The following is a 72,089-nucleotide window of genomic DNA, read 5'->3' as shown; positions in this document are numbered from 1 at the left end:
GTACTTACTTACAAAGGTCTTTTCTGCTTCTCAGACTATTCTGCCAGTGAGGCAGCTGGGAGTGAACAAGGAACTGGGAGGACACAGCTGGGACAGCTGACTCCAATTGATCCAAGGTATATTCCATAATATAGGTGTCATTCTCAGCATATAAAGCTGTGGAAAGAAGAACAATGAAGGTGGAACACTCAGAGTGATGGCATTTGTCTTCCCAAGTCACCATTACATGTGATGGAGCTCTGCTCTCCTGGGGATGGTTGAACACCTGCCTGCCCATAGGAAGTAGTGAATGAATTCCTTGCTTTGGTTTGCTTTCATGTGCAGTTTTTGCTTTACCTATTAAACTGTCTTGATCTTGAAGTTTTCCCACTTTTAACCTCCCAATGCAGGAAGGTGAGAGAGGTCATGGGTAGGGCTTGGTTGCCAGCTGGGGATAAATTAAAAGAAGTAGAAAGGAGAAAAAACCAGAAAAACAAGAGTGAATGGAACACTGTAGAAATATTCCTTGTAAAAATATTTTGCTATAAATGCTAGGAAGTATGATGACAGTTTAACAGATAAACACACCAGCTAACAAGAGCTGAGGTTTTGCAGAATTGGTAAAGGCACATTGCAAACAGTTCCAATTATGTAGTGAAGTGTCCCTTGACCATACCTTACACGGGTAAGGTGTGAGCAGGATTGTTCATATCAGGGATAGCTGTTGGCTGACTAAGGTGGGAACAAGAGATAATCAGTCACCCCTGATAGCCTTGGAACGTCACTTCCATTAATCACAGTGTGACTGAAATGGTGCCATTGTTACCAGACTTCTGAAAAACTGCAGTGGTTACCAACCCAGATCATGGCCTGAATGAAAACTGACTAGTGACTAAAGCCAATCACCTTGAGCTCCATTAACAGCAATCTTAGGTGAGGTCCTTCAAGCTCTCCTGGATGGCAAGAGGCTGTGCCAGCATCGCCCTTGGAGTGTTACACTTTTCAGAAGTCACCAGATACGAAGCCTGAAATACTTCAAGGAAAATCACCAAAAGTTGACATTAATATCTGAACCAATACCCCCCACTCCTCTAGGCTCAATCCCTTGTCCAATGAGAAATGCAAAGGCACTCAATGTATTTCACTGAAGTCAAGGAAAATTTTTGACAGATACCCTCATCATTTATATTATATAAATATATATGCATATGTGTGTATATGAATTGATCCCTGTACTCTCTTGGAAGAATATTGCTGTTTAAAGCCTACAGCAACTTAATTATAATATATCCCATTGATTCACTTTCTAAACATTCAATTCATCAAAGATTAAGTGCTGGTTAAGTCCTTTACACATAGCTGTTGACCAGGTCTGGGACTAAGGCTGGATCCAGCACCACGCAGATTCTGTCAAGAGCTCAGAAAGCAAGGGGTGGTGGGTGTGTCTATTCTGAACCTCAGGACTCAGTGGGAAGGTTTAATCCTTTGAATGCCCATTCTCCACACAAATCACTCTAAAGTGAATTTGAGCCAATTTTCCTTTGCATGTTTCCTCTCTGCAATAAGTAAAATATTGAGACTTGCTATAGAGCCTTATCATGCTTTCACAAATTTTATCAAAACCTGCCTTTGACAATACTGTTGATGGTGTTTCTTTAAGTGTCCCAAAATACTCATTTGCAACACCCCCATCACCTCCACAGAAGTAAGAGCTTGCCTGGCAAATACTCAGCATCAACTTGTACTGTTAATGCTCAGAAATTTGATTTTTCAACAAAAGAGGAAACTGTTACACAGAGAAAGCATTCACCTACACCTCAAGCCCACCAACAAACCCCTCCAGCCTAGTACTGCTCATGCAAAACCTTTTAAACTACTAAAGAAAACAAATTGGTTATATCACAATATAAGTCTTGGACTCAAATGAACAGAGTAGTTAAAAAAGAAACCCTAAACTTGTCTTCCACTTTTATTTCATCTGTCATTGATAATCCTGGAGATCATATCACTTTATCCTCTTTTAAATCCTTCTTTAAGACCTACCTCTCCTGCAATACCTACAAATCTCTGCCAAATGGGACTGTTTAGACTAATAGCCACTTGTAACTAGCTTCAGCAAATGCATCTTTCTAAACCTTCTCTCATTACCTGCATTTTACACTATCAATCTGCTTATCTAATTATTTATTGTCCATGAAATATCAAAATCAGATATTTAATTAGTTTCTTTTCTAAATAGAGCTATTATAATAATTTATTGTCTTACAATAACTAGCATTCAGAGGCCTGAAAGGGTGCATTGGAAAATGGAGGAAAATAAGGAGGCAAAATTACTGCTTAGAGTGTTACATATGAAAAAAAAGTCTGATTTCACACTTTTAATGGAATGTACACTTATAGTTAATCAAGAACTCGAAAAATAAATGAAGACAGAAGAGCATTATTGTTCTGGAGATTTTGGATGGCAGTTTTTCATTTTTATAATCTCTTTCTTTTTCCTGAAGGGTAGGCAGATAAAACAACGTGAGAAGAGCAGTACTTACTATGAAAAACTAAAACTGACAAGGGCTTCTCTCATAACTTTAAATAAGTCATGCAGAATAGCTTCTGCATCATAAAACATTGACACTTACAAGTCTAAACACAAATAAAAAACATCCTACAATTTTTTCTTGCCTCATCCAGTCTAACAAAAGGCATGAGAAGCTACTCAGAGCAGCTTCATGCTACCACTTAAATCTTTCTCAAAACTAAAAAAAAATCTTCAAGACATTCATAAGTATTACAACACTTTTGTAACAATTTTTTATTAAAAAAAAAAAAACAAACACAAAAGACAAAAATCAACATAAAATTATAAAAAGATTGTTATCCTCAGATGAGCTCATTCGAGCATAAGCAGCCCTTATCAATGCTGTTCCTCAGGGTGTTATTCACTACCATTTTTCTCTTCACCCCCTTACTCAAACACTCCAACCTCTTTCCTTTAAAAGTACTGCTCTCCAGTCACACACCAGGAATCCAGTACATACTAGTGACTATTAGAACCTTTATTATATCCTGCTGGGAAAGAAACAGGTGCTAGGGCTGAACTTTCAGATGGATCTATTGAGTTTATTTGAAAATGGGTGCCTATGCTACAGGTGCTTTCCCCATTGAAGGTTGCAAATTCTGGCCTCCAAGAATTATTACTTTGTACCAGTATCACTGGAGAACATTGAAAATAAGATTTGTATGTGGAAGAGCAAGATATACTGTGTGTTCAGGAACGACCTCTGTCACAGGTGTGGAAATATTGGGCTCTATGGTTACGTGTGGTGAACCTGCCCTTCCCTGGGCATGTCCAGGCCCCTTATTACAGATTATGGATAGATGTGCCTGGTGTTGGATTTCCAGGGCCAGGAGTCTCTAAAAATAAATTAATCATTATCATGGGCTGGAGACACACCCAAGAAGAGGACACCACACATATCTCCAGCCAGCACACTGGGGATGAGTAGACAATGAGGAATTCCTCTTCTAGTTTTACCTGCACTGCTGGTCCCAGTTGCAGCACTTTAAAGGATTAACTCTTAGAATTATAGAATCAGAAAAGCATTTAGGTTGGAAAAGACACTTATGAGTGTTGAGTGCAATGATTAATGAAGCACTGCTGAGGCCAGCACTGAACAACATCCACCCCTCTGTGCAACATCTACATGTCTTTGAAACACATCCAGGAATGGTGACTCCAGCACTTCCCTGGACATTCTGTTCCAATGTTCAACAATCCCTTCAATTTCCTAGTATAAAATCTAAACCTCCTGTGGGACAACTTGAGGCCATTTCTTCTTGTCCTGTCACTTCTTAACTGGGAGAAGAGACCAGTCTCCACCTCCTTTCAGGATAAAACCTCCTTTCAGGCAGTTGTACAGAGTGATCAAGCCTCCCCTGAGAGTCCTTTCTTCCAAGCTGAGTTCCCCCAGCTGCCCCTCAGCTGCTCCTCATCACACTTGTGCTCCAGACCCTTCCCCAGCTCCATTGCCCTTCTCTGGACATGTTCCAGCAGCTCTCAATGTCATCCTTGCAGTGAGGGGCCCCAAACTGAGCACAGGATTTGAGGTGTGGCCTCACCAGTGCCCAGGGGCATAATCACATCCATAGTACTGCTGTCCATAGTACTGCTGACACAGATCAAGTGCCATTGGCCCTCTTGGCCACCTGGACACATTCCCAGCTCATGTCAAGCCAATTTTCTTCTTCTGAACCATTCCTAATATGTAAAATATGTTAATATTACTTTTTTTATAATGCTTGGAAGACACTACCAAAGTGTTAGATATTTGATAGTGAGAACAACAGAAATATTTTGTCTTCAATTTTGTCTTCAAAAAATGAAACACATGTAATGGACCGATTTTGTGAGCTTTCATACATTTTCATTATTTAAATTGTTCAATGCTGTTGTTTGTCCCCCCTAAGCTACAGTTATTTGAAATTTGAGTCACGAAATGAGAGTAAAAAGAGAATGTAATTTCTGAACTCTCCAGGTACTGTTAAAATGTTGAGACTGAATTAAAAAATAAAGAAAAAAAGAAAAAATTAAAATGTATTCAGATTATCAAAATAGAAATCCTCAAACTCTAGTTTTTGTGTATTTATTGGTTTAAGGTTGGTCTTGGTTTTTTTGGGGGGGAGTTGTGATTTGGGTTGGGGATTTTTAAGTGTAGGAGTTTTAAAGTCGGTCTTTTTCCTTGGAGAGTGAGGCTAGGGAAAGGGGATTTTATGCTTTATAATAATTCCACATTATCAACAACCTGAGACCTGTATGAAGATTTAGAATTCCATGGAGGCAGAGAACAGTAAGAAGAGAAGTAATATGAAAGAGAGAATAAAGATTAGAGCAAATATTGTAAGGAATTGGCTGGTTCCTTTCTGTGTACTCTGCTAACATCCAGCTGGCAAAAAGCCCTATAGCACATGAATGGGGAATTCTGCCAGAGGAAGAACTTTGCAACCTGAGTGAAAGAAGCCAGAGGCTGTATTAAATACAATAGCAAGGCAGTAGACTTGAAAACTGTTCATAAAAAGAAATTTTAATCCTCTATATAGGGACAGATTAAATCAGTTCAACAACAATTATTGGTAGAAAAATGCAGTTCCAGCAATATTAAAATGTTTTACTTGGTTCCTGCGTGACTTGAATCTACTCAGGTGAATACAGGATGCTATTAACTTAAATTAAAATTCCATCTTACAGATAACTTTCTGAGTCTAAATACTTCTGAATATTCCACGCCACACAGTAGCAGGGTAGTGATTTTCATCACAATTTAGTACAAAAGTAAATTTAGGAATGTTGGAATTATCTCCAGGTACCCACTATGCAACTAAAGAGGCCAGAGTACTGCAGATAAAGGGAAACATCAGTGTTGGAGTGCAGGCTGTGTTTTCTGTCCCAGGCAGATTCCCACTTTCTCCCTCGTCTCCCCTTCCCTCCTTTTGACCCCCTCAACCCCTGGCTGGCCCTAATCTCTGTCTGTGTGGTGTGGGCTGGGGTCAAGGTGTGATGCTCCAGCTCAGGGGGCAGGGACCTGCAGGATGCTCAGGAACACAGAGGAAATGCTCACACAGGATTCCTGACAGACTGGGAATTGTTATTCCAAATGTAAGGAACACAGAATGCCCATCTGCTGCAGAGAGGATGGAAGGTGAACCAGCATGTTTCTCTTCCCTATGAAAATTGCTAAACTCCCTATGAAATTTTCTGATACACCTGTGTGAGCATGAGATCCAGTTAGAGAAAAGGTATGTGCCTGAGTAGGTTTGCCAAAATTACAAGCAACTGGAAAAGCGGTCTTTTAATGGAAATTACCAAACATTAACAAATATGTAGCAATGATATTAAATCACTGCATTCATTTGCAAACACCATTTTTTTTTCCTACAAGGACCACATTTCAAATGCTGTGTAGAATTTTTTTAAAGGTAAACAGGAGCTTGCAAGAAATATAGTTTGTAAGAGGAAATTGAATTTTTTTTCAGAAGTGGGGGAGAGCATTGGATTGAAGCTGTTCTAGACAATAAGGTTGCTTTTGATAATGATTAATTGATTTCTAGAGACTGTGTTAATAATGAATTCAATTGAGCACTTAGCCACAAGTGGAGTTATATAGGTTAGGTGTAAAAATGTCTCTACCTTTCCTTCCAGCCACAATTAGTGAAAAACTTCCATGCTCATGACTTAATTTCAATGGATCTTTGAAAATATCTTCTTCCTTACTGAATCTCTAATACTTTTCAGATTCAACATCTAATTTATTGCTAGGATTCAGGAGACCTGATCTTGTCTAGTGTCTTTTTCTGTTTTAACACGATTTATGACAGTATGGGCTGTTCTGGCAGCAGGCAATGTTTTCCAAGTTATGGGCTATGACCTGCAGGCAGTGGATGCAGCAATAATCTGGTGAAGTAAAAGTTAGCTTCCCAGTGATGTGCTTCGTATCAAAAGTGAAAAGCCTCATGTAACTGATTCACAGAGGAGAAAGCACTAGACAGAATTTAATCATAACTTGTGAAGTTTATTATAATAGGGACAGTACAGAATATGACAAGTGCTGGCATGCTATTTTTTACATATGGTAAATGTAAGGGAATGAGACAATGAAACAATTTTCTTTAAAAGGCTGACAACTCTATAACCTTCAGCCCAAGGACTGAGTTGCCTGTTATTCAGGGTTTGATTTGTTGCAGCACAACTCTGTGACCTTGGTGCAGTTTTACTAAGAAACTGTTGATGGAAGGGAGGTATGACAGAGCCAAACAACATAAGGCAAGTTAAAAGCTAGACAGACAATTGAGAAAACAATAAAAAAGTTAGTTAGTTGAGAAAATGATAAAAAAGTTAGTTAGTTGAGAAAACAATAGTTTCTTTCAATGGCTTGAAAGAAAAAAACCACTGACATGAGACCACCTATAAACTGTAGGGACAAGAAATGCATGCAACTAATGTGTAGCAGCACCAAGAGCCAACCCTTTTCAAGAGAATATGGAAGTTGACCCTTGCCTACTTGACCAAAATCAGTCTGGGCAGCAGAGGCTCACCAGATGCCTCACTGCTGGTGCTGAGCCCATTAAAGCTTAGCTTGATACACAGGCACAAATAGTTTGGGTTATTAATAGGAAAATCATGTCTTGTGCTCTAAATTGTGTATACCTATCTAATCTATCTCTATCTATCTATCTATCTATCTATCTATCTATCTATCTATCTATCTATCTATCTATCTATCTATCATCTATCCATCTATCCATTTCTTTTAAAATGTTATTGTATAAGTCAATTTTTTGTCCATATATTAAAAGTAGCCCTAAGAAAGAGAATTAAAGCTGAATCCTTGAATGATGACAAACTAGTAAAAGCTGTTGGCTAAGTGCCATAAATGTATGTCTCAAATTTACAAGTCTAATACATGTAGGGTACTTCATTGTTCAATTGCTCTATTACAAGTCATTAGGTTGAAGTAAAAAGGTATAAGATTATAGAATCAGAGAATGCCCAGGGTTTGAAGGGACCTTAAAGATGATTTAGTTCAAATTCCTCTGCCATGGGCAGGGACACTTCCACCAGACCAGGTTTCTCAGAGCTCCATCCAGCCTGGCCTTGAACAATTCCAGGGATGGAGCATCCACAATTTCTCTGGGCAACCTGTGCCAGGGCCTCACCAGCCTCACAGTGAAGAATTTATTCCTAATATCTGATCTAATCCCCCTCTCTGAAGGCATTTGCTCTTTGCCCTGCCACTACATCCTGCACAATGATAGAAGAGTCACAGTCTCTCTCTATCTTTCTTGCAGGGTCCCATGTAAGGAATTTCTTGATGGTATTAACTCAGTATTAGACACTACCATCCTACTGAATTTTTGTGAGCATAAATTTTCCTTTCAGCATGAGAAAAGCAAAGTTTAGGAGGAGGGAAGAAGAGCTTCTGACTGTGACTATAGATTAGCAGTTCGACAGGCTGCCAAGGCATGTTTGAGAGCTGTCATCAGTGGTTTGTTCAGCGCTAGACGAGACAGCACACATCCAGGATGTGTGCAAGCCACCAAATCCACCAGCCACCTCTGCTGTGCTGAGCTGAGCTAGGTGACTCACTACAATGGCTTTACAACTGAAATAATTCTTCTTTAAAGAGTAAAATTAATGAAAAACCTCAAACCTCAGAGCCATGTCTGTGTGTTTGTGTGTGAAATCAAAACTGGTCCATACTCACAGCCTTTTTTCCAATAGGAAAGTAGTTATATGTCTGTGATGAAAGACTGAAATGGCAAATAAAAAATCCTGCAGGAAATTAATGTAAGTTCAGTTTTCTCAAAGGAATTTATTTGGGATTTTTTATTGTTGTTATTTGCTTGATTTCTTTTTCTGTTCTCCATTTAATACACATTATTTAGACAAGTAATTAGCTGGAGTTTTGCTTAAACAATAACCTGTTTATCAAAACATTGCACCATAAAAGAAAGATATAAGACAAAGACTAATGGAATGGATAGAGAGTGAGAAATAATGTAATGTGCAAGGAATATCTTTAGGGAAGTTAAATATAATCCTAATTAGTGAAATACATAGATATTACAGCCATATAAAGAAGTGATCTCCATCCTGTTCTTCTAGATCAGTTCTTAAAGCACTAAAAGCAAAACAGAATTTGTTGTTTTCCTCTTTTTTTTCTCTTTTATTTTTATTTTTTTTTCTGGGAGGCCTCAAAGACAAAAGCCAAATAAAGGAGATTAATGAAAATTGGAGGAAATATGTCTAAATATTAAAAATAAAATATTGAAGTGTTATTTAAGTATTAAAAATAAAGTTTATATTTCATCTTCCCTCTGGAAAATGTGAGCTTCAGTCTCAAGGGCACTCTGCTGAATTGTTATATGAGTATCAATAAGCTCCTCTTTACCCCAAATACCACGTGAAGTTTTGGGTGGCACAATATAAGAAAGGTATTAAACTATTAGAGAGGGTCCAAAGGAGGAGAACAAAGATGATGAAGGACCTTGAGGGGCCATACAAGGAGGAGCTGTGAGGTCTGTTCAGCCTGGAGGAGACTGAGGGGAAGTCTCATTGCAGTCACAATTTCCTCAGGAGGGGAAGAGGAGGGGCAGGCACTGATCTCTGCTCCATGACAGTGACAGTGACAGGACCCAGGGAATGCCTGAAGCTGAGCCAGGGGAGGATTAGGTTGGACACCAAGAAAAGGTTTTCACCCAGAGGGTGGTTCAGCACTGGAGCAGGCTCCCCAGGGATGGTCACAGCACCAAGGCTGACAGAGCTAAAGGAGAATTCAGACAATGCTCTCTGGAACGTGATGGCATTGTTGGAGTGGGGTCTCCTGCTCAGGGACGGGATTTGGATTCAATGATCCTTGTGGGTGCCTTCCAACTCAGAATATTCTATAATTCTTTAATGTGTGACTTAATGTTATCTAATATATTTTCTTAAAGGTATTCTTTTCCTGTATTGTTACAGGGCTTTGCAAGGGTTTTTCAGGGGTGAAGAGAGAGATGAGAATCTTGACTTCATGATCAGAAGGCTGATTTATTAATTTATGATATATAATACATTATGACTATACTAAAAGGAATAGAGAGAGAAGTTCAGAAGCTGCTAAGCTAAGAATAGAATAGGAATGAATCAACAAGGGAGCTCTCTGAGAATCTGTCCCAGAGAGCTCAGTCTCTGATTGGCCCTTAATTGTAAACATGGAACATGGGCCAATCACAGGTGCACCTGTTGCATTCCACAGCAGCAGATAACCACTGTTTACATCCTCTTTCTGGGGCCTCAGCTTCCCAGAAGAAGGAAAAATCCTAAAGAAAGGATTTTCCACAAAAGATGTCTGAGACACTTTATTGTGAATTCCATGATTGGCACAATCCCAGAAGTGAGGAAGGGTGGGAAAGAGTTTAGCATCACTTTTACTGTTGTTTACTTTTACCAGAAGATGAAGGAATAAATAAATTGTTATTTAAATATTGAAAATTCTCATAGGGCCTTTTCTTTTATCATTCACAACAACTGCAATTTTCAGAGCGCCCTCTCCTTTTCTTGCAGCTCTTCCAGAGAAACCCTAGGAGCTATTTATCAACTAGGTTGTTTTCATAACAGAAACAGAGAGTTTTACAAAAAACTTTCAATAGCAGAAACAGTAATGTATGCTAATATGTGCTAATTCACATCTTTATACATACAGAGAAAATCCCAGCTGAAGAAATTTAGCAATTTTTCAGTTAAATTTTGAATGTTGCTCATTGTTTATGTTTAAGCAAGAATTTTCTTGGTATTTCTTGCCTTTCAATTATTTGGTTCCCATATGCACATCTTGCTGTTAAATTTACTTTAAAAATTCAAGTTTTAATCCACAACCTGAACACAATTGATGGCCTTAAAGAGTAGGAAAAAAAAAATCTAGAAGTGTAACTACTGATTGATTTACTTTATCTTTTATGCTTGGCCTAAGCTACATGGGATTTCACAAACCAGTGTTAGCTGTGTACCAACAGCTTGTTTTCCCCCTTTCTTTTCAAGAGAACTTCTGTATTACTATTCAAATGCTCTCAAAAGGAAAAGTTTAATTTAAAAATTCTTAATAACATTAGAAATCAGGAGTATCAATAAAAACTATTACTTTAAGTTTCTCTTTTCCCAGATAATTTCATGTCTTAATCTTGGTAATGAAAACAGGTGAACCTTTTCTAATGTTGTTTGCAACTGGTTAAAATTTTGTTCAATTTTTTTACCCCATTTACTCAGTTCTCTACAACCACTTTTAGAAAGCAAATGAGAAATGTTTTCCTTAATCTTAGTTTCTGATTACCTTTACAAAAACTAAATTGTAGAACTCATAAGCATAACACTTCTAGACTCCTAAGACTATTTAATTTGTGTTGTTCATATCCTTGCAGGCTGCTGAATACTTTGATTAGCACTTACCTGGATTCTTGGTAATTTTGAACATGTCCACAATGTAGTACATTATGAGAAATGTAAAAAGCAGTTTTCTTTAGTTGCTATGCTACTCAGACCATCTTCTACCACGAGGGCATTTGATTACAAGTATATTGAATTAATGTGAAATACAATATTATTGCAAAAAAAATGTTTCTAACTGGAATATTACTCCAGCACATTTTTAGATTAAAACCTGAGAATAAACTTGGACACATTTTGATATCTGTAAACTGGACAGGACTGTGCCCAGAAAGGGTAAGGACATGATGATTTATGTACCTAAACAAGATTCAAGATGTACATTTATGCAATGCTACTCTTCATAGACATACAACTGTGTTACTCTCAAATTTTCAGGATCTAGTTTTGAGACCTGCAAATTCCACACAAGACAAAATTCAGCTGCAAATGAATTTTACACTGCAGAATTTTGGTAAGCTTGCCAGAATCAGCTAAAATTAGTTTTTGACTTGGGTTTTTAAATGCTGTAATACAAATTAAACATCTCCCTCCTCAACATGATGGTGTAGATGGTATGTCCAGCTCAGGGAGCCTCTCAGACATCAGTTGCTCAAAAGCCAGAAGAAATATTTATCTCTTTGCCCAGTTTATTATGGTACACTTCCTAAAAATCCACTGCCAGCCCCTGGTTCAGACATGCTTTTGGCATATCTCAGTTGTAGATCTCACTTTCTAGAAGGACTGTTGTACCCTTAAACGAATTAGAAATTCTAAAACCTCTCAGCTTTTCAACCATGCTGCCACCACTGACCCTACGGAAGGACACAAGCTGTTGGGGAAACTTGCCGTCTTTTGCAAAGCCTGAAATAAAAGCTAGTTGTACATATTTCAGGAATATGCAGGAAGCATGTTCAGGAATATTTTCTTTGGAAGCATGTAACATTGCCTAATGCATGAAAGTCAGGTATATTTCATGCACAGAAGAGTGAGTTAAAATTGTGGTTTTTTCATGGCAATTTAATTGATTTTTACTACCAGGTGGCCCCTTGTAGATCTGCAGAGCAGTAGCATGGTAGCATGGCAAAAGGCTGGAATGTATACTAAAGATGTTTTGGTGCCTATTTTATTCAGCTGGCAAATTTAACTTCTTCTTCCTTGGATGTTGGATTTAAAATGCAACATAAGTTCAGTCATCTTCATCAAATCCAACTATGCTGAGAGTGAGACTTATTAGACATTTCATGTAATATATGCTGTCTTGGGCCTGTTCTGTCATTTATCTTCACTTGTGAGCAGACCTCAGAATTCACTTGTGGTAATGTCATTGATGATTTATTAGTCTTCTCACTTGTGAAGATAAATGTCATATCAGACCTCAGTCATCATCCCTTCCTTCTACATATAAATCCAGATTTACAAAAGGGAGTGAGAAAGAGAATAAGGGAATTTTCCCAAATGGTTTGCGGGTAAGCGGTGTCAAGCTTTCTGTGGTAGATATTGGACATTTACTTTAATAAATCTTGTTGTTTGAACATTTATTCTTTGACATATCCCTTCAGGTGGATGCCACTGAAACATTCAGGTGCTTCCCTTCATGCAGCATGGAGGTTTTTTCCTAGGAATGCCAGCAGTGATTGGTAGGAGCCCTTTTAAAAGCTTTACTAGAGGAGATGGCTGGCAGACAGAGAGGTACATTTGTCAGATCCACAGAAGGGCAAGGTCCCCATTTAGAAATGAAACCTGAACACCACTTAGGTGTATCTCTGGTCCAATTTTATGGGCTTTCATGTATCACTCAAAACTCAAAGAAAGAACTGTGAACAAAGTAGAATAAAACAAGACTGAAAACCGAGCACCATTCTGGCTCATTTCTAAACTACCATGGACCCTGTGTTACAAAGGATCACAAACCAGGTAAATCTGATTTTATATTTTGAATCTTAAAGGCTGAGATCATTCCTTTAATGTGCAGGATATAATACCCAGATGAAGTTAAGCAGTTGTGTGACAGTGTGAGTTAGACTTATTACATATATTCCAATTGCTGTGATGCAGATCTATAGGAAAGGGATAAAAATTGTGCTATTGTAATTTAAGTCTTCATTAATTACTTTTAACAACTGAAGATGTTTAGATCATCAGAGCATCTGCTTTGTGGAGTGACTTTCTGATGGAAAAAACCCTCAAGCAGCAAATAGTCTCCTTGAGTGTGCAGTCTTTCTTCATGATGGTGAAAGGCACTTAGGGTTGGTCCACTTAACTTGTCCTAGTGAGAACACATAATGAAATCTGAGCCCAGAAAGCAGCTTGATTTCTGTGCAGAAACAACTAAATTGCCTTCCAGAAGAAGCTGGTTATGTTGAAAGCCATCATGCAGCATCATGACAGCTAAGCTCATCAAGGAAACTCACAACCTGGTTGTCTCCTGTAAGAACAATGGTTCTTCAGGCTTTAGTTTTCCTGCATTCATTCCTCTTGCAAGTCCCAAATTCAAATAAATCCTGGCCATCCAGCTTCTCTGCTCTTAGATTTTTTTTTTCAGAGAGAAAAAGGTCAAAAAAAAAAAAAGAATTTTTTTTTGAATCTGTTTCTTATGAAATTGACAAGGAATATTTTAAATGTATATGCTTGTGTGCTTGCATAAATACATAAATAAATATATAAATATATACTTACACACAGAGATATATATATATAAAGGCACACCATGACAGCATATAACATATTGAAAAACCCATCCTACATGTTGCACTCATATCTTTCTGGAACTAGTAGATATCATCCCAAAAGGAAAAGAACGTTTTCTAGTTGGATTTCAGTTAAAAATAAACATTTCTAAAGAAAAAGAAGCCAACACACGAATATAAATGCCTTGTGCCATATGTCTGTCTCAGTGTTAATATGATTTACGGGGTTTTGGACCATAGTACAAGCTCTTCACAAACTTTTCCTGTCAGAGAAATATGTATGAGTTATATTTCTCCATTTAATGCCACTGGGTCAAAAGGATGAGAAGCATGGGGTGAGGATGACTTTTATGTGGAGTACACGAGATCTGCCCAGAGTTACCATGCTGAGCTTCATAAAACACACAGTTCTCATTTCTCATTGTTCCTTTAGAGGAGTTTATGGCTATCTGCCATAGCTCCCCTCAGATGTAGGTGTTTACTGCAGGAAAACCTGATATGAGAGAGAGATGATGTGCTAAACCAGGAGACAGGAGTATCTGCGCCCAGAGACTGATGTCTTGCAAACACAGATGTGTAGGGCGTGTGGCAGGGTACCCTGGTGAGAAAGACTCAGTGGAAACCTCTAAAACTGGTAGAGGTGGTACAAGAGCTGTTAAAATGGGGCTTGGTTCTGAATCTGTACAGAAATTTTTCACTGAGGGCAAGCCAGCTGGCCCATCACTGTTAACCACATCCTGAGAATGAAGGTGGAACAGAAATGTTTTAAACCAATGCCTGTGTTTCACAGACAAACAAAAAACCAAACAAACCCAGGGATAATCACCTAATATAATTTCAGCCTATTTTAGCATAACATAGCTCCACTTGCAAAAATAAGATTTAATTTTAGATTTGTGGATTTGCCAAATAATATCTGCAGGAGGAAAAAAAAAAAAATGCTGCTAGAAGCAAGGCACAGGATTTGGCTTGTTTTGGGTACAGTCCAGAGATTTCTGTTTCACAAACAGCTGATGATGTCTCAGCTCATCACAAGCTCAGGAGACATACACTATTTATATTTGTGCAGTACAGAGTTTGCTTCGACAGCAACTATGCAGTGGAGCTATGCAATTCCTAAGAAATTGAACGGTACCCTTTTTCTGGAAGTTTAGAAGGACATCTGAACACCTGTTTTACAGGTAGTATCCCCTTGGTTCAATCCTGCTATTAACAAATCAGAAATATGCCCTGTGCTTCAGTGAAGCAAAGCTGAAACACTGACAGAAAAGCTTCGTGGGTTATTCAAAATAATAGCTCAGCACTCTGCTTCTGCCTTACACCATTGTGCTCTTTATTCAAGTATGTTCTAAATGTTGCAGAAAAACCCCCTAAACAGAATGCAAACATATGTTCAGATTGAGAATCTTATTCCTTTTTGTCCTCAATCTTTTAGACCTTCCTGAGAGCAGCCTGAAGAAGTTTGATGTCCAAATCATATCTCTCTCCATAATGCTGACATTGAATTTAATCCCCCCAGAAACATAGCAACGATTATGGTTAAAATTTAGTCCTTGTTACAGCATAGGCCAAGTCAAGTCCCAGTACTTTGAGTGTACAACTGATTTTTTAAGCCTATAAGGATTTAGACAAAGCTTAAATTACTATGCATATTTATATATAATGCCATTGTTTTTCTAAAATAATTCACAAAACATTTTATGACAAAAAAACTGATTTCAGTGCAGAAGCAAAATTTGCATTCATCCTTTAGTTTTTGTAACATTAAAAAAAAAAGTCATTGCTTTTTTCTTTGATATGATGCAATTCATACCAACTATAACCTTTAATGGGCCACAATGCACATCAGAATTCCTTTCATGTTGCTTAAATATATCCAGGGTCTGCACAGTAGAAGTTAATCTGGGCTGGATATTTCAGTTAACATGCAGGTGGACAGGCACTCTATATATTAATACCAGGGAGATCACCCAGCACTTTGTGCTAGTACAATGTATTTGCTACTCAGGAAATACAAACAAACAAATAAACTTGTAGAAGAAAACAAACCTCTCTTCCAAGCTTTTCATGCAATGAGTTTGGCTGAGGAATCAAAGCACACTTGTCTGAGGGTTTCCAGATGAGAGCAACCCTTTTCCAGGATGAAATTAGTAAATACTGCACAACATGAAAAGCTGAGAAAAGAGAAATGATTTCCAGCTTGTGGAAGCACTCTTTCAAACAGAATTTTAACAGCCCACATCCAACCCTGCATGTATAGACACAAGAGACACAGAGGGAAGCATCCTCTTTCCCCCTCTGGTTGTTGTTCAATTAGCCAACTCATCAGAAATGTTAATGAAGTACCAATACTGAGATACATCCTGTTGTTGTTTCAGGGAGAAAACAGGAGTTTAATCAATACCTTGTCTCCAATGCCAGCTAAAAGTCTAATAGAATTCATATACTACATTAGTATCTTGCATGTCGTGGTATGTGTTCTGCTTGGGGTTTTTTCCAGAGAATGGCTGGATTACATCTGGCAAAACAATGCAACCAATGGTTGTAGAATGTATCTTCTCATGCCAAAAAGTGAAGCTCTAGGATACCCCCACACAGAGAATTTTAGTTTTCTGTGGCTGAAAATGTTTATTTTATCACACAAAAGATGTTTCAGTTTGCACACCTAGTCTATGTGCTTATTATTTTGCATGGAGTGGTGAATTCAGCCTGCTTTGCGTACAATTGTGTATATCTGTATATTTGTATATAAAAGTAAAATTCAAAGCTACTTCAACAATGTAATGTCAGGCATGAATTGCACCACTAATAAATATTACATTCTGAATATATTGATAGAAAATGACTACTCAAGACTTTAGTGCACCTATTTTTTCCCTCTTCAATGGATTTATCTACACTGAAATCCCTAGATAAGATTTTGTTATATATCTTGACTTATCTATCCCTCAATAATTTTACTTTTCAAATGTTGTTTTGGAGATCATCATTGCATTGTGGAATGAATCTATATCTTTGCTGACTAGGTAACATGAAGTTATCACTCAGAGTATTACAGAAAAAGTAGCTGTTTGATCAGACATCTGATACAGATGAGATAGTCTTTCTTTCTTATTAACTTTTTTTCCGTTCCCTTTTTCTATTTTATTTTCCATGGAAGATTTAAGGTAAGTTAGAAATTTTTCAAATATAAAAAATGCTTTGAAGAGGGAAAACAAGTTGTTTAAAAATGATTCACAGAAAGAGCAAGACTGAATTTCACTTGTGTTATCCAAGAAGTTTTGCAGTATTTGGTGTATCTGTGGGATGGGTGAGGTCAGAGCAGGTGCACTGAGAAGGGAGACAGCTGATGGCTAAGCAGAAAATTAATAAATAAATAATGAAGAAAAGGTTTTCACTGGGGTAATTCCCTGAATTTGCTCAAGGCACAGTTCCTGGCCTGGCTGAAAGAGAATTGTAGGGTTGGATGGGTCAGTGTGAATCTGCTCTTTCCAGCAGAAGCGGGCAGGTGTACCAGGTATGTGTCCCTGGCTAAAATAGAATCACAGGGGTGGATGGGTCAGCGTGGGTTTCCTGACACAATTGGACTTATATCTACCCTTCCTCTGCAATATGGGTCTGCTCTTTCCAGCTGTTCCCGCCTGAGGTGTGTAGGATCACAGCCCCAGAGGGATGATCCCACAATACTGAGATGAGTCTGGGCACCGCTCGCTTTCCTCTGAGTCCCTGTGGCTGAGTCTACAGCAGTGTGAGTTTAACCATTGACCCTCCTGCTCCCATTTCCTAGGCTGGACCAAAAGGAATTCTAACAATTTCTGTTTAGGTCACTGATCTGTTAAAAATGCAATGGAATGCGTCTTCTGACTTTAGGGGTGTCCATATATAACGAGCATTTCAATATAGTGAAGTTATTTACCTATACCATTGTTTTAAGGGTAAGGTTTCTCTCCCAACTGTTAATTTTGATTCCAAGACATTATTCACTCCCCATCTAAATTTTGTTCTTGGCTAGTATATATCACAGCTGAGTTTTGGTGTGGATCAGTGTGATTTGTAAAGCTGGAGTAGTTCAAAGGGTGTAGAGCTACCAAGAGCTCCATCTCTATATTTCATCTTCATTACTGCTGAAAGATTATACCAAATAAGATAAGTGCTGATTATAGAGTGAAGTCTCCCAGCAAACATTTTAGTAATATGAAACAATCATTCCCAACTATATTTTAAATCTTACCCCTAGATATTTTAAATGTAATCCTCTGTAGAGAAGTAATTAATATTCTAAATGCATTTGTCTCCTCTAAATAAGGTTTGGTGTTCCATGGTCTGGTGATCCCCTTGTCTGGGAAGTACAACATTCTGAGATCTGGCAGCTTTCCCAGGATTATTCCTGAGAAGCATGAGGGAAAACTGTGATACTCTAGCACATATGGATCTTTGATGCATCTGTTTTAGTAGCAAGGTACACACATAAAAGTTTTTTTCCTTTGACTTAGCTTCATTATTTTTTAACATAGCAATTTAGCACTAAGGGCTGAGAAACAGTAATATTTAGGGTTGTTTCTTTGTTTGTTTCTCTTTTTATAAATTAAATGTGTAAACCAGTGACAAAACTATGTTCTCTTTGTTTTCTGTGGTAATTTCAGAAAGTAATTGTTGTTTGTATTTTGCAATGACTTCAGATTAATAGCAAACATGCACCATCAATTTGCATTGAAACCATTGTTAGATAAATAATAATTACTTGGCAAAGTGCTTGCTGAAAATGCAAAGTCAATTAACTTGAGCGTTGTTCTACACTCAGCAGTAATTTATAATGGTTTGGTTGGTGGGTTTTAATGGTATTTGTGTCTTTTTGAGCAGCTATAGCATAGAGCTAACACTAAGTACTTAGAGAACACTTTTAACTCCTGTCATTATTTTAATGTCTTTTAAATGGCAAATATCAGCAATTTGATGACATCCAGTAAGTGGAACTACTGCCAACAAAATGCCCTGCTTCTTTTGATCTGGTTATAAATGTATAAAGAGATGCACTTGCTGTTTTAATAGCACTGGGCCAGATCCTACTGACCTTGAAAGTAATTTTTTCAAATAGCAGGTCAATGTTTGTCATGGCCTGAGAATGAGACAGTGTCAATTGATACCAAGAGAATCATCAAGATGTACACATTTTATGTTTTTTCCCAGATTTATATTCAGGTCAAGTTGAAATGTTATTAATTCATAGCACTTTTATAGGAAATGTGGTGCCATTATTCCTAATAATTATGTTTGTCTCACTAAATTCTAGTTTTTTGGGATATTTTGCTTTCTGGGTTTATATCTTCATTTTGTGAGTTCTCCATGGTGAGTAGGGAAAGAGGAAGAAACAGGAACATAAAGAAGCTGGGGAAGAGACTTCCAGGTTATGAAATCAATCTCTTGCAGCACTATGCTATTCAACTCTTTAAAAATGTACTCATTTTTCTTATAAGTATTGAAGTTCTTTTTGTCTGCATTATTTTCAATGAAAGACCTTTTTCAAATCTGATAGGCAGGAAGGCTCAGAGCCCATTTCTAAATTAAATCTAAATTTATTCATGTTCAGCTTATGTATATTTGTTCTTGTGCCAAAGTACTCCTTTAGCTCAAATGGTTATTTTCTCTCCCTTGTGTTCATTTTCTTGTTGTGTCTAAAGACAGCAATCCTATTCATCCTCATCCTTCACTTTTCTAATCTAATGAAACAAGTCCTTTTGTTCATTTTTCATGAGGGAAAAAAAATACTTTCTGGATCATCCTTTTCTGTAGCTTTTCATCTTCAAATTCACTGACCCATTTATATGCTCACTTTATTGGTGACAGCATTTTTTGTGGTACTTCAGCAGAAAGGGGAGAAAGTTCTTACATGCTCTCCCTTATTTCCTACCTCTTCTGTCTTCAGGTGCAAGTTTGCCTTTACTTTTCCTGCAGAACCTAGTAACCACAGTTGAAATCTAGAATGATTTAATCTGAGAAGCTCTCTAAATCATGTTAAAGGGCGTAGAAAAACACCCACTGATTTTTGCTGTTTTAGAAACATTATCTCATTATGTTACTAAACAATTATGGGTATCTAAAGGCACAAGTAGAGACACTTATCCTCCCCTTGATGCATATGCAGGACTGCAATAAGCCCATTAGACTTGGTGAGATTTATGGGTGTTTATAATGGGAATAACGGGCCACAGTGGGTGGCAAAGGGAGAGAAAGAGTCTGAACTCAAGATTGGAAGCCAACAGCTTGAGCTCTAATTAATGCTGAATGAATATTTTGAAAAATATAATATGCTCAAAAGATGCTGTGCTTTTGCCTATTTTTTACATTATCTTCCATACTGTCCTTAATATCAAAAATCTATTTTTAATTTGCCTTAGTTTGGAAGAACTAATTTTATGAGATAAAAAAACATTGCCAAAGCCATTTCTGAAATTCTCAGTATTTCTCTGCCTTGCCAGATATACAGAATTCTTTCTAGGCTGGGACATACCCTTGCTACAAAAAATGGGTAAACTGAGTTTTTCCTGTAAAGTAGTGTAGTGAAGAGAAGGCTGGAGAATTGAGAGCACAAAGGACAGAAGAGAATTTTTGAACTTTCATCTTTGCATATTTAGACAAAAATGAGAATCTGGCTGCCTAGAACGTGAGAACTCTTGATTTAATCATACTTGCTTTTTTCCACAGGTGTTCTGAAAGATATTGATTTGGTGCTTGTCTGACATATTTTGATTTCACTGGTGTCACATTTTGGACAAGGAATTAATTATATGTGTGCATGAATGTAACATTATTTTTGTAAGTTCTCATCTGATCCTTTCTTGGCTGATGTGATTGCGGGTGGAGACCTGAATGCATTGCCATATGCATCCTATATACAATTTTATAAGTTTGCTGAGAGCGTAAGTTTTAACCCAACATTCATGTTTTTCCATTTTTTGGTAATCAGTATTTGTGAGTGTGGTTCAATACTGTTTGCAAATATTATACTAATATAACACTAACCTTCCTTTCCATTTTGGAAGGTTGTTGATTTAAGTCCTCGGCCAGAAATTACAATTCTATTTAGTGTATAATAACTAAATTGATCTCATTTTGTCTGTTTTGTCCCTATTATGACAATTACTCCTATTTTGTTGTCAACAACTGTGCATTTTTCTCTCTTACATTGCCAGGGCAATGGCTGTGATAATTGCAGAATTGTTCTTCAAGTTCAGTGTCCTCCTTACCTCCATGTATGTCACATTATTTCCTCCTCAGCATCTGTCAGTTATACTTAACAGAGAAGAGCCCCTTCCTAAATTCCATCTTGTGTGCTTGTGACCTCTTGGCCAAGTTTGCAAAGACTACAGACCCTTTGCAGCTCTCTCAGCTCACCTCCAGAGAGGGAACATATCTGCTTCTCCCACACATAGTTTGCCTCTCTGTTTCCAACAGCTGACTTCAATCTTATGTTTATTTTATGAAAATACCTTGCAAATATTTTGCTTAATAATTTTTGAGCTTACACGCTACCTAGCAACAAATAATAATAATAAAAGAATAATTTTCTTTTGGCTCACGTTGTGGTTACAACTTGTCATATCAGCATTTCCATATTTCCTTTCAATTGCAGTGGTCTTTTAGAACTTACTACCATTTGCTACCCCTTTCTGTCAAGCCATTTATTTCCATTTTACTTCAATTCTGCCATTTTAACTTTCTGAAGCTGTTAAATATTATGAAAATAAAATTTCTTCCACAAGAATAAATGTAGGTATTCCTCAGAGACATGAAGTTGTAATATGGAATATCTCTTTATAGCAAGATATATGCAACTCAGAACTATATCTCCCCAGTTGTTTTTCATTCCATCAGGTTCCTGATGGATTTAAACTGGTCATGTTTTTTAACATCTTGTTACAATTATGGATTTCATCCTATCAAAACCATTGAGCATTATATTACTGCTATCCAGCATAATCTGCAGAACCATAAATATCAATGATGCCTGACATTCATGTTTCTTCTACAAAAAACCAGGGACCTCAGGGTGGATTATGTGTAGGACTAACATTTTAAGTTCAAGTCTGGTCAAAAGGAAAATGTACTCCCTATTTTGTTACTGTCAAAAACTGTTGGTTTCTCGGCTGTTTAGGTGGCCTGGGAAGGCCCAGAGTGACCTTGGGCAGCCCGGCGCTTCAAAGGACGAGGAGAGACTTCTGATCTTGTTTCGGTCTTGGTGTTTATTAATTGTTTATCTAAAAGATTTTCTTTCAGCCCAACAGAGGTCTGCACAGCAAGTCAGCCATGGGCACACTGCGAGTCCCCGGGGCGGTCACTTATCTTTATACCTAAGGTTACGTGTACAATATTTATGATTTTTCCCCAATACCTTCTATTCTTATTAACCGGTGCACTTTTAGTAAAGACCAATCCCAAAGTGCCACCATCACCACAGAAGATGGAGGCCAAGAAGAAGAAGAAGAAGGACAGGACACGCCCCAATTCCTCCATCTTACTTCTCTAGACCCCCCTGTACAGAAATCCTAAACCCGGTGTTTCACTCTAATTAACTTATCCCTTCACCATTCACCCCAGTGAAATCCTCCCATCCTCATACAGATGTTATCTCCTGTGTAGGATCAAAGTCCAGCCACCAGACACTTCTGGCAACATTCCAGGACTCCCGAGCCCCCCAAGGGTGGTCTCGGTCTCTGCACCTCAGTCCTGAGGTGCTGAGATCCCACAAAAAACCATATGATTTCATCAGAAAGCATAAATGTATCTAAGTAACTTGTCAAAAAAGTGCTTAACAAGGCACTTTATGATGCCTGTGAGAACACCACTTTCAGCTGACCCATAGTTTGATCTCTTAAAATAAAAACTGTTGTCAGGAATATATGTTCTTTAGATTGTCCCTTGGTGCACATGCCTTGCTTATTTGGTGAGGAAATTATGGGGTTTATATAATAAATTTAAAAATCCTCAGAATTTTATCAAATAGTTGCTGATTACAATCTGACCTGTGTGATCAGCTGGATCTCTAGTTTGTTCCTAGCCTGAAGTACAGATAATGAAGCTACAATATTAGAGTTCTAGCTTTGCATCACCATCTTTTGCTTTTGATGGAGCAGTCAGTAGGTAACAGGGTGGAGAAAGCAACCTGGCCTTTCAGGGGTGCTGATAACAACTGAAGAGAAAGTGAGTTTGATTGCAAAGCTCTGGATTTAATTAATATCTAAGACATTCCACACTCTCCCAGACACTGACATCCCTTAGCTGGTAATCAGCCTCTGCTTGGAGGAGGTCCAGAGCTGTAATCACTGGCAAAGCTAACACCCAGCTAAAAACCTCTCTAGGGCTTTTCTATGCTTTGGTTTAGCTCGGTGATGGTGATCCCTCAAAAATATTTTTCCAGTGTTTCATTTTGCTGCAAGAGAGCTCTTCTGACACCACACACCTCCACAAGCCTGCTCTGAACAGGCTTGTCTGGTTATCTGATGCAGTCAGCCAATCACCAGTAAACAAAAACTCATCTCTCCACTTATCTTCGGCATTTTTGTGTAGCTAGTTCTGAAGTTAAATTAGGAAAGAAATAAGCCTTGAACTTGGATGAAGTCAGATATGATACACTTCTTCCTCAGCAGCACATTTATCAAAAAGAGGTTAATTTTTATATCTGAATGTCTAATTAGTTGGGTGCTAACACTGTTTGTCCTCTGAAGATTTCGATGGCATTTTAGAAACCTCTGTGATCTGCAAAATCTATGCCATAGCAGAACAGCATTACATTCATAAAAGGAACATAAGTTAGTAGTCTAATTAAAAGAAATTATGAATACTCTAAGTTACAGGAAGTCCCCAGGGTGCTTCATGCACAGTAGAATTCTTGTTATGAACGAGTTCATAAGTAAGTTTCTCCAAATTAGAGATTCCCATATTGGAATTGCCACACAGGTCTAAGAATATAGACCTGTCCTTGTCAGTCCTTAATTAAATACAGAAAATATACTGGAAATCACTTAAAAATGCAAACCTTAAAATTCTTTCTGTATTTTATTCTTAATCTGTATGAAGCAGAGTGGCACAGAGTCCCCAGGCAGTGCAAAGGAGGTTTTGGCTTTATTGCAGTTAGCTGGTTATCATAATTTACACAGTTTTAAGGCACAACAAGCCCAAGTGAAGCAACTACCATGCATCATGATGTGAACATGCAGCAGTCATGCAGCACATCTCTCACATCTCTCTACTTCTATTCCAACTGAGTCACCCTCCCATAGTTCTACTTAGCCACAGTAGCAGGTCTGAGCCATGATTTTACAGATGAAAAAAGGCCCTTACTTTATAAAACTCTACCTACATGCAACATAAATCTGTTAATTAGTTATTTGATTTTGCATTTACCAGACTGGATTTATCTTCTTTTCCATCCAAATCTTGTTTGGTACTACAAATGAATCTGGGTTAATCTGGCAAATACTCACATCCCACTCCATGGGATATGATGTGCATAAAACAAAAGTGTAAAATTAATGGAAGTGTGCCTTTTATTCAGCACAGTGTGATGACTAACAAGCTCTGCAGGTTCTCTCCTCACTAAACTGCAAAAGATGCATTCAGAAAAGCAATCCACAAAAGCCAAGTCTTAAGTCAGTTAGAGGATCATGAGAAAGTGCAAAATCAGTCGCAGAAATCTTGTGGCAGGAGCAGACCATCAGGAAAGAACTGGTTTCAATGGCAGAGATGCCTGTCCATCTCTTACTGTACTGCATTTCTGACCCCTTCAGCCTTGTAATGTGCTCTCCCCAGAAATCCCAATAATGCCAAAACCTTTTAAGGTTCATCATGAAATGGACCAGGCCCAGCTGGGTGATGGACAGTAGTCTGACCAGGAGCAGAGAGGACAATCTGGCGCAGCAGCAACTTGAAGTGACACTGCTGAACCTTCAGGACTTTTTTTGGTAGAGTGATATCAACCAGCTCCCAAAGGAATTCAGGTTTTAACACCCCTGACATCTTTTCTTCTTATAAGACTTTTTTTCTCTACTGCTTGTGCTTTGCCCTTATTGAGTAGTTCAGAGAACTCTAGAATAATATCACAAATTACTTAAATTGGAAGAGATCATCTTAAGATCATCAAGACCACCTATTAGCAGAGCACTGACAAGACCATTGCTAAATCATGTCCTTCAGTGCCACATCTACCTTCTTTAAATGCCTCAGGGAATGGTGACTCTACCTCTTCCCTGGAAAGTCTGTTACAATTCTTGACAAACCTTTTGGTGGAACAATTTCTCATAACATTCAACCTAAACCTTCTGTGGCCCCACTTGAGGCCTTTTTCTCTTTTCCTATCACTTGTTACTTTGGAGAAGAGACCAACACCTACATTGCTCACCTTGACTTTGTCTCTAGCACTGACATTCTTTCACCAGTAAATAGAAAAATATTTTCTGTTTAAGGTGAAGAATAGGAACATGCAAATCCATGAATATAAATGAAATTTTAAATTCCTAGAAAAGGATACAATTTTATCCTTCTTTTTCCACTTTAGAATATATTATGGAATCATATTATAATTGAACCTCTGATTGAAAGTCAATACTTCATAAAACCAAGGGACATAAGGTAATAATTAAAGTAGTTCAGCAGGAAATTGTTGCTGAACTTTTAAACTTTTACAAGGAGAAAAGCTATAATGTATGAAGCCTGAGAAAAGGAGGGTGCAGTAGAATTACTGGAAATGTTAAGGGTACAATTAAAAACTAGTTGACCCAAGGAAACATGACAGATATAATTAAGCATACATTTTTTTTTGGGTGTGCATACTGCTAAGTATGCAGTAGGATGGGCTTGAAAAGAATTACTTAATGATAGTTTAAAGAATATGTTTCACCTCCCATGGCAAAATCTTGCAGTAGTTTCTGACTGCCCTCTGTCTGACTCCAATTTAATTGTATGTCACGCTCTTTTTCCTACTTGCCTTTGACCTATAGATAGAGCAGGAGGAATCACTCTGACTTTAATGTGCCAGAAACCTCTCACTTTTGTACTGTATGATTTTCCAATGTAGCTATGATCCATAAAGGCCATTGGCATAAAGTGCAAGAAGATGTGAACGCAAATCAGGGCAAGCAAATGAATGCAAATTATCTCTAATGCAGAAATGTTCCATTGTAAATTAATATTAGCTTATCTTTACACTACATTGTAAGAGAGAGAAAAGAAATTAAGGGAAAGGAAGATAGGAAGGGATGTGACTACAGCGTTTTGGCCAGAGGCTTGTAAGTGTCACTGATCGCATTTTAATGTTGAGATTTTTATGCATTCAGAATATTAAAACTTCTATTACATTTTCAATTAAAAACTCACATAGAATACATGTTATAGTAATAGCATGCTCTCCAAAGAAATTGATGTATGCACATTTTGAGGGAATGGTAATGTTCTAAATTTATAAACTGAGAGGTTTGCTTAGAGAATTAGCTATAGAACATCCTTTACAAACATTGTGGGACATTGCAGACTCTCATTACATTTTCTGTACTAAATTTCATTTCTTGAATAATCTCGGTCTCCAGGGCAGTTATTCATTACCATTTAGAAAGAAAAGGTTCAACATCAAGTAAACAATCAGCCTCTTCAGAGAGGGAGCAGGGCACACTGAACAATAGGTATATGCTCATCTGTAAAGATTAGGTTTGAGCAAAACTTGTATGAAATTCCACCTCTGATGAAATCTCAGCAAATTTCTCACGAGTCCTAATGGAGTATTGAGTATTGCAAGTTGAGATGCTCAGGTGTTTCAGTTGTGCTACATTTTCTACTCTGGGTTTTTGACAACTAGATTACTTAATGAATTGACAGATTTTTTGAGATGATGTCTGACATTAACTATGTTTCTTTAAATAGTACGAGCGTCCAGTTTTAGAACTCTTATCCTGTTCATCTCCTCAGCAGTTTAATGTCTTACCATTAAACATTTCTTTAATGAACCATCAAGAGTTTGTTGTATCCAGCAGAGTTAGACAAGGGAAGTATTGATCCTAAATGGAAAAATTCATTCTGTGCATTTAAACAGGACAACCCCAAAACTACCTTAACTTTTATGAAAAGAAAGCAGACCTATAATAACAAGTAGCTTGATCATGCCAATGATTCTTTTTGGGGACATCAATGCCTAGGTCCTGCTTTGTTGTTATCTTAAATCTGAGGTAACCTAAAATTCCAGATGACTCTGCTGAATAAGTTGGTGTTTCTCTAAAGACATCTTCTCTATGCATGGATAGCTGCTCATCTATGAGCAGATTATAAAGCTGCTTTCAGGATCAGTGTTAGGTCCTTCCTTCTCTGTGTCACATCTTCATGGCTTTGTAAGTCTACTGGTCTGTGGCTGATCTAGGTCTGTGTTAGCTTGTGCCTGGCAAAGTTACATGGATTTAAAAAATGATGTCTTGCACCACTTTCTAAGTCAGGTTGACTGGAAGCACCCACATCACTGTGACATAAACCAGCAGTGCTCTCCCAGGCAGTGTCTGTAAAAGGTGTGGTAGGTAACTTTCTGGGACCTGTTAAGCCAAAGCCTCAAAGCCCACAGTGACAGCATGACAGATTTATAGGTAAGAAGTTGAACACAGATACCTTTCCAAGTGATTTTTTCCCCATGAGCAGAGTGTGATCATGACAATTTAGCAGGCTGAACCTTGAGTAACCAACAATATTGGTACTGTAAAAGGGAATGTTTCATTTAGTAGGTACACCTGTCACAGACATCTTTTCATGTAAAATCCTTTCCTTAAGATTTTTTTCCTCCTGAGAAGCTGGAGGCCTCAGGAACAAAATGTAAACATTGATTATCTGCTGCTGTGGAATGCAACAGGTGCATCTGTGATTGGCCCATCTTGAATGCACAGATCACAGCACAGCTGGCCCAGAGAGAGTCCGAGCCAGCTGCCTTTGTTATGATTCCTTTCTATTCTTAGCTTAGCTAGCCTTCTGAGATGAAACCTTTTCTTCTATCCTTTTAGTATAGTCTTAATGTAATATATATCATAAAATAATAAATCAAGCCTTCTGAAACATGGACTCAAATCCTCGACTCTTCCTTCAACATAAGACCCCCTTGACCACCGTCACATACACGTAATAGAGACCAGTGAGCAGAGCTCTTATTCCAAGGGGACCAAAGCTTCACTTGCATGGGAGAGTTTCTTTTAAGGGAAGGAGCAGTAACCAAGCAGTAGAGAGGAGATTAGTTAGAGGATGAAATAGAAATATGAATACCGTGTTTCGCATATTTTGTGAAAATAGCTGACATTCTTCTTGTGAACTCAGGTTTGAACAGAGGGTCTTCAGAGTGAAAATCATCACACTCCACTTCCCTCCTTTTCTATTATATGTATTACTCTAATCAGCTTTGCAATTTGACACAAACCATTCAGTTCCTGCCAGGCTGGCAACTCCACTTGCCACTGCCATCACCTCCATCTTGGGAAGTGCTGCCCAAAAACTGAGAGCTGCTTCCATAGCTGGGAGTTGTGAAATGCTTCTAATGTCTGTAAATGTGCAACAGCCTTTGAACATTTTTCTCAGTGTACTGAGAGGGTGACAGGGAGAGAGCAGAGAAATACTTGGGTTGGGAGGACACCATCAGGGAGCAGAGGGAGTGGAATACTCGCCAGGGTGACCTAATGTAAGTTGAGCTGGGGCCTCTGCCGACAGCCCTGTGTGGGACTGGGGTGGTGACAGTGACAGGCAGCAAAAACCCAGAAATTCAGGGAGAGTTTGCTGCCCTACAGAAATCCAGTACCTTTGGAGGCTCTTTGTCCTGCAGTGGCCAGCCCCTTCCCTGGCAGCTTTCCCAGAGCTGGAGCTCAGACAGGGTGGGCAGTGGGAGGGCAGCCATGGGGCCTCTGGGGACAAGGGACAGCCCAGACACCCCTGGGACCCAACACAGTGCAATGCCTGCCCCCAGCAGTGGCAAATATCACAGAATAATGGAGTATGATGAGTTGAAGGAATCCACAGGCACCATGGAGTTCAACTCCTGGCCCTGTGCAGGAATCCCACCATGAGCACAGTCCAAACATTTCCTGAGCTCTGTCAGGCTTGGGGCTGTGACCATTCCCTGGGGCACCTGTTTCCATGCTCAAATACCCTCTGCATGAAAAATTTTGTCATGATATCCAAACCAAACCTTTCCCAATGTCACGGAATCATAGAATAAGCTGAGTTGGAAAGGATCCACAAGCACCATGGAGTCCAACTGCTGGCCCTGCACAGAACAGCGCAAGAATCCCACCACATGTCTGAGAGCACAGGCCAAACATTTCCTGAGCCCTGTCAGGCTTGGAGCTGTGACCATTCCCTGGGCACCTCTTTCCATGCTCAAACACCCTCTGCATGAAAAATTTTCTAATGATATCCAAACCAAACCCTTTCCAATGTCACAGAATCACAGAATCATAGAATAAGCTGAGTTGGAAGGTACTCACAAGTGTCATCAAGTCCAGCTCCTGGAGTCCTGCCATGACAGTGAGAATATCTGTATCTGTCTCTCCATTCCACCTCTGTGGCAGTCTTTGTAGAAATTTCCAGCACTGAGCTTTTGTGCCTCCATTTAGCAGAGAATATCACTAATGTGAGAGAGCAAGGGAACTGCAAATGCACTGGGTGTCAACGCACTGTAATGATTTGCCTTCCTGGAAAGTAAAAGGCAAAAGGCTTCAATTCCAGGAAGTCTGGCCTTTTGCAATGTTAAAACTCAATTTATTGTGTTAGCAAGTTTTAAAGAGAGTATTTTGACCTTCAGTAGTGGAGGAAACAGATACTTCTGGAACTGTGAGAATCAGAAATGGAAAAATAACTCAGAAATTCAAGTGAGGATTCAGTGTAGAGAAAAAGAGAATAGGTTAATCAGCTTGTGAAAAAGACAGCATGTGAGGGAGACCCTATTTATAGAATTTCTGCTAATACAAGTGCATAAGATTTTAAGAAGAAATCAATGTAATTTATTAATTTCTATTAATTATGTTATTCTGTAGAGATACCTTAGGACACTAAATATCAGCAAAAGGTTTCAAATCAGTCTGTGTGACAGAGAGGTTTCATTAGCTCTTGCTACATTTGTCCCACTTATTTTTTAAAGTATTTGAAATATAGTTTCGATTAAGAGTACAGACAAGTACATGCTTTGTCTGAGGCTCCAATTCTTATTAGTAAGGAACTAAGTTTATAAAGGCAAATATGTGTATTTCATTGGGTTTTTTATTATATCCAAATTTTAAGAGTGAATGAAGACTGTAGGGCTTAACTTGACTAGAACTTAGTTATAGCTACAAACTATGGAATTAGTAGGAAATTATTCTGAATTCAATTATACATATTGCAGCTTTTGAAAAAAAATGTGGAAGTCACTAGGCTGCAATATCAATCTTTGCAGTTTGTTAATCTCTAAACAGCAAAAACCAGAATAGTTCGATGAAAAGGAATCACAACCAAGCCCGATGCCTCTGACTGGAAACACTCATCTCCAGTCACAACATGTATCATACAACGTACTCACATAAACTTATGTACTCACATAAATTATGTACTCCTAATGAATCACTACGTCTGAGATGAGCAAGGCAATCAAAGGTATCCCAGATTATAATAACACATATAAGTGTATAAGAGGTAGCAGGAAAACTTTAAAATATTAAAATCTATTTGGTAAATGCTACTTTGTCAAAGAGGAAAAAAATTCTCTGAGTTGAAACAATTCTGGTGACATCATTCAAGTGAGATCAGCCTAACAGAAGGGCAATTATATTCAGTGGTAGTAACTCATGGGGTCTGTGCATTTAAAACCTACTGCTGGAGGAATCTGTGGAAACTTGCTGACAAGTTAATGTGTCCTAGTCCTACAAACTGACAGCTGGACTGAAAAATTCCTTTGGTCTACCCAGCAAGAGGGGGTGCAGAGACAGCAGGGGAGAAACAGACAAACACAGCTTAAAGGAAAAGCAGGAGAAAACTTAGATTTGTGTTCCATACAACCAAACTGGTTTTTCCACCTCTTTGTGTCTGTTTCTGCAGTTAATTAGTGCAGCTCTGACTAAGGGCTTGAATTAAGGAGAATTTACTTCAATTAAACAGTGAAAAGACTACTCACTTCCATCTTCACTCCTGCTCTCTTTAGCAGAAGAATAGGCTAGGCTAGATGCAACAACCAGAATTGGCAGTATGCAGAGTTCAAGCTGGAGCCAGACTTACTGCTTATGAAAAATAGGGCCTGAAATGGACATGAAATCCATCAAAAATCCAAACGAGTTCACTAAAACCAACAGAATATTAGTAACATCTAATTCTTTGTTTGTGTTTCTATTCATGCTGCTACTTTATCACCTGAGCTCGTCCTCTACTGACACTTCAATTACTCCTACTTCTGCATAAAGTAACAACATGTTAAATTCTTTAAAACTCTCTGGAGTGTAAATAGTAAGTTTGTGTTGTAACTTTACTTTTTTCATACCTGCTGTCTTTACAAGTCAATTGATTCTTCTACAAAACACAAATAAAGAAGCACTGGCTTGAACCATTTCTTGAGACTGTGTCTGGAGTTTGTTAAGGGAGTGGTGCTTCAGATAGCAAAAAAACCTGAGTAGAATTCTGTGCTATTCATTTGTTCTGGTACAGGCACAACATTGTTAAGGAAACACTTCCTTGAGTATAAAAATGAAAATTGAAAAAAATACATTTATTCCATTATCTATCTTTAATGAGGAAACAAACTTAACAGCTATTTTTTTAAACAACAGATGAAAGCAATTTTCTAATGTGATATGAAAAATTTGGTCTGATGTAGAGCTCCATTGGATTTTTCTTATTTATAGCATAAAAGTCTTTGCATCTCTTAATGTTTATATTTCAACCTTTTAAATCTACTTATCTTTGAACAATGGGATTATACAAGCAATTAGGTGAATTCAGGTATAATGAAATTGAATGCAGCTCAGTCATAATGAACAGATCTCTCACTTTGCATTTGATTGCAGTTTGTTTCAGACTGTAAATAAGTTAATCTTGTTTATGTTTTTCGGGCTGAGAGCAACCGTATTGAGTCAGATTTTCAAGACAGCTCAAATCTCAGAGTCTCTCTGTGGCCAGATAAAGTTCTTTAGAAAGTAGGCCAAAGAATTATGTGGAAATCTGACAGTCACTCTTAAACCATGGCTGTATTAATCTTTGCAGTATAATGTATACTAACAGACTGGATTTTTTTTTTTTAACATAACTGTTAGTTTTTATCATATTCTCTAGGTCTGCACTTCTGAGACGTTTAAAACTGGTCACGGAAAGTGATACACGTAAGGCATCTGTAATATCGCTTTCTTTCTCAAAATACTATGTTTCACCAACTTAGTATGGAATAAAACTGTAATAGAGGGGATCTTAGAAGTCAGATGGGAAATACCATGTTGACCTGTCCTTTGTTTCTGAAATAACAGAGTCAGGACATATATGCAATATGCCTTAAGCTCTCCCCAGAGGTAACCTTGAGGTTACCTGCTATTACGCCTCTTGGGTTATTTAGTCAGTTATTTATTTGAAATAGATCCCAAACTGTTTATCATTCACTGACAGATGGTTTTGCACTTGCACTGAAAGGTGTATTAGTCAAAACGACTGGGTGGCACAAAGAAGCCGACACACACGAGACTGATTCTACCTTTGACTTAAGGAAGATACCCAATTTCTCTGACAAATCTGAGTGCCTTTTACTCTTAAAGTACTATGCTAATAAGTGAAGTACGGCTATTTGCTTTTATTTTCATATGTAGGTTGTAGTCATGAGATACATGAGTCTGCCTCATGACTGGAAGTGTCACTGTGCCTGTGCTTTAAGACAATTTTGGAGGAAGGGGGGAGGAAGAGGTGGGTTAGTGGCATTTTAATGTCTCTCTAAATGATACCTGCTCACTTTCTTACTGATTTATACTACTTTTATTTTGTTTTTATTTATTTAGCTGATTTATTCATATTTATCATCACAGCAGTTTGTCCCCAGTTCTGTTTGTTGTTCCCCATTCTCCCATTGTCACAGTTTGTGTTGCATTCTAATGGGCTGCTGTGGCATGTTAAAGATAGCAATGCTTTGGGTAGCTTGGTAACTTCCAAGTACTTCCACAGTATTAATTATATTATCCTAACTTTTTTAATCCCTGACATGAAGGCATTTATTTTCTCATTTAAGGAATGGAGAACTGAGGCATGACTTATTTAAGAAACCTGTCCAAATCTGACATAAATCCTAATAGGGGACTAGGGATTTGTAATGAGATTGTCTTTCACCTCACTGATCCCATTGGCTGGTCCAGGCTGTGTTTGCTGCCTTCCATGTTCTTATCAGATTAATTTTCTTATCTTTCCCTTGGTCCTTTTTAATTTCTTTTGTCTGGGTTTCAACATTTCTTTCAAAAGAGTGAAAGTATTTTTTTAGAAGAGATTGAAGATATGTAGTTAAATTTAAAATATCTTGCAATGCTCTGATAATACAATTGGAGTGTTGGGCTTATACTGTTCATTTTCTGTTTGTTATTTAAATGGAAGTGAGACTAAAAGCATCAGAAAGAGATAACCATATACCTATGTTTGCTATTTTGAAGTTGTTTTAAGGTATGAAAAACACCTGATTCAGCTAAAGAGTTTTATATTTTACATTAGTATTTTGTTGTTGTTTTGGTGTGTTTTTTGGGTTTCCTTTTTATTAATTTATTTTATTCCCCTTGGAAGACATCAATTTTCTTTTCTGAGAAGAATGCATATTTGATGAAATTCTGTCTCTTGGTGACCATTTTGTATTTCAGAAAAAATCCTTCTATTTTGTAAATTCTTTTGAGAATCAATTTCATGCAGAGACCCTTTTCCTATTCTTCCTTTTAAGCTGGGTTTATGAAAACATTCAAGCTATCCTAGTTTGTTCACTCATTTGTATTTGGGTATAACAGAGAAATTATCACATTGAATACACTTGAGTCAGAATTCTCATTTTATTCAAAGTCACAATACAAAGGAAGGGGGTTAAACTATTGCTTTGCTTGTTTGTTGGCCTTTTCAGACTGTGGTATACTGGGTTTTTCTGTGTCCCACACTGGGAGTTTTAATTCATTTTTTAATTTCCTGATGCTGAAGTTGTGAATAATTTTCTGTTATTGATGGTGCCTGGAACAGAATATTTGGATTTATGGACAGCTCACTTTCAGTATGAACACAATGGATAATTCCATCTCAGCTGGTTATTTCAAGAAGGAATCAGAGAATATCTGATCTTTGCTTCTCCATTCATCTTCCTGGCTGCCTTCTCATAAATGGCACCAAGTCCCAGGAATGCTTTCTGCATTCCTTACAGCTTTTGAACTATTGAGCTCCTCTGAGATGCAATTGCTAGGATAATAGGAAGCCAGCTCATGTGCCAAAAATAGGAGAGAAAACCATGGTGGACTTTTGCCTTCTGTTTTACAGCTTGTGTGTCTTCTATGGGAGTAACCCTTTTTGTTAATGCAGAGGATTTCCAGGAATAATGTCCTGGAGAAATAGATTCTGCAAGAGTGACCCAGGGTCCTGTTATATCAAGCATCCCATCTTTACATACAGAACACCTTAATATGTGGATGAGTTTTAAGGGCTAAAACTTTGTCTAAAGCAGAGTGATGAAAATGTAGAAGGATAAATTAATAAATTAATTTATATTAAAATTTAATAATAAAAGTGGGGTTTTTTGTTTGTGTGCTTTATCAGCAGTCAATTGCTCTCACTGGTGATCTCTATAATGAAACATCACAATACATTTCCTTCTTTGGAGTCCTTTATTTTCCAAGCACTAATCTTTCCCAGCTTACTTGTGAGGTTGTTTATACATCCCTCTCAATAACTTCTGGACTTCATTACTTCTCTGAAGATGCAAATGTTGTTTCTGGAGTTCAGATGTTCTGTGTATCTTTGCAGACCCAAATCCACAGGTTATGAAACTGAAGGAGTTCTGTGAAAAAAAAAAAAAAAAGTGTGTTTGGGATAGTGAAAAAAACAAAGCCTGTTGTATTTGAGGGTTGCAAACTGATTTAGTCGACTTATTAAATACCTTATGTTACAGTGTCCCTGGAGCAAATGTCCTCTTGGTTATACATATTTTGGCACACAAAATGAATGAAATGTTTTCTCTATGCAAACACTACATGATAGTAACAAAGAAACTGTGCACATCTAAGTGTCAGCTGAACATTGCTTGAATGATTACAATTCAGTAGAACTCACACTGCAGTGCAGCCATGTATTATCCGAGTCCATAAAGGAAATGATGAATAGTTTAAAAAAATTATCTTTATATTAACATGTGCCTTTATCCCAGAAATTTTAGCAATTTGTCAAAAGGAAAGGTTATTTTACCCTGTGGTTAAAGGACCAAAAGTTAAAAGAGTTATTCAGGGGAAAAATATGGTAAAATTGCAGCATTATTTTTTTTGCCATTGATTTTTCTTAGCTTAGCTTCAGCTGAAACAGTTCATACTTCTCCTGGGGGTACAAAATGGAATATGGTTGGATGTAGAGGCTCTAGTACTGACTAAATTGCCAGGCACCCACTAAAACTATTTATTAATTTTCTGCTGTGAGATAAGCTTTAGGAGGAGAGCAAAACAGGCTCAAAATTTAAAAGGGTATAAAGAAAACTTCATTAATAGAATTAATAGAAGAAATAATAAAAAAAATCAGAATAAAACTTCAGAACACTTCTCCTCACCCTATACTCTCTTTTCTTTCCCACTGAAAATGTAAAGAGACAAACCTGGGACTTTGTCAGTTTACCACCTTTAGAATAGTCTCTCTTCAGTCTACTTAGGGTGAGTTGTCTCTCTTGCCATGCCATGGAGACTTCTCTACAGGAAACAATCCTCTTGTGGTTTCAATGTCACAGCAAATCAGCTGCCCAGGAGAGGAAAATCTGTTTGCAGTGTGGGAGTTCCACTCATGCTTTGCAGCTTTCCCACAGCTGCTTTCATGGGCCATGTCAACCTATGGGGGTGCTATTTTAAGGATGAGCTGTTCTAGCATAAAACAAAACAAAAAAAAATTATCTTCTTCCATATATTTCTATTACTGTCCCTGGGGCAAAGTTTCTCACCTGTCTCATCTCTCTCTGTTCAAGTCTCTCATTGGATTACAGATCTACATGCTTCAATACTGGCTGCCTCAGCTCACAGTTGTGTTAGAGCACTACATCCCCCAATGCATTTCCATGAGTTTTAGGGGAAAACAAAGTCTGATATATCAAATATGTCTTCACCATGGCCTAACAAAAAGAATTTCAGCCTAGGACTAAGACATCTCCTCAATCTCCTCCCATCTGGAATTTGATTCCTTCTTCATTGACCTCAGAGTACCATGTTGTTGTATCTATGTGTCTTCACCCTTTCTTTTTCCTGATTTGGGAGAGAATTGGTGTTTTTAGGTTTGTTTATTCTCAAGCTTTATCAATTGAAACAGTTTTTATAGAGTTTTTTCCTTGGCATTTCTAGTTTTTAAATATGGTTTCCCACAGGGGTGTGTTCAACTCTTTAGAGTGGTTAAACCGGGTGTCAATCTTCAAATTTATCCAGGTGATTGGCTCTTCCAAAATAAGCCAGTTGATTGACTCCAGCAGGTCCCCACAGGGAACCAACCTTCCTTTCCAATTGAAAACCAGGATTTGTTAAAGCACAGCGTTGGAACTTCTGCAGCTCCAAACCCCCGACTTTGCTTTACCTCCTCTTCTTCTATGTAGTCTTTGTTTCAGAAATCTAATTTCTTGCAGTGCTATGAAGTTTAAGAATCCTGATCTTAGGAACCATTAATTGCAAGGTTTATTCCTTCTGTTTAGGTTTTGTTTGTTTGGTTGGTTTGGTTTTTGCTTGTTTTGGGGTTCATTTTCTTACTTGTAGTAAGGATAGCAGTTTCAAGACCAGGACCCCATACTTCCTCCTTTATTAATTCATTTTTATTTTTTTTAATTCCAAAATCATAGAGTAAACTTCTGGTTTATATTGTTGACTTCTAGGACTTTACAACAAGGAGATTGTACTCCAGTAGCCAGCAGTGAAATATCTCTAGAAAAAAGAATATCTATTTAGAGACCAATTATGTAGATGCCCAAAATACTTAGTCTAGACTTTTGGCCTCAGTTTGAATTTCTTTTTTATCTTTGTTTAGGATTTCTTAACTGATCTACAAATATGTGAGTTTAAGATACCTTAGCTCAGTTATCACAGGGAAAAGCTGCTCATTTTACATAATTAAAGCAAACCAGGATCAAAGTGGTTTTATTGATTTACTAATGACGTGCAATTAGCTGGCAAACAGTGAGCCATGCCTGTAGGATCAATATGAGTTACAGAACGAATAAACTTTCCATCCTGGCTGCTTCCAAGATGTTAATAAATACCCAAATCCCAAAGAGTTCCTTGTCTCTCGCACACAGGTGCACACACAGCTAGGGGCATCTCCACTCCCTTTTCTAGGACTGTAGTGTAAGTGGGTGTGGATGCTGACCCCTGGGCAGCATCCAGAAATGCTCTTTCGGCCTTGACCCTGAGAAAAATTACCTGGGGTCAGCTTCTCTTGGGTTTATCAGAAACACTGCCCGCCCACAGGAATTTATGCTGTCTAAGAACCTCCTGGGTTTTAACCAAAAGCCTTGGAAACTTAGTTTCCTTGCCTGAATAAAAACACAAGTGGAACAATATTTTTGTTATCAATCATTCAGAGAAAGTGTCCAAACCTCATTGCAGCAGGATGGAAAATTATTTTGGCTAAAGCCATGTGACCCTGTAAGCAGTAGTCCTAGGTGGGATTCTTTGAGCTCTCCTGGCTGATATCCCCACACTCCCCAAGGCTCAACCACTGAGAACCATCCAACATGAGTCTTCCAATTGTTATAAATGATAAAATCGGTTGCCAAATTTATAACAAATTAAACAAAGATTTATTAGATTGTTAACAAAATAGAATTTTGAAAAAAAAAACCCACCACAGCCTCAGGCAGCGTCAAACCTGGGTTTCAGTGCTGGGTGAACCTGGACCGACAAAGTGTCAGCGTTTCCCCAGTGCTTCACCCTGAATGCTTCATGAAGAGAGCTTATACACAGTTTATTCTGCCTGAGACAGAGATGACCAAATGTTCCTTTGTGTCCTTCACATGTAGAACTGGATCCATACATGTGAAGAAACAGACAAAGGTAGGTCTAGGGGTCCAGACAAATGTCTGAGCACCTAGGCAGTCTGTGTTCATATGTAGCAGAGTAAAGCCAGTTCTTGAGCACAGTAGATGTAATCATCTCAGGTGCAGGTCTTGTGAGCAGCTTAGACATTCCAGCAGTCACGATCCAGGAAGGTCTAGATGCAATCTTCCCAGGTGCAAATGCCGAAGAAGTCAGCAATCATGTCCCAGGATGGTCCCATTCATACGTTAATACCTGATATTATCTTAACGCTGTCCGGGAACTAGTTGAATAGAAATAGAACTCTGCTCCCAGCCAGAGTGGTCAAAGACATAACTTTGGGCTTTTACAATATTTTATACATGTATAGCATGAATTATCTCTACCATATACTACACACTTACCCTGAGGGGAATTTTTCACAGGAATATACCTTGCATGTGCTCTGTAAGTCTGTGGGTGTGCAAGTGGGAGTGTGCTATAGCAAATGTGCTGTGAGTGTTACTCTCTGAGATTCTTGAGTACATTATATTCGTAAGAAGGTCAGGCCTAGTAGTGAGCTGCTCTTGTGCTTACAGGAAATTCCATAGAATATATTGTAAGTTATTTATCTTAAGCTATTAATTCGGTGCTGTTAAGCTTAAGTGCTGTTAAACTTTTAGACCTAAACTCTGGGTTAAGCCTAAGGCTATGTTTGGCAGGGGAGTGGGGGTTTTCCACCTTGTGACTGAAAGGGTGGTGTCTCTTATTTCTTTTTATCTATATCCTTTCCTATACTTACCCTTTACTCACCCTCTCTACCACTGCAGCCTCCACATAGATAATTTTGTGGTGATTTTGGGTTTAGGTTGGTTGATTTTAGATTTTAGTCTGATTTTTCTCTGCGTGCTTTGGCTATCTGGCTGAACCTTGCCAATGATCTTTGTCATGCTTTCACTTTTGTATTGAACCTGCTCTGATGATTACTATGCCAGTGATTCTTGGAGTGATCTTAAACACTCATTCACTACATTGAGTCATCCAGCTTTGAGTATATTTGTCCTGTTCTGTAATATCTGCTATTGCATAAGTCACTGAAAAAGAACCCTAAGAGTCTGCACATGCACACCTTACGTGTAGGTACTTTGCTTCTATCAACTTGATGTCCAGCAGCCACATACCACTGGAAGTTGTAATCAGACAATAGTTACAATTTCAATTACAAAGCAATGAACACTTTTAATTTTAGATCTCAAAAAAACCCAGAAAGCACCAAACAGACAAACAAAGAAAAAACCAAAACAAACAAAAAGGCTACATGAACTACTGAAACTACTGTCACTAAGGCGCCAAATTTTGAGAGTCTATCCTATCAGGAGTTATATGCAGTGATTTGCAAGATTTGATTAATATATCAAAATTAAGCAAAATTAAAATCAGTATTGAAGAGAAAAATGACTTCCTCTGAGATGAACTTGGGTTTAGGAGCTATGGTTTTAGATTTATTGGGATGTTCTGGGAGCATGGATGTTTGATCAAAAAGAGGAAGGCACCTGTTAGTTGCAAAGTACTGAAAGAATTTACGAAAATTTTTTTTTCAAAATTAGTTATTTTGCTCTATATAACATAGAGTTCCGGAAATTTACACTCCTTCAATCCAGTTTAAAAAATACTGCAACCCAGAATTTTTAGAAACCTTAGCCAATAAGAGTGTTCTTGTGTTTTCGAGGGCTGTCAAAAGTATTTTGTCAACTGCTATTTTATAAAGATTAGCATTTTTTAATTAATTATTGTCACTGTCTGAAATAATTTGATACTAATCTTTCTTTTCTTTTGTCTTCCACGTTCTCTCCCTTATCTGTGTCACTGTCAGATGTTGCACAGGTCTGTTTATGTTTGTTCAGTTCCTTATGGGCTTATATTCTTTTGTTTTGCCTTTTTGAAAGAGGAGCAAAAGAGCTTTTTATCTTTGGTGAGAGTTTTTTTTGTTATGTTTTTTTTTTTTTTTTTTTTTTTTTATTATTACAGCTGGGATTTTATGTGGCACAGAACGCTGTAATAACATCTGTGCATATCAGACCACCATATGGGTGGGAGGGAAATGGCTTAATTTAGTGCATATGCATGAAGTAAATGAAAACTTGACTATTTCTGGGCTACAAATCACAAACACTACAGAGAATCAGAGGTTGGGGAGGGGTCACAGGAAACCAAAGGGCAGATTATCTCAGTGGTGTTATACTGTTTCTGCTAGAGGTTTCTTCAGCATTTATCCAAAGCAGTGACTCAGCAAGCACATGTCTAGTCAGAAAATCATTAAAGGTTAAATATTGACCAATATGAAATGAAATGTCATTGACTGAAAATACAGCTGAGGGCTTCCAGGCTTACATTTATTCCAGTGAGACAGAGGATCAGCTTCACTGATTCAGCTAAAGGCATCATGAGTCCCAAAGTAGTTTCACTGATAACATATAGCCAGAAGTCTTAATCTCTTCTGGCTTCTTTTTTTAAACTGCCTTTGACCATCACTGCTTTTTAAGTCTTCCTCTCTGTTATCATAATAGGTCAGCTTCATATCTAATATTTCTGACATGAGGAACTTGTCTGAGTATACAGTGACTTTTTCCAGAGCTGGCTTGGAGACACATATATGTACAGGGTTAGAAGGAAGAACTCAACCACGACTGAGCTGCAGCTAATTTCACTTACTGACGTGATGCAAGTGTTAAAAACATCTTTGTTTATGGCTGCAGCATAGCTGGTGAAGGCACAGATACACCACTGGAGAAGATAATTACTTACAGGACTGATTTGATGAGCAAATGTTGTGGCACTGCTGGTTCACCAGAAAAGAAGAGTCAGTGTAAGTAATCTGCTATCTCAAATAAACAGGTTAGAGAGTGCTTGTGAGCAGCCTGATGGCTGTTCTTGGTCAGGCCAGGGTGCAGGGGAGAAGCTCATTTTTGTAGCTTGTACTCTGTAAATACTTATCAAAAGTGGCTTCCTGAGAAAGAATAGATTATGGTTGTGCCAGACAGCTGCAATTTTCTAAAAAGGTGGAAAACATCACATATCTGAGGTCTGCCCATGTTACTAATACCATCCCTATCTATTGTTTATTTTTCTTTCTTCTTCTCTTTTCCACGGGACCTTTACTGTGCCATTAGCCTTCCAGAGGGGTCCTGAGTCAGGACTGTGCTAGGGGTGAGCTACTAGTTCTTAAGGGTTTAGTTTAAACCTACAGAAACAGACAGTGATATTTAAAAATCTGGGATCAAATATAAGTACATGTTCTCAGATTGTGATGGTATGGTGTGTAATGCTCCATGGAGAAAATACAAATAAAATCCTTGGATGAAGGACAAAGAGCTTCAACTTCTCTTCCATAACTGTACCATGCAATTAGACCAGAGTCACATACATGCTTTGCTCTCATTTTTATTTAATTTTGAAATATTTCTTGCACATTGGAAGATGTATTTTAAATTGAATGTGCTACATAAAAATTTAAAGTGTATGTCAGCCTTTCAGCCAAAACAAATGTGAGGCTGTGCCTCTTTATCTGGACTGAGTGTAAAAAGGGCTAGGTCCCACTTCTAGGAAATGTTGATAATAGCAATAGTGCTTATTTTCTGGGAAATTAGGGATTCTTAACCTGCCTGTTCCTCAAGATAGCTCTTTGTGTACAACACCAAATTAAGTATTTTATGGCAGTTGTGTAACACACAACACCATGTAAGATACTGTGGAGTTCAATTTCTAAAAGAGTCTTAGAAAACTGTAAATAAACTTATAATTCAAGCTCTGTGCTTGTGCAGCTAAAATATCTTCCCTCTCCTCAGAGGTATGTGTGGGAATCTTTTATTTTGTTCTGCTCCTAAGTGCTGAGGTACAATTCTTTTGTACCCACTCCTGGAAACACAAAAATAACTGAGTGCTCCTGCACTGTATTGTTGGAAGGTTTTTGGCGTGCTAAATCCTAAATTCTTGAGTCCATGTTGAGTTGTGGAATGTTAGCTGTAAGGAATACTGAATGGAAAATACCCTCTTGGATAATCTGTGACTGAAAACCTTTCAGGATGAGAGTCTAGAGTATTTAAATTTTAAAAAAATTATATATAATTACTGAAAAAAACAGTATTATACATGGAATTTTATTTTTGATGAAATTTTGATATTGCAATATGTAACATGAAAATTATTGGTAAAGAAAACAAAAATACTAGAAATTTTAAGGTATGTAGGCTAAAGCAATGAGTTTTTATTTGAAATTATTTTCATGTTGGTTTCTGGAATTAGCATGAAGTTTTGAAGTTTACATATGCCTTATTGATTATAGAGAGTAATTTTTAAGAGATCTTTACTCATGTTTATCCTCTTATATTTTGGTACATGGTCTGAAATTTATTTTCAAAACAAAACCTAATTATCATAACATTCTAATGCCAGAATGAAGCAATGACATCCTTTGATTTTGGAAATGGTACTCAAGAGAATATGACTGCTGAATAATCTAAGCTTCACTTTTAACTGTATAAAACTTATTGAAGTCATATAAGGTGTGAATGACAGTAGAAAAAGCAAACAACTGATTTTATTCTTTCTCAATGCTTTGATAATTCAAAGTATTATTCTCATCTATTACCTCATAGCAAATGGACTTTGTCACTTCTCCAGTATCATAAGTTTTTAAGGCTTCACTCTTCAAAGCCCAAAACCTTGTTCACAACTGGATTACTCAAAAATCCCAGTCAGCAGACACGAGGAAAGGGAAGTGCTGAGAGAATGTGGTGTTAAATCCTCACAATGGTTCATTTTTGCATTTACTTTGCATTGTCCAACCAAGTGAAAAAGATTTGTGTCTAAATATACCGACGCCATTTTGTATTTAAAAAACTCCAAAATGAAAAAGTGAAGTCTTTCAAAGATTAGCATTTCTAGAGAGATTAAAACAGACAAGTAAAAAATTACTGAAAATTCAATTGAAAATAGTAAATAAAGAGGTTTGGTTTATAAGCCCTCACTCAAACTCTCCTAAAAGCCATCTCTTGCACAAATAGTGGAAATCCACAGGGGCAGCTTCTGTAGTGTCTGTGGTACTACTCATTTCACTATGACTACAAATAAGAAAGTCTAGAGACAAATATATTTTCCTACATTATTTTCCTGCAAGTCTGAACAGATTTATGGTAGAAAACTGGTGAACATTTGAAGCCAGAGTCAATGTTTGAAGAAGACTCACATTCCAAGAGCTCAAGTAATTCTTGCATCTGTACAATCAAAGATTTGCAATGTCAAGGATGTTGGATTTGTATAAATTTGCTGACAACAAAGTGTTCTTCAGGCAGCAGCCAGAGTTTGGAAAATTTAAAGCTGTTTATTTCCAGAGTGCTTCCTCCATGATTGTATGGGAATTTTACATTGTGCAATATATGTATTATGGAAATATATTTAGTACTTAAACATACATACGAACATGAACTTTTGAAAAATGCATGCATGAAGCACAATTGTGAGTGTGATCTGTGAACCTGGTCCACAGCCTCCTTGTTATGTGTCTTAACATTGATCCATCCTGGGATGTTCAAGCCCCTCTTGTTAGCTAAGCAGTGGCAGCAGCCCCTTCTCCAGCTGAAAACATGTCTAGCCTTTACCTTCCTTGTTGCACACCTGTATTGTCTTGAAAAAAATGCCAGAAGAACTGTCTTGTGCACTTGTTTCAGAGCCTTAGTAGGAGAAGGTAGAAGTGAGAGAGGTTGGAATTAGATGATCTTTAAGGTCCCTTCTAGCCCTAAGTATTCTGAGTTTCTCTCAAAAATTAGATTATTAGAGGGTTTAAAAAAATAAAAAAGGAAACTCAATAGAAAATAATCTTTTGTAGACCTCAAGTTTATATACTTATATATTTTGCTTTATTTTGTAGCAGAGAATATTTTGTAGAAGAAGAAGAATTAAGACGTGTTGCTTTTGTTAAACCAAGGAGCATAATAATGATGATTTCATTAGTTGAAAAATAAAATTAGTTTTTATAAGTCTGTTGCTGTGGGTTAATCCTGGTAGACACCTAAGCATGGCTGCTCTGTCCCTCCTCCTGCCTAGTGGGATTGGGACAAAGAAAAGGAAGAGTAAAAACAAGAAATCTTGTGGATCAAGTTAAAATGGATTAATAAGTGAAGGAAAGATATAAGAGAACACAAAAATAAAATAAAAATGATGCAAATATAATTACCATCAACTCCCATAAGCAGAGCTATGCCCAGCCAGTTTCTAAGCAATGGTTGGCTAGCCTGCCTAAATCCCTTTTTTTTTCCCTCCCATCCCTGATCATGACTTTTTATCTCCTCAGTTAATTCAAGTTATTTTTCTGTTTGCATCCCCCCAGCCTCCTGTGCACCCCCTGATGCATTCAGTGGAGGTGTCAGAAGCAGGGAGGGACTTGGTGCTGTGCAGACACATTTCAGCTACAACATTAGAGTGTGATCAGCGCTGTTTGGCCACAAATCCAAAACACAGCATCACACCACCTGCTCTGAAGAAAATTAACTCTGTCTCAGCCAGACAGTGCAACTGCTATTCCCAGCAAAGAGTTGCTGTACTCTGCATGTTGTAGCATTATGGCAAGAATTATTTCAGAGTGACCTTTTTCCAGGTGCTTCGCTGACTCAGTCTTGAAAGCAGATGTAGTTCAGAAAAGTAACTGTTTTGAATCATATATTTAAAATTTCTAACAGATTCATAAATATGTATACATATGTTTATGTAAAGACATGTATGTTACATAGACTTTTCAAATGCACGACAATAGAAGAATTCTTCATGGTCTCCCTTTTTCTTTCTTTTTTTTTAACCTCAGTTAATATTTTAGGGTTTTGGCTCATGGTCAGCCCGTCACCCACCAAGGCTCCTGTGTCCTTCTCAGCAGAGCTGCTCTCTAGCAGGTCAGTCCCAGCCTGTGGTGGTGCTTGAGTTTATTCCTCCCTGAGTGCAGGACACTACCCATGCCTTGTTGAGCCTTTTTAGGTTTCTCTCTGCCCAAGTGAGTATTGTGTTCTGATCCTGAAGAGCCCATTAGCAGCTGGATGCAGACACTCCTGCGGTCACTGTGTGCCACAGCTCTGTGTGGGGAGCCACCAGTCCTGGTCTGGACTCCCCCAAGCACAGATAAACATAATTTAAAGGGAGTTTTCAGCTCTGTGGCTACCAGCTTTGCCAAACTGGGTCTGAGGACCCTGGTGCACCCAGAGCCTGCTCCCCTACCAAATGCTGTCAGGATTTTGTCCTTGTCTAAGCGTGCCTTGGGGGAGTGCAGGGTGTGTTGTTGATGCTGTCCCCGTCAGACCATGACAGTCACTGTTGCCTGTTCTCTTGGCTTTGATTTCCAATTCCTTTGGTTCAGTGATTTCTGAATTAACTGTGTCCAGATGCTGTGTTTCGTTTACTGTGGTTGCATGTGTACACAAATAAGCATTTATGTTACTGACCTTTTTGCACTGTTGGAGGAAGAGAAGCCTTTTAACATAGCAAAACCAAGGTAAAAACCTCCAAATATCTCAGTATGTTTCTAAAAGTGAAACGTGTCATACCAAGTGCTGTTATTCTAGAATACAGTTGTTTATTTTAAAATATGAAAATAAATTCATACTGCGACAATGTATACAACAACTCTCTGCAATTCCTGTCATTGCAAGTGTTGCCATATATCTCTGTTCATTTTTATTTTTTTAATAGTCTATTTCTATTTTTCCTGCATTTTATGTAGCATTCCTTAAAGCTAAATATGTGCTGAATCTGTTTTTTTACCCCCTATACCAGAAAAGAAAGAGGTAAAGGATATGTATTTGAACAGTTCAGCACTTTCTTTTTATTTTGGATGATGTTTCAGATCCTTAGACACTGTACTGCTGTTAAATTTAGTCTCTTGGAAATGCTGTACTCTGGTAAAATTCACACAAGTATGCTATTAACAAAGACTTTATTGATATACTTACCAAAATACACATTAATAAAAATAAGACCTCATTGCAGCTCGAGAAGTATTTTGTGAAAGAGGGGGCACATTGTTACAAGGACTTTATAGCTAATTGGTATGATCACAATGATTTCAAAAGGCTGTTCCACAAAATCATTAAGGCTAGAAATTAATCTTGGAGCTATATTAGCTCAGAGACTTGCACTTTCTTCACACTCTGCAAGCACAACCAAACTGCCATTAAGTTCAAGGTGCCCTCCATGATGCTTCATCAGAAAAGTGAATTCATTTAAGAGTTTTGTTTCAGCAGACTGTAGCTGTAGACAGAATAGTCACCCTGCCATGACTGACAGAGTAAGTGGTTTCAGGAGGGATGTGCATCCACAGGAGTCAGAACATTTGCAAGTCACAGTAGGGTTTAAGGTCACCGAGCTGACTTTATTGTTGCTGCAGTGTGCTTATCTCTGACTTAAAAACAGGCTTTCTTAAGCAGGGTTAAAATGAATATACATGCCTTAATTATGACTTTGGAGTTAGTGCATTGTACCCAGGGCAAACACCAGGCCCTTGAATTCCTCTTCCCTATTAGTTCTTTCTTATCTGCCTCCTCAGATACATTTTAAGAACTCATTCCAAGACCAGTGATTTACCTGTTTCTAACCAGTGCTGCCTTATTCCCTTCTGTATACATTTCCTTAAAGATGCACAGGAGCTGATATAACTTCTCTTTGCCTGGGAACTGCTGGAGAGATAGGCAGCTGTAGTGACTGATTCTGCAGATAGTGGCCTCATGCTATCTCCATTCTGGCAGCAAGTTATCTAGGCTTTCCCTGTTGACTTTTCTTTGCTGGTAAACCAGAGATGTCTTTGAAATAAAGACAAGTAAGTCTGTTAAATAAAATAAAGGCAGAACAAGAAGTGGAAGGAGAGAGGTATAATACAGTCATAATACTGGTCTAGGAATATCCTCAACAGGTGTAGAAGAGATGGGCAGGTTAATTATTTATGTAAATAGACACAATTGTTAAAATTGTCTATTTAATTTTAATCAGATGTGTCAAAAAAATCCATTATTTGTCCTTAACCACTACCTTTTTTTTTTCTTGTTGATGAAAGAATAAAATCCTCTACCTACTTCCCAAGGTGGAACTTTCTCCCACCTGAAAGGAGTCATCTGATGATCTGGTGGAGGTTTAGGAACTAAGGGAGTGCTTTGAGCCACGTCCCGTTATGTCAATAGTTTATAACATTGATGGAAAAATGTATTTATTTTCCCTGTGCTTTCTGTCTTCTGTGTCAGTCGTATAATGCTTGATCACAAGAGTTTTCTAGGACTTATGAGAAGTCCGAGTTTTACCATATGCAGCCCTTCAGAGCTACTTTACCACTGGTTTTGTGCTTCCATGCGGGTTTTGTTAGCAAATGTTAACATTTTTAATTTTTTTTTTTTTTCTTCTCACTGAATTAATCACATTTAAAAGTTCCTCTTGGATATCTGTCGAAAGTCAAACAGGTTTTATAGTAAGACTTAGCACCATGTGAACATCTAACAGGAAGTACTGGATAGCAATGAGGGTGACTTGGTATTTTATTATCAGATCAAGACCTGAAAACAAGACTGATCTAACTTGCTCTGTTTACCACCTTGGAGCACTTTTAGAGAGCTATCTGTTCCAGAGAGAGTTCAATAAATGGGAAGAATCAAGTTCATGTTGGCTGAATCAACCAAAACGTGTGACATGAATCTCCCACCCGACCACATTTTGTTCCCAGTTTATCCTCATTAAAACATCAACAATCAAATATTCTGTGTGGTCACCATGTGACTCTGGGTGCTTGCAATCATTTGATCATGTGCGCTGCAAACCAAAGCACACAATTTTATCTTCATGTTCTTCTTACAATATCTTTTTCAATTCGTATTTTCACCATCAAATTGAGTGATACTGACTGAATATATTCCAAAATACAGATGTAATTTGGTGTAGCCACTGAATGTGGTGATTACCAGGGTAGCTCAGACACACAGCAGTGCTGAACCAGTGTGACAGATGGTGACATCAGAAGGGTGAACTGATGGACAAGTTTGGAATAACCTGCTCACCGGGGAAGTTGCTTTGTTACACAGTCAGTTAGCAGAAGGTTTGCCCTTGAAAGTGAAAAAGAAATCTTGTGCTTTACAGTCCAATTTAAAGCTTTTGTAGGTTTTGCTACTCTGTCGTAAGGTGGATTGATTCGTTTGTTGTTGGGATGTAGGTCACCTGCTCTGTGGGATTCTCTTTAAAGGCCTATCATGGAATTGGATTGCTTTGGGATGGGCCTTAGTCTCAGCTGCAAGGTTCAAAAGCAGCCTATTTTGACCTCAATGTCTGTCAGTAGGTTTGTGGGATCAGAAACCCAAATTCAAATATATCCTTGCATAATGCCTTTAGCCTGAGAATTATCTTTTTTGTTCTTCTATTCTTTAAAATACTACAAAGGGGAAATCTGAAAGAAAGAAAGAAAGAAAGAGAGAAGACCTTTTATTTTTTTTTTTGCCTGTGCACATATATCTCAACTCATTCTTGATCAATGTGCCTGCTGGTTATAAGTTTTTCTTTAATATGTGTGGCAGCATACATGTTTTCTTCAGATACCAGTTCTTACTGCAGAAAACCATGCATACAAACTCTTCAAACTCTTCTGATAAGATAAAATAAGATAAAACCAAAATGTAGGACTGGGATGATGGTATGTTTGTCAGTCATCAAAAATTCATGCTGGCACAAAAACTGCAACACTTACTAAAAACACTAACAATATATAAGCTAACTAAAAATCCACAATTTCTGCCTGTGGGTACTCTCAAGAAACTATTATGTTTTATAAAATTTTTATATTTAAAAATAATATAAAATGATAAATAGATTTTAGATTTCTTTAATGCTATTATATTGTTAATGTCACAGTAGAAATCATCCTTTTTACGGCAATGTCTGTTTTATTTAAATGTCATTTGTGGTTGTGACATAAACCTTTTGACACAAAAACACTTTTTTGTCTTGCTTGCTACTTTTCACTTACTGGAATCAGTGCCATTAAATGGAACTACTCTGCAATTACAGTTGTTATTTATCTGGGTAGTGTTCCTTTTTTTTCTTTTTTCTTTTCAGTATTGAATTATTAAAACCAGCAAAAAGCCCCCAGATCTTAAGAAACTAACTTAGGTCATCATTGTCTTTTCTTTCAGCTAAGTTGAAATATCTCTTCTGAAAACTTATATGATGCAAATACATAACCTGGATATTAATTTCATTGAATTCTAGATTTTGGAAATGTGTAGCTATGAATGAGAAATTTTTTTCTCAGTTTCAATGTACAACCAAGTTTCCTCTGAGAAAAAAAAATTAATATTATCTATATATATCTCTTTAGTCTGAAATTTGAATCATCCTGGGAGCGAGCAAAACCACTATTCTTTTCTTCCTTTGTTTTAGGTGCCCTATTTCTAAATATTGAATTTTGGTAGCTTCTGTAAGCCTGTTGTAAGTTGTTCTACACTGTGTATAAATAGAGCCTGTGTAGATTTAAAAGACACTCATACTACTGAGATGAATGTTAAATTTTCTGTCTTTTCATCTGATTCCATAGATCTTTATTTGGACTCCTGCATGAGCAAGGACTGTTGGAGTAAACCCAATATATAATACACAGACAATTACAGTGTTCTATCAATCATAATTTTGTTTCTTGCTAGCACTAATTGCAGTCATTATACTGTAGTGGCATATTCATAATTCCATAACCCAAGAAGATTAGTGAAAATCCTCAGAAATCTGAGGGGTGCCTCTGGTTTTGCATGACCATTTTGATTTGCCATATGGTTTGGCATTTAAAAGGTACTTAACACCCTTCAAACTTAATTTTTCCATTTTGCACACAAGCATTACAATGGACACTTAGATTATAGTTGCATGGTTTTTTAAATGGACTCTGCCTCATTCTTGCTGTGGTCCAGAAATTCCAGGAATCAGTGGGACGGCCCTGCCTTAGTCATCTGGAGCAGCGTTGCTTTGTGTGGTGTTTCCCAGCATTTGAGACTGTGCTTGGCAAACAAAAATGCTTTTGACACATAAATTTTAACCTAACAATAAAGCCCTTTTCCATATGCTTTGATATTTTATTATTGGTGTAAAGATAACGGAATAGATTATTCATTTTAATATCAATCTCTGTTAGTTGCAAGCACAAATTTTGAGAAGTTTCCTCACATATGTTATATCATGAGTAGAGATAAAATTATTTTTTATGGCAATATGGTTCTGAAGAAAATTTTGATTACATTTTCTTTTCTGTATTTCTTGAATTCATTCTCTCTTCAGATTTCCATGTGGTGCAGCATGCAATGCTGTAAATTAAAGACAACCCCCATAATTTGTGAGGGAAATCCAGTCATTTCTTTGAGGAAGGTTGATAATGGGGAATTTTCTCTTTCAGACCATGAAAAACTGTGTTCAGTTGGGTTTGAGAGCTTCACAAATAGATAGAATTTCCAAGAACAGGACAGACCTTTTGTTCTCCATGGCAATAAGGTGCTGCATCATGGCCCAAGCCATTGACAAAAACAGCAAGTTGGATGAGTATTTCCAGGAAAACATCCATTCTTGTCTGCCATTTCAGACAGTGCATGACATGCTTACTTGACAAAGATTGCTCAAACAGGCAAAAATACCTCAAACTGTGTGTCTGGAATATCTAAGTAAGAGGGTGCTTAGAAGTTAGACTCCTGTTGACTGAGGCTGTGGTTCCAGTGGCTAATAATTTATTTTAAATTCTTATTTTTTGGAGTATATTCATGAGCCATAACTTCTTTGGAGTAATTAGGGTCACTGTACAACAGTGTTCTTGATATCAACAACCTTTCCTCTATTTGTTACAGAATTCCAGTATTGAACAACAGATTAACAATAAAATGCTTTTCAGTCCTATTTTACAGAGAAGTATTAATACCTATAAAATTTTTACTCTCTTTATAAGTGCCAAATTGTCTGCAGAGATGATGAGAACTTGAGCAATTTGGATAACCTACATTTCATACCAGTATGACTTTAAATGTATGTGGGGTTTTTTAGTTTTTTTTCTTGAAATATAGGCTCCTGTAATCCTATTCTCCCTAGGTTATGTCCACATAGACACAGGATTATAGATTATTATTGTAGACTTAGATTTCAGGAAATCTGATATTACTCCCACTTTTTCTTCTGGGATTTGAAGTTTAGGTCAAAACTACTGACAGAGTAAACTACTAACATTTCAATTTGAATTATCTTCAACAACATATTTTTTTCCAGAACCATTTGGCAGAGTATCATGATGGCTGATAGAGCTCACTGTATTAGAAAAAAAAGATAAAGAAAAGACAATCTGAGATCCCTAGCATTAAAATCTTTCCTAATGAAAACTGTGGTTTACACTAAAACCCTTACAAAATCAGGAACTTTTTCAAGAGAAGTCATATGACATAAGGAGAAAAGCTACATCACTAGTAATGAAGACAATAGGATATGGTATGAAGTTGGGAATTTTTTTTAATTGAAATTAGCTAGTGCTTTTAATTACTTCCATCATTGGATGGACTTAGTATATGCAGGGTTTGCATTGTAAACCTGTAAAAACAAGAACTATGGTTGTATGCTTTTCCATCTGACCTTATAAAGTGATATTTTTCCAATTTGTTTATATGAACTTCTATTTTTTGACAATACAGAATAGAATTACTGGTAACTCTGACTTTAAATAGTTCTGGGAGAGTGCATTGTCTTGATTGATTAAATTATTTTGTCATCTAAACTTCACTTGAGCAAACTCCTACAGCTGAACATTGTTCTTTGTGATTTTTTCCCCAACCCCTCAAAACCAGGTAAATGATGCATGGAATTTTCTGAGCATTCAGAAACTTTTCAATTATGTCTGAAACTTGAACAAATAAAATTGCTGTGACACTTACAGATGTTCTTGGCTTTCCTGCCTTGAACAGTCCCTACCGCAGCACCTAATTTGGTCCTGGTGTCCTCAGTTTTGTTTGAGGCTTATGTGGTAATTTTTTTCAGAAGAACTACTCAACATCTTATGTAAGCAGAGGTAACTCAAATTCACTGAGGTGCTGAAAAGGGAAGAAATTTCAGTAGTTTGTGATGGAAAGAGAAAACTGTTTCTGAAATCATGTGATTTAACTGTTGGGAACACTTTCATACCTTAACCAGTCTTGCTCTCAACATTGCTACAGTTTTCTCTCCAAGATTGCTTGACTATTTTATAAATATCATTACATGAGCATGAGAAGGCATATGTAGAAAGGAGTTTTTTGGGGTTTTTTGTGGGTTTTTTCTGTGGCTATATTTTTATTGAAACTATATACAGAGGTACAGCTCATTTTAATGTGTAGACTTGTTCTATAATAACTGTGTGGTCAGCAGTATGTGAGGGAGGTATTTTGGCTTATTTGCTTTCTACCTGGATAAGCTGCTGTCTTGTCAGAAGTTGTAATCTTTGCAGAATTTTGAACAGCTTTAACAGATGTCATCACTAGTCTTTCAACTTTTTAACAAAATTGATTGGAACATGATTATTTTGGTCTTATTCCTTCTTTTCAAAAGGCTTTCGTGTATCATACACAAAATTATTCTAATTCTGAGGATAATACAGGACTTAACAACATTCTCTGAAAGGCTACTGAAGCCATTTTTAATAGGAAAATGATGGTATAGGCTGTCTGTTGTAGGTTGGTATAACTGACATGAATAAATGTAAGTGTCTTAGTATTTTGACAGGCAGTCATAGGTCAGAAATTATTAGAATCTATAATATTATCCCTTATTTTGAAGAATAACTTTTTTCTTTTTTAGAGACATGCCATGTCAACAGCTTCTTAAAAGTATGATCATGTTTTCGGCCTTCTTTTGTTTTATTTCACTAGAGTGAAACAAATTTAAATACAATTAAATAACTGTACTGTGATTGTCAAAGGCTGCTTAAGACAATGATAATCCACTTCCAAACTGACAATATCTGGTATGTCTTCAATGAGAAACTGGGTATCATTTTAAAAGCCCTTAGGGCAAAAAATTTAAAGATGGAGTTGTTTGTTTCTACCTCCTGAAGCATCAGATGCATTCTATGAAAGAGTCATAAATGAAGGAGAGGACATAGCAGGTAATCAATTTTATGTTGCAGATAACCATGGTAGAGTAGAATTGAGTTTTCCAGAATAGTTATTTTGTTCTCATTACATTTCATTTTCATTTCAAGTGTACATCGGAACTCTAACCTGTGTTGTCCTTTTCTAGTTAAATGTCTAGGCCAGGACTTGGACCTTGAACTTTGCTGTTGTTCCAAATGCTGTGTGCAGAAATTCTATTTATGATTTCTGTAATAAAATGATTTAAAATTTAATAAAGTCAGACATTTCCACTGCAGATCTTGAATCCAAACACCATTGCAACTATCCAGCTATGGGTAGCTTTTAGAGATTTTTGAGATTATCCAGGTAGCTGCTGAAAGCACCAGGGGCAAGTTACTGTGGGCTGGATAAGAAACAAGCTGAACACATGGATGTCTCACATACTACAGACACTGAATTCAGGGCCATGTGCAACTGTGTTTTATCTAAGCTATGGCCACTGATAAATGGAAAATCTTCTGGTAGGCAAGGTAACACAAAGCACTTTGCTTGCTGAGCAGGACAGCTGCTGACAAACAGCTGCTCTACAGGGAAAATAATTCAATTCGTATAATCATCACTGGCTCAGGAATGGAAATAAAAGAGGAAAACAAAGAGGTGATGAAAGTTAGAATTTGGAAGGATTGACAGGAGGTTGGGTGGCTTTTCTAACACCCACAAGCATGGATGGCACTTGTACATTAGTCTTTTGTTTTATTCATAGTGCTGTTAATTTTTAATGAACCATTAATATGTTTCATTTATAACAATGAAACGTGCTGTCATTTTTACTCTGAATATATTTCTGGTATCCTTTTTAACTTTAACCTTGATCGGCACGTTCCCCACCTGTGGGTATAAATTTGAAACTTATGAAATAGTTGTCTAAGGTATCTGAATATTGCCCAAGTGTTATTGAAATACCTTTGCTCATGAGAAATTCTGTTTGTCTACACCAGCAGAAAAAATTCAGGGAAGGTGTAGAAAGAGGACAAAGGAGACTTGACATAAAAGAGCAAAACAGTGCAAACAAAGGCTGTTGAAGAATCTGACAGCAGAATAAAATGGATGAAACCCTTGAGAGCTCCCTACATACAATTTGGAATACTGGGGCACATAGAGACAGTCTTTTATATTTTCTATTTTATTTTGCTACACAGAATTTAGATGTTTCTTGACTCTTTTAAGGTTGCCTCCTTGACTCTGATTCTTTTTCTTTTTTGAATATCCTCATACAAAATAAATATCAGGCTTCATTTCTCAGAAAGAAAACTCTACAGCCCATTCAAAGCCTTTCATTTGTTCATCTGCTTTAGACATTATTATAAATGTCTCTCTCCCATAGATATTTCCAATAGGGCAAGCAAGCTTAAGGAAACCCCAGTAATAAAATGTGAATAAACGTTGTCATCTTGCAGAAAGAGATCACTTAATTGAGTAGTCTGTACTCTTCTTGAAAGCATATTTCTTAGATATTGCTCTGAACTGGTATCAGAAGAGCCAGTGGTGTCATGATACTACAGCTATCAACTAACACTGGAAGGCTTGAGCACATTCTGCCAGCAAACTTTGACCAGCTGTAAGTAGGTGTAAGGTAGAGTTGAAATGAGTTAAGAAAGCTGAGACCAACAAGGAATTCTGCTTCCTTGCAAGGTGTGAAGTTATTGGGAATCTGGAACCATTATTTTGATAGATACTATTGCTTCACACACGGCATCTTGCCTTTTGAAGAGTGGCGATGTCTTTGTGTTCAGTTTTTTGGAATGGAAGCTTCTAGTCCAGGAAAGGATAAAAACATGATTATCCTGAAAGGCCACCTGAAATGTTGAGACTGCAGAACTTGTCGCCTTAGGACAGATCCAAGTCATCCTCTCAGAGGAAGTTCACATGAGGTAAAATTCACTAGGATAATGACTAAATGTTTAGTTGCTTATTAAATATGCCTTCATCCTGCTCAGTTGCATAATCTTTTACTTTTCTGCTATTTTGTGTGATTTAAACTCTTGGGATGTACTGGAAAATAGATTGTATGATTTCTTATGGCTATCCAGGCAACAAGTGAGAGAAAAAAGACTGTTATTTACTTTCACTTGAAGAGATTAGCAGAGTAGGTGATTGGCAGAATCCGCAACTGAATCAAGGAGTTCAGACATTTAAGAATGGACCTTCAAGGGAATTAACAGAAGGAAAAAATGGAGGCATTTGTAGGAGATGTTACTCCCAGGAGGGCACTGAATGTTTAGCTCTTGCTGTACTGGGGGCAAGGTGAGGCACTAAAGGAACAAAGATCTCAATCTGCTTGATTGCCAGCACTGGAGATAGAGATGGGAGATGGCTGAAACTTGACCTTGGGAAAGAAGGTTAAGAAGATCACAGAGTAGAAAATAGTGCTCTATTCAGAACTGTTGACCCACTATGGAACTTCATTATTTTCCTATATTTAAATACTTCAGGATTTGCTTCCTCCTGGAGAACTGGACATGAATTTAATTTTGTTTTCCCTGCTTGGCGAATTGTTTTGTAGGGGATTACATATGAGGGGAAAACAAAATACATTTTAAGCATACATATGTGTGTGTGTGTATGTAAGACTCGAGGTGCCTGCAGCTTTATTTTATAATGCATCTCTCTTGACCTTCTGTTTAATTAAGAATAGTAGAGGTCAAAATTAAAAGCCACATAAGTACCTTCCCTCTTCTTCAGTACTTCATGGTCTTCTGCAAGAGTCCAATGCAAAAAAAGAACCTCAGACAAAACAAATTAAAAAAATAATAAATCAAAACAATTCCAAAACAAACATCATCCAAAAAAATTCCCCAAAGAATGTTTATAATGTCTCCTTTATTCTGACTACAGCTGTGGATGATGCTCTCTAGTAGGAAGAAAATATTAGAGGGAAATAATAAAAGAAGCTCTGTAACTAGGAAGAAAATTCCTAGAGCTTTAATGAAATATCTGCTGGATAAGTGCTTTAATAACATTTTACAATTGGTTTACTTACTGAGAAAATGAACACTGGAGTGGGGAACAAAGATAATTAGACTAAAATATTGCCTTCTTTCAAATTTTTGACAAAATTTTTCATGTAAAAAAAAAAAAAGGAATGTCTGTAAACAAGAATTTTTACTTTGCAAAGAAAGAAAAAGAAAGAACTGCCTTTGGTAAAAAAACACTCTATCTGCACTTTCTCTATTTTGGCATAAGAGTGACCATCCAGGGTGGGAGGACTCTGCATCTGCCTTCTTCCTAAGGGTATTTCAACACCCAGCTCACAACCTTAAGTTTCATTTTATGCTCTGAAATTATTTTTTGCTTAGCTAGTCTTGAAACTTTTCCATTTTGTATACATAAATCTGCTTTAATTAGCTTCCCTTCTCAGTCAATAGAATCATCACATTTCACATATAATCATGACCTCTAAGCTCTGCCTCGAACCTCTTTGAAAACCAGCCGTACTCCAGAGGAGCTGGGTGAAACCACCCACTTGCTGGGTGGCTGCACAGCAGTGCTGACTTGCCATTTGCATTTGGCTGTCATTCAGGAGGCTGTGTTTTCAGGAACCTGAACTCTTGCAACCTCGTGAATCAGATGGATAAGTGATTGAGGTGGATGCGCTCATTCACACGAGCTCCTTCTGCATTCAGCTCGGTGGGAACATCGTGCCTTGGCGTTTGCTTTTTGGGATAAATAGATTAGCTGGTTCACAGCCAAGAGCTGTGACCTTGTGTAGTACATGCAACCAAGATTTTCTTCTTCTGAAACCCTGAAATGCTGTATTTGGTATTTGAATTATTTCTCGAGTCTTAGATACAAGATCTCACTGTTTAAGGGATTTATGTTCTATTTGGTAGTGTGCTCTTGCTGTCACATTAAATAGCTAAAGCTAGGAATCCAATTCTTGCCTAAGCACTGAGAAGGTGGCCTGTTTACAGGGCTGCAGAGGGCACAGATCTTTCCCTAAATTCAATAGGGAACTGTTAGCGTTCAACACCTAAAGCTGTGTCCATCTGCTGAATTCCTGGAAGACACCTTTAGACTCGTACCATTGCACAAGCACAAACTCCAACATGGTCGTTGGAGTTTCTGGGACTGTAAAATAAAACTGTAAAAATGAAATATGCTGGATTAACTTTCCTTTACTGGTATTGATTAAAGTCTTTTTTTTTTTTTTTTTTTTTTTTCAGAGGCTCAGTGTATTCTAACAGTTCTGTTGTTGACATCTCTGAAGGTAGTTATTTCCTTGCATTCAGCCATCTAGCTAGGACATCATATATGAGTATCTGCTTTTCAGAATAAACTGGATAGTTTATTCAGTGAGCATTCATACATACTGCAGAGTATTTAGGAAGAATTTCGGATTTTTCTTTCTTCTCTTAGACCAATCTCTTACTTTGAATGACAGCTGGCCATTTAGGTAGCCTTTCAAAGAAAGTAAAAATTTCCTTTTCACGATCTTTTTTTGGTATATTTAGTGTATAAAGAGGAGAGATATATTAAAATATTGCTGTTCTGAAAGTTGGTTTGATGTTGTCTCAAAAGAATAAACCACAACAACCATTTGCTAGGAGTAAGAGTTTCCTATGAATTGGTAATGTTGAGACCTTAAAAAACAAAGTCAGAAAACTCTTTCTGGTTCCTCCTTCTTACATGGGAGCAAAGTGGTGTTTAACTAATGCAGTTTGTCATCTTACTCCTTGTTTCTGCTTAACCTTATTCTAAGTGCTGAGTTGAGTATCAGTAACAGAAACATGTATTTGGGGTTATCTATGATGACAAATATTAAATTAGGAGCAGAGAAATTTCTCCAGAGTTTGAGCTTAACTAAAACCTACAGTAAAATTAAACTATTATATTGATATGTGGTGCATAAGTGTCACTTTTTTGTGTTTCACAAGGTCTGTTCTTCATAAATGTGAACAATCAAGCCAATATTTTACAACCTGTTGTGGTTAACTTGGAAAGGGTATTAGACAATTTTAAGAAATTTTAATTTCAGAGTATATTTAAAGAAAAACAAGGGCAGCAGACTGGAATCTGGGCACAGCAATCTGTGCAGGCTTCATTTGGCTTTGAGGGCTCCTGAGTGTATTCTGCGACTGTGCCTGCCAAAACCTAACCACTAGGGTGCAGATATGCAGCACAAACCGCAGTGGGGAGCACGTGCAAACGTGTCTTACCATTTCAAAAAGTGCTGCTTTCCTTAGATGCAACTAACACTTTGACTGTATTTCACACTCTGCCAGTATTTATTAGTTCTCTAAAACCAAAACCTTCAGGCTTTCATTCTTTAAATTAATATTTGGAAAGCTTTCTGTTGGGTTCTGTACTTATTAACAAATTTCTAGAGTCCTCTTATTAATGCAATGATATAGAAAAGCTTTTAAAGCACCCATGCTTAAAGAAAAGGCATGAAAAACCAAGTGCATTGAATGTGACCTCGTAGTGAAAACTGTTGTGTGACAATTCTGGTGCTACCAAGTCATGCTTGAGGCAGGACTGGTGTGTGTAACAACATGAGTTGACAAGGGATAATGGCTTCAAACTGGCAGAGAGGAGGTTTAGATTAGATATGAAGAAGAATTTCTTTCCTGTGAGGGTGGTGAGGCCCTGGCACAGGTTGCCCAGAGAAGCTGTGGTTGCCCCATCTCTGGAAATGCTCAAAGCCCGGCTGGATGGGGCTCTGAGCAACCTGGTCTGGTGGAAGGTGTCCCTGTCCATGGCAGAGGATTGGAACCAAATAATCTTGAAGGTCCCTTCCAAACAGGGCCATTCCATGGTTCTACAAGGAAGAGGATGCTGTTGCAGCTTTACTGGTAGAAGTTGGTCTAAGGATTTGAAAAATGGTCATTAGAAGCAGGAAGTGATTACTAACAAAACTCCCACCTACAGCCACAATTTTGCTCTGAATCGCTGTTTCATACTAACAACTTTTTTTTTCATTAACACTAAAGCAAAACAACTTTTTTTACTGCGGTACTTTAAAGATGAGGACATTTTATTTTGGGATGAAGAGGCATTATGGGTGCTATAGAACATTAAATTAGGTGGCCATTTTGTGCATTGACAAGCCGGCAGATAGGAAACACATCTTTGCCATTTGTAATTTTATTAGAGGTAATAAACACTGTCACTGATGTCCAGCACTACTTCCACTACTATACATTTCTAGTATAAATAGGGCAATTGGTCTGCGCTGTGGATGTGAAATAAGTGTCCAGCCTTGAGATAAGAATACATATTTTCCTCAAATACTAATCCTTTCTATCAGATTAATATTCTCTTCTGCAGTAAATTTCCCAAGCTGTTCCATTTTCCTTTTCATCCTGCAACACATCAGTTTCTATTTTAATGCATTCTTATTCCTTCTTCTTAAAAAAAGTTTTCATTTTTACAGACCACATTTGCTGCAATGCTCTTTTCAGCTCCAGCTCACGCACACTGAACCCAAAAAGAGCCTGCCTGCTGTTCCATAGACAGCCTGCCTTCATTGGACCTCTGGGTGCCATGCAGCCCTGAGTTTTCTCCTCACATGCTTTCTGTGAGGCTTTCTGCCACCTTGTCTCCTTGTCTTTTTAATGACACACAACATTTGAAGCAGGAAAAATAAGAATTTTATAACTTTCCAAGGCTTGGTAACACCGCACTTCTGCTGGCTAAAGAAATACCCTAGACAGTCAAGACATCCCTTTACATCTATTTTACCCCTTTTGCTCTCTCTGATTTGGACATGAAGCTTTTCTAAGTTATCTTTCAGTATGTTTACTACGTGCTGTTTGTTTGTTCCTTGAGTGGGTCCACTTGGAAAGCCTGGCTTTTAATTTCCTTTCCTCTGTCTAAGAAAGGATCAGTCATCCAAAGGTTTTCTTTTCAGTGATAATGTCTGGTGGTTTTTGTTTGTTCCTTTGTTTTGGTGGGAATTTGTTTTGGTTGGTTGGTTTTGTGGGGGATTTTTCCCCTTTTTCTCTTTCTGATCTTCTTGTGATCAGCAGGTTGAAGGAGGTGATTTTCCCCCTCTGCTGAGAGCTCACCTGCAGGGCTGCATCCAGCTCTGGGCTCCCAGCACAGCAAGGACAGGCACCTGCTGCAGCCAGCCCAGAGCAGGCACCGAGGGCATCAGAGGGATGGAGCAGCTCTGCTGGGAGGAAAGGCTGGGAGAGCTGGGATTGTTCAGCCTGGAAAAGAGAGGGCTTTCGGGAGACCTTAAAACCCCTCCCAGTACCTAAAGGTGGCTTTAAAATTAATCTGGAGAGGGACTATTTACAAGGGCCTGGAGTGACAGGACAAGAGGGAATGGCTTCAAACTGAATGAGAGTAGATTAAGGTTAGATATTAGGAAAAAAGTTCATTACAGTGAAGGTGATGATATTTTGGAACATGGTACCCAGAGAAGCTGTGAGTATCCCATCCCTGGAAGTATTCAAGGCCATGTTGGATGAAGTTCTGAGAAATGTGGTCAAATGGGAGGTGTCCCTGATCACAAATGTGTGGTTAGAAATAATGAACTTTAACATTCCTACCAACACAAACTCCTTTGTGATTCTGTGCTCAGGGATTCTGTTCACTCCAAATCCTGCTGAAGGAACTGCTTTTCACATAGGTTTGATTTTAGTGACTATCTTTTATTCCAAGGTGTTTGCATTTGAGTACTATTCACTAATTGGAGTAGTCTTGCCCTGGCACTGTAATGCTCTCCCTATTTTTTCTGAGATTACTATTATATCCATATATTAACAAATTACTTCATTATATGTATTTGGACTGTCAACAATTACCCTACTGAAAATTCCTCCCCAAAAAACAGGCAAATTACCTAAGGAATGTATCTGCTGGTGCTGATTTTGTTATCAAAATTAGATGAAAACCTGTTTATGGCCATGCAATTGCTCAGTAATGAAACTAATGCAGTGTTTAAGGGTTTAAGCTGGAGTGTTCCATTGTGCAATCTTTTAATATTTGTCTTTATTAAATGTCTCTCTTCCCCTGATGTTGGAAAGAAAATTGGAGTTTAAGATTTTCATCCCCTTGGTTGCTCCCAGCTGAATCAGTGATATCTCAGTGATGGTGCTTTTAGTCCAGTGTAAGGGTTTAGCCTAAAACCACTCAAAGCTACCTCCAAAAGCCAAAATATTGTATGTTTTCTGGAGCAGTGAAATAATCAAAATTATAATCTAGAACTGTAACAGCAAAACCTAGAAATAGCAATGGAAAAGGTATATTAACAATATTGTGAAGTTTTAACTGATCCTTAACTATTAGAACATTGAACAATGTTTTGTAGTGGAAGTCATAGTATTCTCTGCTTCCTGCAAAATATCTTTCAGTTTAATAATTATGTCCTGTAACTGAAAGAAAAATGAGGTTATTTCATTGCAATTATGTCCATGTTTCTAATGTGCAAACAATTTTTCTTATTTCCTTCTTTTTCTCTTATGAAAAGCTGCAAGCTGTTGCTTTAAATGTCACAAATATATTTGGAATTAATACCCATTGAAATAAAATAATTTTTCATTATTTTCCTTTGGATTTCCACAAATTAAGACAAAATCATTCTTCATTTGTATCTCTTGTTTTCACTGTTTTCTTTACACTTCTGCAAAATAAAATAATATGTGGATATCTAAAAGCATCAATAAATGAACAGCTCTTCTGGTCAGTCTTTGAGGTTTTCTAGTGGGGAGATATGTTTTCTCTGGGTGTAATTCCTGGTGAACTGAATATCTGCCACGTGTCTGTATGAGGGAACAGTTAAAAATCCCACAATTATAAAAAACAAACAAACAGAAGAATACAAACAAAAACTATAACAAAACCCAAACAACAACAACAAAAAAACCAAACCAAGCAAACAAAATCCCCAAAAAATCTCAAAAAACGCCCAAAACCCACAACCAACCAGCCAACGAACCAACCAAAAAACCCCCACAAGCAAAAAAAAAATAAGCAAACTGTGGAAACCCAGGGCACCAGGAATATTTCTCTGTCTGCTCTGGAGTGCCCTGACCCCCATGGGAGCACTGACTTTGACCTCATTAATGGAGAAAGTTTCCTAGACTTCAAGATAGAGAAGAATCCAGAAAAGTGTGAAATAGATTATAGAGAGCAGTGTAGGTGTATCACTTGGTGAGAAATTTAGGTTTTGGGATTTTTAGTATGTTGTGGATGGAAGCAAGATGGAGGGCACAGGGTGTTGTCCTGGGTTTCTTCTTCATACTTCTTCTTCCTTCTTCTTCATGGGTTTGGGTGGCATTTTGTAATTGGGCATTGAGGGCCCTTTGGGATCAGTTATTGGGTTAAAAGGGAAAATAATCTAGGTGTCAGCTCTTAATTGGATAGTTTAGTCTTAAAAGACCTTGTAACAAGAGATTGTTGGCCATTTTGTGCCTTCTAATGAAAAACTGCGGAACTCACAGTAGCGAGACTGTTTTACTGATAAGAAATAATAAACACTTGAGTCCAAACACAAATTACTGTCTCAAGTGCCTTCAATCCAGACCCAGAGAAACTGATGACTGGTACTGCCACAGCAAGCCAACAATTACGTGGGAATCCATGTGCTTCATGGAGTTGGTGGTCGGAGACAGGGACAACACACACACCTCAGAGCTCCATGCGACAGCAGCGTGTTTTATTGTTCAAAACCCTCTTTTATAGCAGGGAGTTCAAGACTCCTGGGTCTAGACAGCTCATTGGTCTGATTCTCACATAGCTCAGCTCCTGGAACAGTGAAATGTCTGCAGCCCATGCATCCTGGGCAAATCCCTGTGTAGGTTTGAATCCAACCTATCCCTGCCCCATCTGAGGACCTGTTTTATCTCTAGGCTGACCGAGGTTGAAGGTCTGACATGATTTGGCAGCTACAAGCGAGCTGTAACTGTGACAACCAATGAACCAAAAGAAAACTAGGGAAAGATATTCACAGAAAGATCTATTTCACTATGTCTTTCTAAATTCTTCTGCCCCACTAAAAGTATGTGTGTGTTGGCATAGTTTGGAAAAGTTCACATGTAGATTACCCTGACAAATAAATGTGCTTAGGGCAGAAAGTTTCTAATGGAAAAGTTTTGTGGAAGAGCTCAGGTACTTGGCATTGAGCCCTTCCAATCTTTCTGTTACCCCCTTTTATAGTTAAAGATTTTATCCATACAAATCCTTGGAAACCATATTTGAGAAGACAGTGGAGGCAAGTGTAGCCAGCATTTCTTATTTCCCTACATTGTCTTGAATGGATCTATATGGAATATATAGACATACTGAGCAACTGTACTGGCAAATGTAGAAATATTCTAAATGTAGATTTTTTTTTTTTTTCAAATTGTCTAAATTAAAAGAAAAAAAAGTTTTTTTTATTGTGGTATTTTGATGTTCAACTTCCAACTCCTATAATGAGTTTTCAAACACCTAAAGGAAACAAGACATCTCATGCCCATAGATGAAAAAAAATTAGGTAAAATTCAGTTTTGTAATAGAGGAATAATTTAATTTTATTCATTTTCCCTGACTTCACTTCAGTTTTTTTTTCTAGTTACAAATTGGGATAATCCCAGTAAATTATTTGGCACTACTCTTTGACATATATTTGTTTGTATGCTTTGTTATAGATGTCTTTTATTCTCTGCCTCTCTATATAAATATATCTCCCACTTTTTTTTATAATATTAATTATATTGATTTTTGTTATGAAATGCCTCATACAGAGATATCTTAAGCAAGATATGTGATCCAGGATTTTCTTTATTATTTAGATTAGATTTGTATATTTTTCTTTCTTGATCCTAAATTAATTTTAAATTGTTTCTGCCTTTTCATGTCAAATTTCATGTTGTTTCTTTATGTATTTCCTTCTGATCATGTTGCAATTGCATGTTACTGACATTTATTTATTCCCTCAATTAGAATTTTTTACCTCTGCTTAGGATCTATCCCTATGCATCCATTTAAAAGAAGCTGTGGCTTCTTGACAGGGAAAGGACAAATGTTTCTTTGAATTCTGAAAACAACAAAATCTCTCTAAGAGTAACTTCCACTTGGAGTTTAGCTGAGTGACTTTAGAATACAGAAATATTACTGTTGATTGCAGTTGTTGGTGTGGCTACAATGTCAGGCCATATTTGTTAGGAGGGCACTGTAATGTTTTTCATTTTTTCTTAAGCAAAATATGATTGAAATTTTGAGATTTCACTGTGATTATTTCTGTGGTAGTTCACTGGTTTTGTTCATGTATCAATGCCATCAACAGAGAATTACACCTTTCTCCCTTTTATGCCACTTCTTTTGCTTGTGGCTCTGTCAACGATTTACAGAATTGGTTTGAGTTGAATTTTCCCTTTTAAAAATAATCAAATATTTAAATTCAATTTAAACTGATTTCCTGATCTACTTTGTCTTTCTTTAGTTATCAGATTAAAGCTTTTACTTGCACAAAGAAAAAAGTGTAGCTGTCCATGCAGAGGGGTTGAAATTAGAGAATTTTTAAGGTTCCCCCAACACAAACCATTGTATGATTCTGTGATAAGAACCAGATAGTGAGGATAAAAGAAGTAGAGGGAGGGAAAGTGCCCTTTAAAACATGTCAACACATTTTTAAAGACTTTCCATATTGCAGATATATCATCATTCAGACATTCCTGCTTCATGCTGCCCTTTCAGCGTTATTTTGATCCAAGCACTGTGATTTTAGTAGGTTGTCTTAATATAAGTGTGTAACATAGAATTTCACTGTTGTGATTCATATATTGAAAATTTGTTGCTAGTAGTCCTGGACTGGAGTTTTGTGTTGCTTTTTATGTGCTCCCACACTGTAAGGAACTGCCAGCTGACATTTTCACCATTCAAGAAATAAATAATCCATTGCAAATGGGTTCATAAATGATGATTCAAGATACAGTTGCCAAAACTGTTGGGGTTTAAATACCTTTAAAGTCTGGTGCAACTGGAAAGCTAAAAACCTCAGTAGAAAACTAAAAACCTTACTGTGAATCTAAACTTTAGATTGTTAAGTGGCTAAAATGCCCACACTCACTTCTCTCAAAAGGGATTACCAACTCTTGGAAAGTTTGCCTATAACTTCCAACATCATTCTTCAAACTTCTTCATATAGGTTTTTAATGCAATTCCTCACCTCATGCTTGAGAAACAAATCTATTTCTACCAGATATAATGTGTAATGCCTTTTGTAGCTAAAAATGGAACTAAAGATAGTTTAGATAGAGGGGTGGGAGAGCTAATTTATAGTCAGAAACCAAGAAATACGTGAAAAGTCTGTGTTGCAAACTCATATAGTGATTCTGCCATGCAGATCAACTTGGCAGCTGGGATGCCTTGGAGAAATGTTTAGGTGACTGATACAGAAGTATTTATATTGCATATGGTAACAATAAAAACTTAGAAAGAAAATTTAAATAATTTGCATTGTGGTCCATTTATTTCATTGCCATCTTCTGTACCACATACTGAATAAGCATCACCAGAAGTTCTGATACTAAAAAGCCAAAATTATATTAATGTATATACATTGTCCTTTTGGGCCTTTAAAACCTAAAAATTTAATATGCAGGTACTCATTATTTATTCCAATACGAAAGGCACTCAGAGACCATAATTATCCAATGAAGGTGGAAATATAGAGCAACTCTCTGTGGATTGCATTCTCAGTACTAGTGAGACAAATAGTTAGTGAATGTTAAATGGCAATGAAACAAATATATAAAGCTGGATTAGATTACCCCAAAGCCCCTTAATCCTTTTCCCGTCTTAGCATCCTTTCCAGGTGACTCAGGAATAATTCCTTAATTTTGTTCTTCCTCCTAATTTGGCCATTAATCAATATTTTAGTATAAAAACACTGGGGAAGTTTCTGTGTTGCAAGCTAACCAGAAAAAAAGGAAATGTGTCATGAATTCACAAAACACTCTGTAACTGCTCTCTCTGAGTCAAGTGGAACTCAGTCTGTAGCTCCAATGACTGCTGTATGACTTAGATAATAATCAACAAGAATATTTTAATTTTTGCTGTCACCATGGTTTTCATAAATCAGTTATTTTTCAAGACAAAGAGGTTTAAAATTATCTGCTATTAGCTATACTCCTCAAGAGAATATTTGTTACATATACTGGCAGAAAAATAAAGACCCACACAGAAGCTTCGAAGGCATCACATTTAAGTTGGCAAAGGAATATTTGAAGCTGAAATACAATGAAATTTCTGGTGTTTATCTTTAGGTCACACCTGGGAATAATATTCTATGCCTTTTCATATGTTTGGAAACATATGAAATCCCCCCAGAGAAGGTAACAGTTTCTAAATGGTTTCCAGCTATTCAGGGCAGAACACAAATCCAGCAGTGAGGAGTTTCAGCGGGATGCTGAGTGGACGAGACACAGGATGGAGATGAAATCTAGTGCCAGTAAACACAAATTAATGCTTGTGGACAAAACTGCCCTATTTGCTTTGATAGGCTTCAAATTAGCCAGTCAGGAAAATTATCTCAGTCAGAGGTGATAAATTCTATGAAAACATGAACTCAATATTCAGCTACCAGCAAGGAAAAAAACACCTAAATCAAATAAATAGGGAAGGTAAGCAGGAAACAATGGAGCACAGCAAAATGCCTCACTTGAGGTCTTTGTTGTACCTGTATCTTTGAGGCTGATGGCACTGCTGTTCACCCTCCTGTGCTGATTTTGGCTGGGGCAGAGTTAATTTTCTTCCCAGGGGCTGTTGTGGGGTGGAACAAACAAGGTGAACACAGGGGTGATAATACAGAGATGGTTTTGTTGTTGCTGAGCAGGGGGCAATGGAGCCAAAGCCTTTTCTGCTTTTCACACTGCCACACTGGGGAAGGTGCATGGGAGCTTGGGAGGAGACACAGCCAGGACAGGTGACCCAAACTGGGATATTCCATACCACGAGGCATCATGCTCAGTATAGAAAGCTGGGAGGAGAAAAAGCAGGAAAATGGGGAATGATTGGAGTGATGACATTTGTCATCCCAGTTAATCAATTATGCGCAATAGGGCCCTGCTCTCTTCTCTCTGCATTCAGGGGATGCTGAATGCCTGCCTGCCCTTGGGAAGGAGTGAATTAGTTCCTTGTTTTGATTTGCTTGTATGGGTGGCTTTTATTTTCCCTGTTAAACTGTGTTTACCTCAACCAATGTGTTTTCCAGCTTCCATCCTTCCAGTTCTCACCCTGATCCCACTTGGGGGGGAGTGGGTGGGTGGCTGTGTGGGGCTTGACATCTCCTCATTGGCAAAAACAAAATGGGCAGGGAAAGCAAGAAAGGATGAAGATAAATATATGGAATGACTTCACTACACCAATGGGATTAAGTAGACCATTACATTAAATGGACAGAAATATGAATCAACAGGGACTGTTCTGTTAGCACAGAAGACAGAGCAGTGAGAATGCTGTTAGTCTGAGGGCACTGCAGCAATCCCTGATCACATATTTTCATGCTTTTGCTTGTTTGACTTTGCTTTTCTCTCAGTTTCTGTTCATCTTCACTGGTATATTTTCCCCCTTTCACCCCTCCTTCATAAGAGCAAAGTCTATTTGGACAAGCCATAAAAGAGAAGATGTAGAGGATTCAAAATGGGAAAGATGTTCACATGGATACATAGGAGGCTCATTTCTCACTAGGGAGGAAGGGGAGAGATTCCCCTGGCTAGTGCTGGTCTGTGTAAGATGGTAAAATACACGTGCTGTATGTGTACAGGGTTATTAAGCTGTAAGAATTATAAGACAGAAGTTTTTAAGCAGATGCAAATGGGTTACAGATGAGGAGGCAGTCAGCCTACAGTAGGTAGAAAAGGCAGAAGAGACCTGGTGAATCCTGGGGGAAACAGAAGAACCAAGAAGGCAAAAAGTCAGGAAGAATTCTGGAGTAAGAAGTGAAAAAGGGAAAGTAGTTAATATATAGTGTTAAACTATCTGCCTGTTAAACACAGGAGAGGAAAGAATGATGAGTCAGCTTGGTAAATTGAGGAGATGTGAGGATGCAGGTTAGTGGGAAAGAGTGATAAGGATGCCAGAGTAATAAGGAAGCTATTGATTCTTCTTTTTCCTGCCTGTCCTCTTCCTTCTTCTTTTGGATGTTAGATGATAGCAGTGTTCACACAATCAGCTGAAGGCTCAGGGGTCTGTGTAGTATTGACAGAAAAAAACAAGGTTTTTCCAGGAGCCACATTACACAGTCCTTCCTGGGCAGCAGGAAGGAATCTCACAAAGTACTTGGTCCTCTCAGGAATAAAACAAAGTAGTTTTCCTCCTTGCTGCTCACTTTTGGTCAGTTGGATAGACCTCCTGTTTAACCTCATGCTTTTAAGGCTTTTAAATTTGGTTAGCAAAGAGTTTGAAATGCATCAGTGACTTCAGGACACTGAATAAGAGCTAGTTTGGTAAATTAATCTGATACAAATAAAAGACAAATTCTTTTCTAAACCTGCCTTTGGTCTTTATGTTCATCATAGCTGGAGATCACCCTTAAAATCAGCTAAAACTGTGATTCATTACAGTGGAAATTAAATAATGAATGTAACCCAAAAGTGGTTGCAAATAACCCAGTCAATGTTGCACAAGTTTTCCAATCTCCATACAGTATTCAGGGATGAATATTTTCGCATGACACGACAAGATGGCAAGTTGTCCAGGTGTATACTCTTGAATTATTTTGTTTTACAGAGAAAAAATGATATCAGGAGTTGGTATTGTTATTTCTGAGCATAATTGCAGGCTGTGACTTTGGGTATGCTTTATTTATTTTTTAAGGCATGGCCTTATCAAAAGTGCAATTCAGAATTGATGGCATAGAAGAATAGTGCAATCATGTAACACTATAGTTTTGTTCAAAAAAAAACTTTTCTTCAAAGCTTAACCCTCCTCCCTCAAAAAGTAGTATTGACCTCTCACACTCTTACTCAAGAAAAGCAGTCAGCATTTTTCTCCATATATTGCAAATTACTTTAAAAATCTCTCCTCTCTTATTCCCTTTTTCTCTCTACTGTCAATCATAAAATGAAATGTACCAGAATCACTTAAAAACAAAAAAAAAAAAAACCCAAAAAAAGCAACCCCCAAAGAAACCTATGGAACTTAACCCTGATTTTCCTTAACTCTTATTCCAGTGTAGAAGTAATGTGATTTTGGTAGCAGGATTCTTGATACACATTCTCTGAAAAATAGTACAAAACCTGTAAGGTGTTAAAGTATTTTCCAGATGTTTAAAAGTAACCTTCAACCATTCATAATGGAGGGAAAAGCTGAAGGTAGGCTTTTAAAAATACTTTATGATAGAGCTTGGTGAAATGTGAATCATTCTTTAAAATCAATATTTCTATTGAACTACTATTCAAAAAAAATAGCATTTTGGCAATTATTGATTTAGAATGGTCTCTTCTCAGATTAACTATCTATGTTAGCAGCTGGGATGATTGAGAAATTTGAAAATTAAAAGAAAATAACATTCAAAAAAGAGAATTTTACCATTTGAGGTCATTGAAATATATGAGACTAATGATAATTTGGAAAAAATATTAACTTTCCCTTGTATTAACAACTGTTCAGTAAGTTAAGAATATTTCATAAAGCCCTTAAACCTAACAATGGACAAGAATTTTTCACAGATTATGTGGTATTGCTATTCAGAAAAGGTTTAAACTCCAAACTTGTATCAAAATGTTCCAGAGGAGGTCTTTGGAAACATGTGATTATTATTATCCTATTTTACAAGTTGCATAAGTCCATTTCATTAATAACCGTCTTGATTATTATTTGCCATAGTTTAATGTCAGAATTTGACTTCATAAAATAGACTTTTAATAGGAATTTTTAATGTAATAGAGTAAAGGAATTAATATATATAATTTGTTTATAATTCTGTGTGTTACATAAAATCTAGATGACTAAAAAAGTTGTGCATAGTATTTTATAAGTGTGAATATATCTCCAGCAAGCTAAGAGTGTAATATCTTCTTTAGACCTGGTTTTTTATGTGTTTTCACATTCAAGGTGGTCACCTACAGTGCACAAGGACACAAAAGGTATTTACTTCAAGACTGTGGGACGTAGTTAGATCTTCTCTGGTTTTGTGTTTGAATACCTATAAAGTACAGAAATATGCAGGTATGCATGTGCAATTCATCTAGGAATATTGAACAAGCCAAAAATGATACAATTTTATATTATATATGAGCCACAATCAGCAGTAAGAATTAGTGCTGATTTAACACTTGTGTCTGTTTTGTAGTTTAATCTAGGGCTGGCTTTCAGGTGTATTCTCTCAGTCAATGCTTTGGGGAAGTGATTTAGTATGTTCAGCTGTGGGACTGGGAATGGAGAAAAATGATTCTGGGTGAGAAGGGAGAAGATGCTACACAAGGCTTGGGTCCTGACTTGGACTAGAGCAAGGGACTTAGAATTACAGGGGGCTGGACAAATTTCTTTGACCTGTCAGTAAATATCAGTGAAAACTACTGGCAAAACACAGACTTCATTCTCCTCTAGTTATGGTACCTCTGGAAGTTACCTGTGAAAGTGGTACCTGTGGAACCTTCTCCTGCAGGTTCCCAGGATTGTTCAAGGTCAAATATGCCTAGGACTCCACTCTTGATCCATCATGCTGGAATTTGCATGGTATGTCCTGTGGGTTTGATTGGACTTTTTGTCTACAATTTTATTTTCTCTTATTTGCAGAAAATCTAGGGGGGAAAAAAAGGAAAAAGAAAAAATAAGTATGTTTTTCTGTATTTAAGGTTCTGCAATAATATTTGTTAAAAGGAAGCATAAATTAAGTCTGGAAAGGATTCGTGATACTACTATTTTTAAAAGTAATTTGTTATGTAATGCTTTTTTTAAATACAGAGCCTTTTATATTGCTTAAGAAGGTATGATGAACTTTGCATTTCATTAGTCACCCTGGCTACATCAGTTTATATATAGGTTTTCAAAAGAGGCTAAAATGAAATGTTAATATAAATGTTATGAAAAAGCCAAGCTTTTCAGCAAACATTTTTCTGTCATTTTGATAAGCTGAATTTTCTAATTATGTGTTGCTCTTAAACAAGTTAACTTTTCCCTTAATCTTTTAATAAGGATCTCACTTTATAGTCTAACCTGAAAGAAATTTCACCTGAATAATTACAAGATAATTTTCTATCAACTAGAAGGGAGAGTGGTTGACTGTGCTGTCCTTTTAAACCTAGATACAGATCTATAAACAGTTTCAGTCTGAAGGCACAGTCCTTTTTTGTCTTCAATGTTTGCCCTTCATTTGATATTGTACTAGTGTACCACATCCTGGTTTGGGGTGAAAACAGGTCAGATAATGTCCAATGAAATCAGGAATTTTAGCTTCTGCAATGGTCTGATTAGCATGCTCATAGAAAAGCCTGAACCAATTTTCAGCAACTCGCTTTTTCCTTGCAGTCACCATATCCTAATGTAAGTGATGAAGACACAGCAATAGAATAATTAATGCCCACTTTCTAACCAGAAAGCTGAACAAGCTTTCACATGTGGAGGAACTATAGATTTCTTTACCAGTTAATGAATGTAACTGACCATGTCTAATTTGAAAGGTACAAAAAGAGTGGACCTTCAGGTATGAAAAGTAGCACCACTTTTCTACCCTTCTAGTCTTATACATTTCCTCTAAAATTTTTCACATTTATGTATTTTTGACATAGGGTCTCAAAAGACTAATCAGCTGAGACCTGTCCTAAAATCAAACATATTTACCTAATCTTTGATACTTTGACACTTGTTGTAATAGTTAGAGACCTAATGATGATTTATTTGGTTTTATCATCTTAAAAGTCAGATATATTGGTGATGGCTAAGCATTTTGCAACAGTTCAAAATACATCAGAACACCAAGGTGATAAATGAGCATAGAAGGCTGGAAAAGGGACCTTTAAGATCATCAAGTCCAACCAACCACTGTCATTTCCACCACTAAAGCATTTCCCCAAGTTCCACATCTAGACAATTTCTGAATATTTCCAAGAATGGTGATTCCACCATTTCCCTTGGCACCTAATTCCAATGCTTGATCCCTGTTTCAGTGAAGAAATTTTCCTTAATACTCTCTATATTTAAC

The sequence above is a fragment of the Melospiza georgiana genome, chromosome 2 (genome assembly GCF_028018845.1).
Source record: "Melospiza georgiana isolate bMelGeo1 chromosome 2, bMelGeo1.pri, whole genome shotgun sequence".
Taxonomy (NCBI): domain Eukaryota; kingdom Metazoa; phylum Chordata; class Aves; order Passeriformes; family Passerellidae; genus Melospiza; species Melospiza georgiana.
This window is presented reverse-complemented; position numbering follows the sequence as displayed.